The sequence below is a fragment of the Phyllobates terribilis genome, unplaced genomic scaffold, assembly GCF_046119375.1.
Source record: "Phyllobates terribilis strain yellow unplaced genomic scaffold, ASM4611937v1 Scaffold_31__1_contigs__length_13893835, whole genome shotgun sequence".
NCBI lineage: Eukaryota > Metazoa > Chordata > Amphibia > Anura > Dendrobatidae > Phyllobates > Phyllobates terribilis.
The window spans coordinates 13,117,268-13,189,356 of record NW_027362791.1 but is presented as its reverse complement, the minus strand read 5'-3'; positions in this window follow the sequence as shown (position 1 = coordinate 13,189,356).

Genomic DNA, 72,089 nt, shown 5'->3' with positions numbered 1-72,089 from the left:
CAGCCAATTTTCTGGATTTTTGAAAATTTCACTTTTTTTGTGAAAATATCCACTAAATGAGGGAATAATATGTGTGAGGGTACACCAGAAGAGTTCCAAATGGGTGTGGGTAGAATATATATCCCACGGGGGTAAAATTGAAAAAAGTTGAAAAAAAATTTTTTTTGGACTTAGTAATTTTTCCGGCGTTCATCAGACTTTCAGATAGGGGAAATGTCAGTGAAGCATTCCGATTTCAGTTCCAGAGCGATTCGCCCAATGAGTCCTTGATATTTATTCGTTTTCAGCCAATTTTCTGGATTTTTGAAAATTTCACTTTTTTGTTAAAATATCCACTAAATGATGGAATAATATGTGTGAGGGTACCCCAGGAGAGTTCCAAATGTGTGTGGGTAGAATATATATCCAACGGGGATAAAATTGAAAAAAGTTGAAAAAAACATTTTTTTGGACTTAGTAATTTTTCCGGCGTTTATCAGACTTTCAGATAGGGGAAATGTCAGTGAGCATTCCGATTTCAGTTCCAGAGCGATTCTCCCAATGAGTCCTTGATATTTAGTCGTTTTCAGCCAATTTCCTGGATTTTGAAAATTTCACTTTTTTGTGAAAATATCCCCTAAATGAGGGAATAATATGTGTGAGGGTACCCCAGGAGAGTTCCAAATGTGTGTGGGTAGAATATATATCCCACGGGGTAAAATTGAAAAAAGTTTAAAAAAAAATTTTCTTGGACTTAGTCATTTTTCCGGCGTTTATCAGACTTTCAGATAGGGGAAATGTCAGTGAGCGTTCCGATTTCAGTTCCAGAGCGATTCGCCCAATGAGTCCTTGATATTTAGTCATTTTCAGCCAATTTTCTGGATTTTTGAAAATTTCACTTTTTTGTGAAAATATCCACTAAATGAGGGAATAATATGTGTGAGGGTTCCCCAGGATAGTTCCAAATGTGTGTGGGTAGAATATATATCCCAAGGGGATAAAATTGAAAAAAGTTTAGAAAACTTTTTTTTGGACTTAGAAATTTTTCCGGCGTTCATCAGACTTTCAGATAGGGGAAATGTCAGTGAGCATTCCGATTTCAGTTCCAGAGCGATTTGCCCATTGAGTCATTGATATTTAGTCGTTTTCAGCCAATTTTCTGGATTTTTGAAAATTTCACTTTTTTGTGAAAATATCCACTAAATGAGGGAATAATATGTGTGAGGGTACACCAGAAGAGTTCCAAATGTGTGTGGGTAGAATATATATCCCACTAGGGTAAAATTGAAAAAAGTTGAAAAAAAATTTTTTTTGGCCTTAGTAATTTTTCCGGCATTCATCAGACTTTCAGATAGGGGAAATGTCAGTGAGCATTCCGATTTCAGTTCCAGAGCTATTCGCCCAATGAGTCCTTGATATTTAGTCGTTTTCAGCCAATTTTCTGGATTTTTGAAAATTTCACTTTTTTCTGAAAATATCCACTAAATGAGGGCATAATATGTGTGAGGGTACCCCAGGAGAGTTCCAAATGTGTGTGGGTAGAACATAAATCCCACGGGGATATAATTGAACAAAGTTTAAAAAAAATTTTTTTGGACTTAGTAATTTTTCCGGCGTTCATCAGACTTTCAGATAGGGGAAATGTCAGTGAGCATTCCGATTTCAGTTCCAGAGTGATTCGCCCAATGAGTCCTTGATATTTAGTCGTTTTCTGCCAATTTTCTGGATTTTTGAAAATTTCACTTTTTTGTGAAAATATCCACTAAATGAGGGAATAATATGTGTGAGGGTACCCCAGGAGAGTTCCAAATGTGTGTGGGTAGAATATATATCCCACGGGGGTAAAATTGAAAAAAGTTTAAAAAAAATTTTTTTTGGACTTAGTAATTTTTCCGGCGTTCATCAGGCTTTCAGATAAGGGAAATGTCAGTGAGCATTCCGATTTCAGTTCCAGAGCGATTCGCCCAATGAGTCCTTGATATTTAGTCGTTTTCAGCCAATTTTCTGGATTTTTGAAAATTTCACTTTTTTGTGAAAATATCCACTAAATGAGGGAATAATATGTGTGAGGGTACCCCAGGAGAGTTCCAAATGTGTGTGGGTAGAATATATATCCCAAGGGGATAAAATTGAAAAAAGTTTAGAAAAAATTTTTTTGGACTTAGTAATTTTTCCGGCGTTCATCAGACTTTCAGATAGGGGAAATGTCAGTGAGCATTCCGATTTCAGTTCCAGAGCGATTCGCCCATTGAGTCATTGATATTTAGTCGTTTTCAGCCAATGTTCTGGATTTTTGAAAATTTCACTTTTTTCTGAAAATATCCACTAAATGAGGGCATAATATGTGTGAGGGTACCCCAGGAGAGTTCCAAATGTGTGTGGGTAGAATATAAATCCCACGGGGATAAAATTGAACAAAGTTTAAAAAAATTTTTTTTTGGACTTAGTAATTTTTCCGGCGTTCATCAGACTTTCAGATAAGGGAAATGTCAGTGAGCATTCCGATTTCAGTTCCAGAGCGATTCGCCCAATGAGTCCTTGATATTTAGTCGTTTTCAGCCAATTTTCTGGATTTTTGAAAATTTCACTTTTTTGTGAAAATATCCACTAAATGAGGGAATAATATGTGTGAGGGTTCCCCAGGAGAGTTCCAAATGTGTGTGGGTAGAATATATATCCCAAGGGGATAAAATTGAAAAAAGTTTAGAAAAAATTTTTTTGGACTTAGTAATTTTTCCGGCGTTCATCAGACTTTCAGATAGGGGAAATGTCAGTGAGCATTCCGATTTCAGTTCCAGAGCGATTCGCCCATTGAGTCATTGATATTTAGTCGTTTTCAGCCAATTTTCTGGATTTTTGAAAATTTCACTTTTTTGTGAAAATATCCACTAAATGAGGGAATAATATGTGTGAGGGTACACCAGAAGAGTTCCAAATGTGTGTGGGTAGAATATATATCCCACTAGGGTAAAATTGAAAAAAGTTTAAAAAAATTTTTTTTTGGACTTAGTAATTTTTCCGGCATTCATCAGACTTTCAGATAGGGGAAATGTCAGTGAGCATTCCGATTTCAGTTCCAGAGCAATTCGCCCAATGAGTCCTTGATATTTAGTCGTTTTCAGCCAATGTTCTGGATTTTTGAAAATTTCACTTTTTTCTGAAAATATCCACTACATGAGGGCATAATATGTGTGAGGGTACCCCAGGAGAGTTCCAAATGTGTGTGGGTAGAATATAAATCCCACGGGGATAAAATTGAACAAAGTTTAAAAAAATTTTTTTTTGGACTTAGTAATTTTTCCGGCGTTCAGCAGACTTTCAGATAGGGGAAATGTCAGTGAGCATTCCGATTTCAGTTCCAGAGTGATTCGCCCAATGAGTCCATGATATTTAGTCGTTTTCTGCCAATTTTCTGGATTTTTGAAAATTTCACTTTTTTGTGAAAATATCCACTAAATGAGGGAATAATATGTGTGAGGGTACCCCAGGAGAGTTCCAAATGTGTGTGGGTAGAATATATATCCCACGGGGGTAAAATTGAAAAAAGTTTAGAAAAAATTTTTTTGGACTTAGTAATTTTTCCGGCGTTCATCAGACTTTCAGATAGGGGAAATGTCAGTCAGCATTCCGATTTCAGTTCCAGAGCGATTCGCCCATTGAGTCATTGATATTTAGTCGTTTTCAGCCAATTTTCTGGATTTTTGAAAATTTCACTTTTTTGTGAAAATATCCACTAAATGAGGGAATAATATGTGTGAGGGTACCCCAGGAGAGTTCCAAATGTGTGTGGGTAGAATATATATCCCACGGGGTAAAATTGAAAAAAGTTTAAAAAAATTTTTTTTTGGACTTAGTAATTTTTCCGGCGTTCATCAGACTTTCAGATAGGGGAAATGGCAGTGAGCATTCCGATTTCAGTTCCAGAGTGATTCGCCAAATGAGTCCTTGATATTTAGTCGTTTTCTGCCAATTTTCTGGATTTTTGAAAATTTCACTTTTTTGTGAAAATATCCACTAAATGAGGGAATAATATGTGTGAGGGTACCCCAGGAGAGTTCCAAATGTGTGTGGGTAGAATATATATCCCACGGGGGTAAAATTGAAAAAAGTTTAAAAAAAATTTTTTTTGGACTTAGTAATTTTTCCGGCGTTCATCAGACTTTCAGATAGGGGAAATGTCAGTGAGCATTCCGATTTCAGTTCCAGAGCGATTCGCCCAATGAGTCCTTGATATTTAGTCGTTTTCAGCCAATTTTCTGGATTTTTGAAAATTTCACTTTTTTGTGAAAATATCCCCTAAATGAGGGAATAATATGTGTGAGGGTACCCCAAGAGAGTTCCAAATGTGTGTGGGTAGAATATATATCCCACAGGGTAAAATTGAAAAAAGTTTAAAAAAAATTTTTCTTGGACTTAGTCATTTTTCCGGCGTTTATCAGACTTTCAGATAGGGGAAATGTCAGTGAGCGTTCCGATTTCAGTTCCAGAGCAATTCGCCCAATGAGTCCTTGATATTTAGTCGTTTTCTGCCAATTTTCTGGATTTTTGAAAATTTCACTTTTTTGTGAAAATATCCACTAAATGAGGGAATAATATGTGTGAGGGTACCCCAGGAGAGTTCCAAATGTGTGTGGGTAGAATATATATCCCACGGGGGTAAAATTGAAAAAAGTTTAAAAAAATTTTTTTTTGGACTTAGTAATTTTTCCGGCGTTCATCAGACTTTCAGATAAGGGAAATGTCAGTGAGCATTCCGATTTCAGTTCCAGAGCGATTCGCCCAATGAGTCCTTGATATTTAGTCGTTTTCTGCCAATTTTCTGGATTTTTGAAAATTTCACTTTTTTGTGAAAATATCCACTAAATGAGGGAATAATATGTGTGAGGGTACCCCAGGAGAGTTCCAAATGTGTGTGGGTAGAATATATATCCCACGGGGGTAAAATTGAAAAAAGTTTAAAAAAATTTTTTTTTGGACTTAGTAATTTTTCCGGCGTTCATCAGACTTTCAGATAAGGGAAATGTCAGTGAGCATTCCGATTTCAGTTCCAGAGCGATTCGCCCAATGAGTCCTTGATATTTAGTCGTTTTCAGCCAATTTTCTGGATTTTTGAAAATTTCACTTTTTTGTGAAAATATCCACTAAATGAGGGAATAATATGTGTGAGGGTTCCCCAGGAGAGTTCCAAATGTGTGTGGGTAGAATATATATCCCAAGGGGATAAAATTGAAAAAAGTTTAGAAAAAATTTTTTTGGACTTAGTAATTTTTCCGGCGTTCATCAGACTTTCAGATAGGGGAAATGTCAGTGAGCATTCCGATTTCAGTTCCAGAGCGATTCGCCCATTGAGTCATTGATATTTAGTCGTTTTCAGCCAATTTTCTGGATTTTTGAAAATTTCACTTTTTTGTGAAAATATCCACTAAATGAGGGAATAATATGTGTGAGGGTACACCAGAAGAGTTCCAAATGTGTGTGGGTAGAATATATATCCCACTAGGGTAAAATTGAAAAAAGTTTAAAAAAAATTTTTTTTGGACTTAGTAATTTTTCCGGCATTCATCAGACTTTCAGATAGGGGAAATGTCAGTGAGCATTCCGATTTCAGTTCCAGAGCAATTCGCCCAATGAGTCCTTGATATTTAGTCGTTTTCAGCCAATGTTCTGGATTTTTGAAAATTTCACTTTTTTCTGAAAATATCCACTACATGAGGGCATAATATGTATGAGGGTACCCCAGGAGAGTTCCAAATGTGTGTGGGTAGAATATATATCCCACGGGGGTAAAATTGAAAAAATTTGAAAAAAAAATTTTTTTGGACTTAGTAATTTTTCCGGCGTTTATCAGACTTTCAGATAGGGGAAATGTCAGTGAGCATTCCAATTTCAGTTCCCGAGCGATTCGCCCAATGAGTCCTTGATATTTAGTCGTTATCAGCCAATTTTCTGGATTTTTGAAAATTTCACTTTTTTGTGAAAATATCCACTAAATGAGGGAATAATATGTGTGAGGGTACCCCAGAAGAGTTCCAAATGTGTGTGGGTAGAATATATATCCCACGGGGGTAAAATTGAAAAAAGTTTAAAAAAATTTTTTTTTGGACTTAGTAATTTTTCCGGCGTTCATCAGACTTTCAGATAGGGGAAATGTCAGTGAGCATTCTGATTTCAGTTCCAGAGCGATTCGCCCAATGAGTCCTTGATATTTAGTCGTTTTCAGCCAATTTTCTGGATTTTTGAAAATTTCACTTTTTTGTGAAAATATCCACTAAATGAGGGAATAATATGTGTGAGGGTACCCCAGGAGAGTTCCAAATGTGTGTGGGTAGAATATATATCCCAAGGGGATAAAATTGAAAAAAGTTTAGAAAAAATTTTTTTGGACTTAGTAATTTTTCCGGCGTTCATCAGACTTTCAGATAGGGGAAATGTCAGTCAGCATTCCGATTTCAGTTCCAGAGCGATTCGCCCATTGAGTCATTGATATTTAGTCGTTTTCAGCCAATTTTCTGGATTTTTGAAAATTTCACTTTTTTGTGAAAATATCCACTAAATGAGGGAATAATATGTGTGAGGGTACCCCAGGAGAGTTCCAAATGTGTGTGGGTAGAATATATATCCCACGGGGTAAAATTGAAAAAAGTTTAAAAAAATTTTTTTTTGGACTTAGTAATTTTTCCGGCGTTCATCAGACTTTCAGATAGGGGAAATGTCAGTGAGCATTCCGATTTCAGTTCCAGAGTGATTAGCCCAATGAGTCCTTGATATTTAGTCGTTTTCTGCCAATTTTCTGGATTTTTGAAAATTTCACTTTTTTGTGAAAATATCCACTAAATGAGGGAATAATATGTGTGAGGGTACCCCAGGAGAGTTCCAAATGTGTGTGGGTAGAATATATATCCCACGGGGGTAAAATTGAAAAAAGTTTAAAAAAAATTTTTTTTGGACTTAGTAATTTTTCCGGCGTTCATCAGACTTTCAGATAGGGGAAATGTCAGTGAGCATTCCGATTTCAGTTCCAGAGCGATTCGCCCAATGAGTCTTTGATATTTAGTCGTTTTCAGCCAATTTTCTGGATTTTTGAAAATTTCACTTTTTTGTGAAAATATCCCCTAAATGAGGGAATAATATGTGTGAGGGTACCCCAAGAGAGTTCCAAATGTGTGTGGGTAGAATATATATCCCACAGGGTAAAATTGAAAAAAGTTTAAAAAAAATTTTTCTTGGACTTAGTCATTTTTCCGGCGTTTATCAGACTTTCAGATAGGGGAAATGTCAGTGAGCGTTCCGATTTCAGTTCCAGAGCAATTCGCCCAATGAGTCCTTGATATTTAGTCGTTTTCTGCCAATTTTCTGGATTTTTGAAAATTTCACTTTTTTGTGAAAATATCCACTAAATGAGGGAATAATATGTGTGAGGGTACCCCAGGAGAGTTCCAAATGTGTGTGGGTAGAATATATATCCCACGGGGGTAAAATTGAAAAAAGTTTAGAAAAATTTTTTTTTGGACTTAGTAATTTTTCCGGCGTTCATCAGACTTTCAGATAAGGGAAATGTCAGTGAGCATTCCGATTTCAGTTCCAGAGCGATTCTCCCAATGAGTCCTTGATATTTAGTCGTTTTCTGCCAATTTTCTGGATTTTTGAAAATTTCACTTTTTTGTGAAAATATCCACTAAATGAGGGAATAATATGTGTGAGGGTACCCCAGGAGAGTTCCAAATGTGTGTGGGTAGAATATATATCCCACGGGGGTAAAATTGAAAAAAGTTTAAAAAAATTTTTTTTGGACTTAGTAATTTTTCCGGCGTTCATCAGACTTTCAGATAAGGGAAATGTCAGTGAGCATTCTGATTTCAGTTCCAGAGCGATTCGCCCAATGAGTCCTTGATATTTAGTCGTTTTCAGCCAATTTTCTGGATTTTTGAAAATTTCACTTTTTTGTGAAAATATCCACTAAATGAGGGAATAATATGTGTGAGGGTACCCCAGGAGAGTTCCAAATGTGTGTGGGTAGAATATATATCCCACGGGGTAAAATTGAAAAAAGTTTAAAAAAATTTTTTTTTGGACTTAGTAATTTTTCCGGCGTTCATCAGACTTTCAGATAGGGGAAATGTCAGTGAGCATTCCGATTTCAGTTCCAGAGAGATTCGCCCAATGAGTCCTTGATATTTAGTCGTTTTCAGCCAATTTTCTGGATTTTTGAAAATTTCACTTTTTTGTGAAAATATCCACTAAATGAGGGAATAATATGTGTGAGGGTACACCAGAAGAGTTCCAAATGTGTGTGGGTAGAATATATATCCCACTAGGGTAAAATTGAAAAAAGTTTAAAAAAAATTTTTTTTGGACTTAGTAATTTTTCCGGCATTCATCAGACTTTCAGATAGGGGAAATGTCAGTGAGCATTCCGATTTCAGTTCCAGAGCAATTCGCCCAATGAGTCCTTGATATTTAGTCGTTTTCAGCCAATGTTCTGGATTTTTGAAAATTTCACTTTTTTCTGAAAATATCCACTACATGAGGGCATAATATGTGTGAGGGTACCCCAGGAGAGTTCCAAATGTGTGTGGGTAGAATATATATCCCACGGGGATAAAATTGAACAAAGTTTAAAAAAAATTTTTTTTGGACTTAGTAATTTTTCCGGCGTTCATCAGACTTTCAGATAGGGGAAATGTCAGTGAGCATTCCGATTTCAGTTCCAGAGTGATTCGCCCAATGAGTCCTTGATATTTAGTCGTTTTCTGCCAATTTTCTGGATTTTTGAAAATTTCACTTTTTTGTGAAAATATCCACTAAATGAGGGAATAATATGTATGAGGGTACCCCAGGAGAGTTCCAAATGTGTGTGGGTAGAATATATATCCCACGGGGGTAAAATTGAAAAAATTTGAAAAAAAAATTTTTTTGGACTTAGTAATTTTTCCGGCGTTTATCAGACTTTCAGATAGGGGAAATGTCAGTGAGCATTCCAATTTCAGTTCCCGAGCGATTCGCCCAATGAGTCCTTGATATTTAGTCGTTATCAGCCAATTTTCTGGATTTTTGAAAATTTCACTTTTTTGTGAAAATATCCACTAAATGAGGGAATAATATGTGTGAGGGTACCCCAGGAGAGTTCCAAATGTGTGTGGGTAGAATATATATCCCAAGGGGATAAAATTGAAAAAAGTTTAGAAAAAATTTTTTTGGACTTAGTAATTTTTCCGGCGTTCATCAGACTTTCAGATAGGGGAAATGTCAGTCAGCATTCCGATTTCAGTTCCAGAGCGATTCGCCCATTGAGTCATTGATATTTAGTCGTTTTCAGCCAATTTTCTGGATTTTTGAAAATTTCACTTTTTTGTGAAAATATCCACTAAATGAGGGAATAATATGTGTGAGGGTACCCCAGGAGAGTTCCAAATGTGTGTGGGTAGAATATATATCCCACGGGGTAAAATTGAAAAAAGTTTAAAAAAATTTTTTTTTGGACTTAGTAATTTTTCCGGCGTTCATCAGACTTTCAGATAGGGGAAATGTCAGTGAGCATTCCGATTTCAGTTCCAGAGTGATTAGCCCAATGAGTCCTTGATATTTAGTCGTTTTCTGCCAATTTTCTGGATTTTTGAAAATTTCACTTTTTTGTGAAAATATCCACTAAATGAGGGAATAATATGTGTGAGGGTACCCCAGGAGAGTTCCAAATGTGTGTGGGTAGAATATATATCCCACGGGGGTAAAATTGAAAAAAGTTTAAAAAAAATTTTTTTTGGACTTAGTAATTTTTCCGGCGTTCATCAGACTTTCAGATAGGGGAAATGTCAGTGAGCATTCCGATTTCAGTTCCAGAGCGATTCGCCCAATGAGTCTTTGATATTTAGTCGTTTTCAGCCAATTTTCTGGATTTTTGAAAATTTCACTTTTTTGTGAAAATATCCCCTAAATGAGGGAATAATATGTGTGAGGGTACCCCAAGAGAGTTCCAAATGTGTGTGGGTAGAATATATATCCCACAGGGTAAAATTGAAAAAAGTTTAAAAAAATTTTTTCTTGGACTTAGTCATTTTTCCGGCGTTTATCAGACTTTCAGATAGGGGAAATGTCAGTGAGCGTTCCGATTTCAGTTCCAGAGCAATTCGCCCAATGAGTCCTTGATATTTAGTCGTTTTCTGCCAATTTTCTGGATTTTTGAAAATTTCACTTTTTTGTGAAAATATCCACTAAATGAGGGAATAATATGTGTGAGGGTACCCCAGGAGAGTTCCAAATGTGTGTGGGTAGAATATATATCCCACGGGGGTAAAATTGAAAAAAGTTTAAAAAAATTTTTTTTTGGACTTAGTAATTTTTCCGGCGTTCATCAGACTTTCAGATAAGGGAAATGTCAGTGAGCATTCCGATTTCAGTTCCAGAGCGATTCTCCCAATGAGTCCTTGATATTTAGTCGTTTTCTGCCAATTTTCTGGATTTTTGAAAATTTCACTTTTTTGTGAAAATATCCACTAAATGAGGGAATAATATGTGTGAGGGTACCCCAGGAGAGTTCCAAATGTGTGTGGGTAGAATATATATCCCACGGGGGTAAAATTGAAAAAAGTTTAAAAAAATTTTTTTTGGACTTAGTAATTTTTCCGGCGTTCATCAGACTTTCAGATAAGGGAAATGTCAGTGAGCATTCTGATTTCAGTTCCAGAGCGATTCGCCCAATGAGTCCTTGATATTTAGTCGTTTTCAGCCAATTTTCTGGATTTTTGAAAATTTCACTTTTTTGTGAAAATATCCACTAAATGAGGGAATAATATGTGTGAGGGTACCCCAGGAGAGTTCCAAATGTGTGTGGGTAGAATATATATCCCACGGGGTAAAATTGAAAAAAGTTTAAAAAAATTTTTTTTTGGACTTAGTAATTTTTCCGGCGTTCATCAGACTTTCAGATAGGGGAAATGTCAGTGAGCATTCCGATTTCAGTTCCAGAGTGATTCGCCCAATGAGTCCTTGATATTTAGTCGTTTTCTGCCAATTTTCTGGATTTTTGAAAATTTCACTTTTTTGTGAAAATATCCACTAAATGAGGGAATAATATGTGTGAGGGTACCCCAGGAGAGTTCCAAATGTGTGTGGGTAGAATATATATCCCACAGGGGTAAAATTGAAAAAAGTTTACAAAAATTTTTTTTTGGACTTAGTAATTTTTCCGGCGTTCATCAGACTTTCAGATAAGGGAAATGTCAGTGAGCATTCCGATTTCAGTTCCAGAGCGATTCGCCCAATGAGTCCTTGATATTTAGTCGTTTTCAGCCAATTTTCTGGATTTTTGAAAATTTCACTTTTTTGTGAAAATATCCACTAAATGAGGGAATAATATGTGTGAGGGTTCCCCAGGAGAGTTCCAAATGTGTGTGGGTAGAATATATATCCCAAGGGGATAAAATTGAAACAAGTTTAGAAAAAATTTTTTTGGACTTAGTAATTTTTCCGGCGTTCATCAGACTTTCAGATAGGGGAAATGTCAGTGAGCATTCCGATTTCAGTTCCAGAGCGATTCGCCCATTGAGTCATTGATATTTAGTCGTTTTCAGCCAATTTTCTGGATTTTTGAAAATTTCACTTTTTTGTGAAAATATCCACTAAATGAGGGAATAATATGTGTGAGGGTACACCAGAAGAGTTCCAAATGTGTGTGGGTAGAATATATATCCCACTAGGGTAAAATTGAAAAAAGTTTAAAAAAAAATTTTCTTGGACTTAGTCATTTTTCCGGCGTTTATCAGACTTTCAGATAGGGGAAATGTCAGTGAGCGTTCCGATTTCAGTTCCAGAGCGATTCGCGCAATGAGTCCTTGATATTTAGTCGTTTTCTGCCAATTTTCTGGATTTTTGAAAATTTCACTTTTTTGTGAAAATATCCACTAAATGAGGGAATAATATGTGTGAGGGTACCCCAGGAGAGTTCCAAATGTGTGTGGGTAGAATATATATCCCACAGGGGTAAAATTGAAAAAAGTTTAAAAAAATTTTTTTTTGGACTTAGTAATTTTTCCGGCGTTCATCAGACTTTCAGATAAGGGAAATGTCAGTGAGCATTCCGATTTCAGTTCCAGAGCGATTCGCCCAATGAGTCCTTGATATTTAGTCGTTTTCAGCCAATTTTCTGGATTTTTGAAAATTTCACTTTTTTGTGAAAATATCCACTAAATGAGGGAATAATATGTGTGAGGGTTCCCCAGGAGAGTTCCAAATGTGTGTGGGTAGAATATATATCCCAAGGGGATAAAATTGAAAAAAGTTTAAAAAAATTTTTTTTTGGACTTAGTAATTTTTCCGGCGTTCATCAGACTTTCAGATAGGGGAAATGTCAGTGAGCATTCCGATTTCAGTTCCAGAGTGATTCGCCCAATGAGTCCTTGATATTTAGTCGTTTTTTGCCAATTTTCTGGATTTTTGAAAATTTCACTTTTTTGTGAAAATATCCACTAAATGAGGGAATAATATGTGTGAGGGTACCCCAGGAGAGTTCCAAATGTGTGTGGGTAGAATATATATCCCACGGGGGTAAAATTGAAAAAATTTGAAAAAAAAATTTTTTTGGACTTAGTAATTTTTCCGGCGTTTATCAGACTTTCAGATAGGGGAAATGTCAGTGAGCATTCCAATTTCAGTTCCCGAGCGATTCGCCCAATGAGTCCTTGATATTTAGTCGTTATCAGCCAATTTTCTGGATTTTTGAAAATTTCACTTTTTTGTGAAAATATCCACTAAATGAGGGAATAATATGTGTGAGGGTACCCCAGAAGAGTTCCAAATGTGTGTGGGTAGAATATATATCCCACAGGGGTAAAATTGAAAAAAGTTTAAAAAAAATTTTTTTTGGACTTAGTAATTTTTCCGGCGTTCATCAGACTTTCAGATAGGGGAAATGTCAGTGAGCATTCTGATTTCAGTTCCAGAGCGATTCGCCCAATGAGTCCTTGATATTTAGTCGTTTTCAGCCAATTTTCTGGATTTTTGAAAATTTCACTTTTTTGTGAAAATATCCACTAAATGAGGGAATAATATGTGTGAGGGTACCCCAGGAGAGTTCCAAATGTGTGTTGGTAGAATATATATCCCAAGGGGATAAAATTGAAAAAAGTTTAGAAAAAATTTTTTTGGACTTAGTAATTTTTCCGGCGTTCATCAGACTTTCAGATAGGGGAAATGTCAGTCAGCATTCCGATTTCAGTTCCAGAGCGATTCGCCCATTGAGTCATTGATATTTAGTCGTTTTCAGCCAATTTTCTGGATTTTTGAAAATTTCACTTTTTTGTGAAAATATCCACTAAATGAGGGAATAATATGTGTGAGGGTACCCCAGGAGAGTTCCAAATGTGTGTGGGTAGAATATATATCCCACGGGGTAAAATTGAAAAAAGTTTAAAAAAAAATTTTCTTGGACTTAGTCATTTTTCCGGCGTTCATCAGACTTTCAGATAGGGGAAATGTCAGTGAGCGTTCCGATTTCAGTTCCAGAGCGATTCGCCCAATGAGTCCTTGATATTTAGTCGTTTTCTGCCAATTTTCTGGATTTTTGAAAATTTCACTTTTTTGTGAAAATATCCACTAAATGAAGGAATAATATGTGTGAGGGTACCCCAGGAGAGTTCCAAATGTGTGTGGGTAGAATATATATCCAACGGGGGTAAAATTGAAAAAATTTGAAAAAAATTTTTTTTTGGACTTAGTAATTTTTCCGGCGTTTATCAGACTTTCAGATAGGGGAAATGTCAGTGAGCATTCCAATTTCAGTTCCCGAGCGATTCGCCCAATGAGTCCTTGATATTTAGTCGTTTTCTGCCAATTTTCTGGATTTTTGAAAATTTCACTTTTTTGTGAAAATATCCACTAAATGATGGAATAATATGTGTGAGGGTACCCCAGGAGAGTTCCAAATGTGTGTGGGTAGAATATATATCCCACGGGGGTAAAATTGAAAAAAGTTTAAAAAAATTTTTTTTGGGACTTAGTAATTTTTCCGGCATTCATCAGACTTTCAGATAGGGGAAATGTCAGTGAGCATTCCGATTTCAGTTCCAGAGCGATTCGCCCAATGAGTCCTTGATATTTAGTCGTTTTCTGCCAATTTTCTGGATTTTTGAAAATTTCACTTTTTTGTGAAAATATCCACTAAATGAGGGAATAATATGTGTGAGGGTACCCCAGGAGAGTTCCAAATGTGTGTGGGTAGAATATATATCCCACGGGGGTAAAATTGATAAAATTTGGAAAAAAATTTTTTTTGGACTTAGTAATTTTCCGGCGTTTATCAGACTTTCAGATAGGGGAAATGTCAGTGAGCATTCTGATTTCAGTTTCAGAGCGATTCTCCCAATGAGTCCTTGATATTTAGTCGTTTTCAGCCAATTTTCTGGATTTTTGAAAATTTCACTTTTTTGTGAAAATATCCACTAAATGAGGGAATAATATGTGTGAGGGTACCCCAGGAGAGTACCAAATGTGTGTGGGTAGAATATATATCCCAAGGGGATAAAATTGAAAAAAGTTTAGAAAAAATTTTTTTGGACTTAGTAATTTTTCCGGCGTTCATCAGACTTTCAGATAGGGGAAATGTCAGTGAGCATTCCGATTTCAGTTCCAGAGCGATTCGCCCATTGAGTCATTGATATTTAGTCGTTTTCAGCCAATTTTCTGGATTTTTGAAAATTTCACTTTTTTGTGAAAATATCCACTAAATGAGGGAATAATATGTGTGAGGGTACACCAGGAGAGTTAAAAATGTGTGTGGGTAGAATATATATCCAACGGGGATAAAATTGAAAAAAGTTGAAAAAAATTTTTTTGGGACTTAGTAATTTTCCGGCGTTTATCAGACTTTCAGATAGGGGAAATGTCAGTGAGCATTCCAATTTCAGTTCCCGAGCGATTCGCCCAATGAGTCCTTGATATTTAGTCGTTTTCTGCCAATTTTCTGGATTATTGAAAATTTCACTTTTTTGTGAAAATATCCACTAAATGATGGAATAATATGTGTGAGGGTACCCCAGGAGAGTTCCAAATGTGTGTGGGTAGAATATATATCCCAAGGGGATAAAATTGAAAAAAGTTGAAAAAAAATTTTTTTTGGACTTAGTAATTTTTCCGGCGTTCATCAGACTTTCAGATAGGGGAAATGTCAGTGAGCATTCTGATTTCAGTTCCAGAGCGATTCGCCCAATGAGTCCTTGATATTTAGTCGTTTTCAGCCAATTTTCTGGATTTTTGAAAATTTCACTTTTTTGTGAAAATATCCACTAAATGAGGGAATAATATGTGTGAGGGTACCCCAGGAGAGTACCAAATGTGTGTGGGTAGAATATATATCCCAAGGGGATAAAATTGAAAAAAGTTTAGAAAAATTTTTTTTGGACTTAGTAATTTTTCCGGCGTTCATCAGACTTTCAGATAGGGGAAATGTCAGTGAGCATTCCGATTTCAGTTCCAGAGCGATTCGCCCATTGAGTCATTGATATTTAGTCGTTTTCAGCCAATTTTCTGGATTTTTGAAAATTTCACTTTTTTGTGAAAATATCCACTAAATGAGGGAATAATATGTGTGAGGGTACACCAGAAGAGTTCCAAATGTGTGTGGGTAGAATATATATCCCACGGGGATAAAATTGAACAAAGTTTAAAAAAATTTTTTTTTGGACTTAGTAATTTTTCCGGCGTTCATCAGACTTTCAGATAGGGGAAATGTCAGTGAGCATTCCGATTTCAGTTCCAGAGTGATTCGCCCAATGAGTCCTTGATATTTAGTCGTTTTCTGCCAATTTTCTGGATTTTTGAAAATTTCACTTTTTTGTGAAAATATCCACTAAATGAGGGAATAATATGTGTGAGGGTACCCCAGGAGAGTTCCAAATGTGTGTGGGTAGAATATATATCCCACGGGGGTAAAATTGAAAAAATTTGAAAAAAAAATTTTTTTGGACTTAGTAATTTTTCCGGCGTTTATCAGACTTTCAGATAGGGGAAATGTCAGTGAGCATTCCAATTTCAGTTCCCAAGCGATTCGCCCAATGAGTCCTTGATATTTAGTCGTTATCAGCCAATTTTCTGGATTTTTGAAAATTTCACTTTTTTGTGAAAATATCCACTAAATGAGGGAATAATATGTGTGAGGGTACCCCAGAAGAGTTCCAAATGTGTGTGGGTAGAATATATATCCCACGGGGGTAAAATTGAAAAAATTTGAAAAAAAATTTTTTTTGGACTTAGTAATTTTTCCGGCGTTCATCAGACTTTCAGATAGGGGAAATGTCAGTGAGCATTCCGATTTCAGTTCCAGAGTGATTCGCCCAATGAGTCCTTGATATTTAGTCGTTTTCTGCCAATTTTCTGGATTTTTGAAAATTTCACTTTTTTGTGAAAATATCCACTAAATGAGGGAATAATATGTGTGAGGGTACCCCAGGAGAGTTCCAAATGTGTGTGGGTAGAATATATATCCCACGGGGGTAAAATTGAAAAAATTTGAAAAAAAATTTTTTTTGGACTTAGTAATTTTCCGGCGTTTATCAGACTTTCAGATAGGGGAAATGTCAGTGAGCATTCTGATTTCAGTTTCAGAGCGATTCGCCCAATGAGTCCTTGATATTTAGTCGTTTTCAGCCAATTTTCTGGATTTTTGAAAATTTCCCTTTTTTGTGAAAATATCCACTAAATGAGGGAATAATATGTGTGAGGGTACCCCAGGAGAGTACCAAATGTGTGTGGGTAGAATATATATCCCAAGGGGATAAAATTGAAAAAAGTTTAGAAAAAATTTTTTTGGACTTAGTAATTTTTCCGGCGTTCATCAGACTTTCAGATAGGGGAAATGTCAGTGAGCATTCCGATTTCAGTTCCAGAGCGATTCGCCCATTGAGTCATTGATATTTAGTCGTTTTCAGCCAATTTTCTGGATTTTTGAAAATTTCACTTTTTTGTGAAAATATCCACTAAATGAGGGAATAATATGTGTGAGGGTACACCAGAAGAGTTCCAAATGTGTGTGGGTAGAATATATATCCCACGGGGGTAAAATTGAAAAAAGTTTAAAAAAATTTTTTTTGGGACTTAGTAATTTTTCCGGCGTTCATCAGACTTTCAGATAGGGGAAATGTCAGTGAAGCATTCCGATTTCAGTTCCAGAGCGATTCGCCCAATGAGTCCTTGATATTTAGTCGTTTTCAGCCAATTTTCTGGATTTTTGAAAATTTCACTTTTTTGTGAAAATATCCACTAAATGATGGAATAATATGTGTGAGGGTACCCCAGGAGAGTTAAAAATGTGTGTGGGTAGAATATATATCCAACGGGGATAAAATTGAAAAAAGTTGAAAAAAAATTTTTTGGGACTTAGTAATTTTCCGGCGTTTATCAGACTTTCAGATAGGGGAAATGTCAGTGAGCATTCCAATTTCAGTTCCCGAGCGATTCGCCCAATGAGTCCTTGATATTTAGTCGTTTTCTGCCAATTTTCTGGATTTTTGAAAATTTCACTTTTTTGTGAAAATATCCACTAAATGATGGAATAATATGTGTGAGGGTACCCCAGGAGAGTTCCAAATGTGTGTGGGTAGAATATATATCCCAAGGGGATAAAATTGAAAAAAGTTGAAAAAAAATTTTTTTTGGACTTAGTAATTTTTCCGGCGTTCATCAGACTTTCAGATAGGGGAAATGTCAGTGAGCATTCTGATTTCAGTTCCAGAGCGATTCGCCCAATGAGTCCTTGATATTTAGTCGTTTTCAGCCAATTTTCTGGATTTTTGAAAATTTCACTTTTTTGTGAAAATATCCACTAAATGAGGGAATAATATGTGTGAGGGTACACCAGAAGAGTTCCAAATGTGTGTGGGTAGAATATATATCCCACGGGGATAAAATTGAACAAAGTTTAAAAAAATTTTTTTTTGGACTTAGTAATTTTTCCGGCGTTCATCAGACTTTCAGATAGGGGAAATGTCAGTGAGCATTCCGATTTCAGTTCCAGAGTGATTCGCCCAATGAGTCCTTGATATTTAGTCGTTTTCTGCCAATTTTCTGGATTTTTGAAAATTTCACTTTTTTGTGAAAATATCCACTAAATGAGGGAATAATATGTGTGAGGGTACCCCAGGAGAGTTCCAAATGTGTGTGGGTAGAATATATATCCCACGGGGGTAAAATTGAAAAAATTTGAAAAAAAAATTTTTTTGGACTTAGTAATTTTTCCGGCGTTTATCAGACTTTCAGATAGGGGAAATGTCAGTGAGCATTCCAATTTCAGTTCCCGAGCGATTCGCCCAATGAGTCCTTGATATTTAGTCGTTATCAGCCAATTTTCTGGATTTTTGAAAATTTCACTTTTTTGTGAAAATATCCACTAAATGAGGGAATAATATGTGTGAGGGTACCCCAGAAGAGTTCCAAATGTGTGTGGGTAGAATATATATCCCACAGGGGTAAAATTGAAAAAAGTTTAAAAAAAATTTTTTTTGGACTTAGTAATTTTTCCGGCGTTCATCAGACTTTCAGATAGGGGAAATGTCAGTGAGCATTCTGATTTCAGTTCCAGAGCGATTCGCCCAATGAGTCCTTGATATTTAGTCGTTTTCAGCCAATTTTCTGGATTTTTGAAAATTTCACTTTTTTGTGAAAATATCCACTAAATGAGGGAATAATATGTGTGAGGGTACCCCAGGAGAGTTCCAAATGTGTGTGGGTAGAATATATATCCCAAGGGGATAAAATTGAAAAAAGTTTAGGAAAAATTTTTTTGGACTTAGTAATTTTTCCGGCGTTCATCAGACTTTCAGATAGGGGAAATGTCAGTCAGCATTCCGATTTCAGTTCCAGAGTGATTCGCCCAATGAGTCCTTGATATTTAGTCGTCTTCTGCCAATTTTCTGGATTTTTGAAAATTTCACTTTTTTGTGAAAATATCCACTAAATGAGGGAATAATATGTGTGAGGGTACCCCAGGAGAGTTCCAAATGTGTGTGGGTAGAATATATATCCCACGGGGGTAAAATTGAAAAAAGTTTAAAAAAAATTTTTTTTGGACTTAGTAATTTTTCCGGCGTTCATCAGACTTTCAGATAAGGGAAATGTCAGTGAGCATTCCGATTTCAGTTCCAGAGCGATTCGCCCAATGAGTCCTTGATATTTAGTCGTTTTCAGCCAATTTTCTGGATTTTTGAAAATTTCACTTTTTTGTGAAAATATCCACTAAATGAGGGAATAATATGTGTGAGGGTACCCCAGGAGAGTTTCAAATGTGTGTGGGTAGAATATATATCCCACAGGGGTAAAATTGAAAAAAGTTTAAAAAAAATTTTTTTTGGACTTAGTAATTTTTCCGGCGTTCATCAGACTTTCAGATAGGGGAAATGTCAGTGAGCATTCCGATTTCAGTTCCAGAGCGATTCGCCCAATGAGTCCTTGATATTTAGTCGTTTTCAGCCAATTTTCTGGATTTTTGAAAATTTCACTTTTTTGTGAAAATATCCCCTAAATGAGGGAATAATATGTGTGAGGGTACCCCAAGAGAGTTCCAAATGTGTGTGGGTAGAATATATATCCCACAGGGTAAAATTGAAAAAAGTTTAAAAAAAATTTTTCTTGGACTTAGTCATTTTTCCGGCGTTTATCAGACTTTCAGATAGGGGAAATGTCACTGAGCGTTCCGATTTCAGTTCCAGAGCGATTCGCCCAATGAGTCCTTGATATTTAGTCATTTTCAGCCAATTTTCTGGATTTTTGAAAATTTCACTTTTTTGTGAAAATATCCACTAAATGAGGGAATAATATGTGTGAGGGTTCCCCAGGAGAGTTCCAAATGTGTGTGGGTAGAATATATATCCCAAGGGGATAAAATTGAAAAAAGTTTAGAAAAAATTTTTTTGGACTTAGTAATTTTTCCGGCGTTCATCAGACTTTCAGATAGGGGAAATGTCAGTGAGCATTCCGATTTCAGTTCCAGAGCGATTCGCCCATTGAGTCATTGATATTTAGTCGTTTTCAGCCAATTTTCTGGATTTTTGAAAATTTCACTTTTTTGTGAAAATATCCACTAAATGAGGGAATAATATGTGTGAGGGTACACCAGAAGAGTTCCAAATGTGTGTGGGTAGAATATATATCCCACTAGGGTAAAATTGAAAAAAGTTTAAAAAAAATTTTTTTTGGACTTAGTAATTTTTCCGGCATTCATCAGACTTTCAGATATGGGAAATGTCAGTGAGCATTCCGATTTCAGTTCCAGAGCAATTCGCCCAATGAGTCCTTGATATTTAGTCGTTTTCTGCCAATTTTCTGGATTTTTGAAAATTTCACTTTTTTGTGAAAATATCCACTAAATGAGGGAATAATATGTGTGAGGGTACCCCAGGAGAGTTCCAAATGTTTGTGGGTAGAATATATATCCCAAGGGGATAAAATTGAAAAAAGTTTAGAAAAAATTTTTTTGGACTTAGTAATTTTTCCGGCGTTTATCAGACTTTCAGATAGGGGAAATGTCAGTGAGCATTCCGATTTCAGTTCCAGAGTGATTCGCCCAATGAGTCCTTGATATTTAGTCGTTTTCTGCCAATTTTCTGGATTTTTGAAAATTTCACTTTTTTGTGAAAATATCCACTAAATGAGGGAATAATATGTGTGAGGGTACCCCAGGAGAGTTCCAAATGTGTGTGGGTAGAATATATATCCCACGGGGGTAAAATTGAAAAAATTTGAAAAAAAAATTTTTTGGGACTTAGTAATTTTTCCGGCGTTCATCAGACTTTCAGATAGGGGAAATGTCAGTCAGCATTCCGATTTCAGTTCCAGAGCGATTCGCCCATTGAGTCATTGATATTTAGTCGTTTTCAGCCAATTTTCTGGATTTTTGAAAATTTCACTTTTTTGTGAAAATATCCACTAAATGAGGGAATAATATGTGTGAGGGTACCCCAGGAGAGTTCCAAATGTGTGTGGGTAGAATATATATCCCACGGGGTAAAATTGAAAAAAGTTTAAAAAAATTTTTTCTTGGACTTAGTCATTTTTCCGGCGTTCATCAGACTTTCAGATAGGGGAAATGTCAGTGAGCGTTCCGATTTCAGTTCCAGAGCGATTCGCCCAATGAGTCCTTGATATTTAGTCGTTTTCTGCCAATTTTCTGGATTTTTGAAAATTTCACTTTTTTGTGAAAATATCCACTAAATGAAGGAATAATATGTGTGAGGGTACCCCAGGAGAGTTCCAAATGTGTGTGGGTAGAATATATATCCCACGGGGGTAAAATTGAAAAAATTTGAAAAAAATTTTTTTTTGGACTTAGTAATTTTTCCGGCGTTTATCAGACTTTCAGATAGGGGAAATGTCAGTGAGCATTCCAATTTCAGTTCCCGAGCGATTCGCCCAATGAGTCCTTGATATTTAGTCGTTTTCTGCCAATTTTCTGGATTTTTGAAAATTTCACTTTTTTGTGAAAATATCCACTAAATGATGGAATAATATGTGTGAGGGTACCCCAGGAGAGTTCCAAATGTGTGTGGGTAGAATATATATCCCACGGGGGTAAAATTGAAAAAAGTTTAAAAAAATTTTTTTTGGGACTTAGTAATTTTTCCGGCATTCATCAGACTTTCAGATAGGGGAAATGTCAGTGAGCATTCCGATTTCAGTTCCAGAGTGATTCGCCCAATGAGTCCTTGATATTTAGTCGTTTTCTGCCAATTTTCTGGATTTTTGAAAATTTCACTTTTTTGTGAAAATATCCACTAAATGATGGAATAATATGTGTGAGGGTACACCAGAAGAGTTCCAAATGTGTGTGGGTAGAATATATATCCCACGGGGGTAAAATTGAAAAAAGTTGAAAAAAAATTTTTTTTGGACTTAGTAATTTTTCCGGCGTTCATCAGACTTTCAGATAGGGGAAATGTCAGTGAGCATTCTGATTTCAGTTCCAGAGCGATTCGCCCAATGAGTCCTTGATATTTAGTCGTTTTCAGCCAATTTTGTGGATTTTTGAAAATTTCACTTTTTTGTGAAAATATCCACTAAATGAGGGAATAATATGTGTGAGGGTACCCCAGGAGAGTACCAAATGTGTGTGGGTAGAATATATATCCCAAGGGGATAAAATTGAAAAAAGTTTAGAAAAAATTTTTTTGGACTTAGTAATTTTTCCGGCGTTCATCAGACTTTCAGATAGGGGAAATGTCAGTGAGCATTCCGATTTCAGTTCCAGAGCGATTCGCCCATTGAGTCATTGATATTTAGTCGTTTTCAGCCAATTTTCTGGATTTTTGAAAATTTCACTTTTTTGTGAAAATATCCACTAAATGAGGGAATAATATGTGTGAGGGTACACCAGAAGAGTTCCAAATGTGTGTGGGTAGAATATATATCCCACGGGGGTAAAATTGAAAAAAGTTTAAAAAAAATTTTTTTGGGACTTAGTAATTTTTCCGGCGTTCATCAGACTTTCAGATAGGGGAAATGTCAGTGAAGCATTCCGATTTCAGTTCCAGAGCGATTCGCCCAATGAGTCCTTGATATTTAGTCGTTTTCAGCCAATTTTCTGGATTTTTGAAAATTTCACTTTTTTGTGAAAATATCCACTAAATGATGGAATAATATGTGTGAGGGTACCCCAGGAGAGTTCCAAATGTGTGTGGGTAGAATATATATCCAACGGGGATAAAATTGAAAAAAGTTTAAAAAAAACTTTTTTGGACTTAGTAATTTTTCCGGCGTTTATCAGACTTTCAGATAGGGGAAATGTCAGTGAGCGTTCCGATTTCAGTACCAGAGCGATTCGCCCAATGAGTCCTTGATATTTAGTCGTTATCAGCCAATTTTCTGGATTTTTGAAAATTTCACTTTTTTGTGAAAATATCCACTAAATGAGGGCATAATATGTGTGAGGGTACCCCAGGAGAGTTCCATATGTGTGTGGGTAGAATATATATCCCACGGGGGTAAAATTGAAAAAAGTTTTAAAAAAATTTTTTTTGGACTTAGTAATTTTTCCGGCGTTCATCAGACTTTCAGATAGGGGAAATGTCAGTGAGCATTCCGATTTCAGTTCCAGAGCGATTCGCCCAATGAGTCCTTGATATTTAGTCATTTTCAGCCAATTTTCTGGATTTTTGAAAATTTCACTTTTTTGTGAAAATATCCACTAAATGAGGGAATAATATGTGTGAGGGTACCCCAGGAGAGTTTCAAATGTGTGTGGGTAGAATATATATCCCACGGGGGTAAAATTTAAAAAATTTGAAAAAAATTTTTTTTTGGACTTAGTAATTTTTCCGGCGTTTATCAGACTTTCAGATAGGGGAAATGTCAGTGAGCGTTCCGATTTCAGTTCCAGAGCGATTCGCCCAATGAGTCCTTGATATTTAGTCGTTTTCAGCCAATTTTCTGGATTTTTGAAAATTTCACTTTTTTGTGAAAATATCCACTAAATGAGGGCATAATATGTGTGAGGGTACCCCAGGAGAGTTCCAAATGTGTGTGGGTAGAATATAAATCCCACGGGGATAAAATTGAACAAAGTTTAAAAAAATTTTTTTTTGGACTTAGTAATTTTTCCGGCGTTCATCAGACTTTCAGATAGGGGAAATGTCAGTGAGCATTCCAATTTCAGTTCCAGAGCGATTCGCCCATTGAGTCATTGATATTTAGTCGTTTTCAGCCAATTTTCTGGATTTTTGAAAATTTCACTTTTTTGTGAAAATATCCACTAAATGAGGGAATAATATGTGTGAGGGTACCCCAGAAGAGTTCCAAATGTGTGTGGGTAGAATATATATCCCACGGGGGTAAAATTGAAAAAAGTTTAAAAAAAAATTTTTTTGGACTTAGTAATTTTTCCGGCGTTCATCAGACTTTCAGATAGGGGAAATGTCAGTGAAGCATTCCGATTTCAGTTACAGAGCGATTCGCCCAATGAGTCCTTGATATTTAGTCGTTTTCAGCCAATTTTCTGGATTTTTGAAAATTTCACTTTTTTGTGAAAATATCCACTAAATGAGGGAATAATATGTGTGAGGGTACCCCAGGAGAGTTCCAAATGTGTGTGGGTAGAATATAAATCACACGGGGATAAAATTGAACAAAGTTTAAAAAAAAAATTTTTTGGACTTAGTAATTTTTCCGGCGTTCATCAGACTTTCAGATAGGGGAAATGTCAGTGAGCATTCCGATTTCAGTTCCAGAGTAATTTGCCCAATGAGTCCTTGATATTTAGTCGTTTTCTGCCAATTTTCTGGATTTTTGAAAATTTCACTTTTTTTGTGAAAATATCCACTAAATGAGGGAATAATATGTGTGAGGGTACCCCAGGAGAGTTTCAAATGTGTGTGGGTAGAATATATATCCCACGGGGGTAAAATTTAAAAAATTTGAAAAAAATTTTTTTTTGGACTTAGTGATTTTTCCGGCGTTTATCAGACTTTCAGATAGGGGAAATGTCAGTGAGCGTTCCGATTTCAGTTCCAGAGCGATTCGCCCAATGAGTCCTTGATATTTAGTCGTTTTCAGCCAATTTGCTGGATTTTTGAAAATTTCACTTTTTTTGTGAAAATATCCACTAAATGAGGGAATAATATGTGTGAGGGTACCCCAGAAGAGTTCCAAATGTGTGTGGGTAGAATATATATCCCACGGGGGTAAAATTGAAAAAAGTTTAAAAAAAATTTTTTTTGGACTTAGTAATTTTTCCGCCGTTCATCAGACTTTCAGATAGGTGAAATGTCAGTGAGCATTCCGATTTCAGTTCCAGAGCGATTCGCCCAATGAGTCCTTGATATTTAGTCGTTTTCAGCCACTTTTCTGGATTTTTGAAAATTTCACTTATTTGTGAAAATATCCACTAAATGATGGAATAATATGTGTGAGGGTACCCCAGGAGAGTTCCAAATGTGTGTGGGTAGAATATATATCCAACGGGGATAAAATTGAAAAAAGTTGAAAAAAAAATTTTTTTTGGACTTAGTAATTTTTCCGGCGTTTATCAGACTTTCAGATAGGGGAAATGTCAGTGAGCATTCCGATTTCAGTACCAGAGCGATTCGCCCAATGAGTCCTTGATATTTAGTCGTTATCAGCCAATTTTCTGGATTTTTGAAAATTTCACTTTTTTGTGAAAATATCCACTAAATGAGGGCATAATATGTGTGAGGGTACCCCAGGAGAGTTCCAAATGTGTGTGGGTAGAATATACATCCCACGGGGGTAAAATTGAAAAAAGTTTTAAAAAAATTTTTTTGGGACTTAGTAATTTTTCCGGCGTTCATCAGACTTTCAGATAGGGGAAATGTCAGTGAGCATTCCGATTTCAGTTCCAGAGCGATTCGCCCAATGAGTCCTTGATATTTAGTCATTTTCAGCCAATTTTCTGGATTTTTGAAAATTTCACTTTTTTGTGAAAATATCCACTAAATGAGGGAATAATATGTGTGAGGGTACCCCAGGAGAGTTCCAAATGTGTGTGGGTAGAATATATATCCAACGGGGATAAAATTGAAAAAAGTTTAAAAAAAACTTTTTTGGACTTAGTAATTTTTCCGGCGTTTATCAGACTTTCAGATAGGGGAAATGTCAGTGAGCGTTCCGATTTCAGTACCAGAGCGATTCGCCCAATGAGTCCTTGATATTTAGTCGTTATCAGCCAATTTTCTGGATTTTTGAAAATTTCACTTTTTTGTGAAAATATCCACTAAATGAGGGCATAATATGTGTGAGGGTACCCCAGGAGAGTTCCATATGTGTGTGGGTAGAATATATATCCCACGGGGGTAAAATTGAAAAAAGTTTTAAAAAAATTTTTTTTGGACTTAGTAATTTTTCCGGCGTTCATCAGACTTTCAGATAGGGGAAATGTCAGTGAGCATTCCGATTTCAGTTCCAGAGCGATTCGCCCAATGAGTCCTTGATATTTAGTCATTTTCAGCCAATTTTCTGGATTTTTGAAAATTTCACTTTTTTGTGAAAATATCCACTAAATGAGGGAATAATATGTGTGAGGGTACCCCAGGAGAGTTTCAAATGTGTGTGGGTAGAATATATATCCCACGGGGGTAAAATTTAAAAAATTTGAAAAAAATTTTTTTTTGGACTTAGTAATTTTTCCGGCGTTTATCAGACTTTCAGATAGGGGAAATGTCAGTGAGCGTTCCGATTTCAGTTCCAGAGCGATTCGCCCAATGAGTCCTTGATATTTAGTCGTTTTCAGCCAATTTTCTGGATTTTTGAAAATTTCACTTTTTTGTGAAAATATCCACTAAATGAGGGCATAATATGTGTGAGGGTACCCCAGGAGAGTTCCAAATGTGTGTGGGTAGAATATAAATCCCACGGGGATAAAATTGAACAAAGTTTAAAAAAATTTTTTTTTGGACTTAGTAATTTTTCCGGCGTTCATCAGACTTTCAGATAGGGGAAATGTCAGTGAGCATTCCAATTTCAGTTCCAGAGCGATTCGCCCATTGAGTCATTGATATTTAGTCGTTTTCAGCCAATTTTCTGGATTTTTGAAAATTTCACTTTTTTGTGAAAATATCCACTAAATGAGGGAATAATATGTGTGAGGGTACCCCAGAAGAGTTCCAAATGTGTGTGGGTAGAATATATATCCCACGGGGGTAAAATTGAAAAAAGTTTAAAAAAAAATTTTTTTGGACTTAGTAATTTTTCCGGCGTTCATCAGACTTTCAGATAGGGGAAATGTCAGTGAAGCATTCCGATTTCAGTTACAGAGCGATTCGCCCAATGAGTCCTTGATATTTAGTCGTTTTCAGCCAATTTTCTGGATTTTTGAAAATTTCACTTTTTTGTGAAAATATCCACTAAATGAGGGAATAATATGTGTGAGGGTACCCCAGGAGAGTTCCAAATGTGTGTGGGTAGAATATAAATCACACGGGGATAAAATTGAACAAAGTTTAAAAAAAAAATTTTTTGGACTTAGTAATTTTTCCGGCGTTCATCAGACTTTCAGATAGGGGAAATGTCAGTGAGCATTCCGATTTCAGTTCCAGAGTAATTTGCCCAATGAGTCCTTGATATTTAGTCGTTTTCTGCCAATTTTCTGGATTTTTGAAAATTTCACTTTTTTTGTGAAAATATCCACTAAATGAGGGAATAATATGTGTGAGGGTACCCCAGGAGAGTTTCAAATGTGTGTGGGTAGAATATATATCCCACGGGGGTAAAATTTAAAAAATTTGAAAAAAATTTTTTTTTGGACTTAGTGATTTTTCCGGCGTTTATCAGACTTTCAGATAGGGGAAATGTCAGTGAGCGTTCCGATTTCAGTTCCAGAGCGATTCGCCCAATGAGTCCTTGATATTTAGTCGTTTTCAGCCAATTTGCTGGATTTTTGAAAATTTCACTTTTTTTGTGAAAATATCCACTAAATGAGGGAATAATATGTGTGAGGGTACCCCAGAAGAGTTCCAAATGTGTGTGGGTAGAATATATATCCCACGGGGGTAAAATTGAAAAAAGTTTAAAAAAAATTTTTTTTGGACTTAGTAATTTTTCCGCCGTTCATCAGACTTTCAGATAGTGGAAATGTCAGTGAGCATTCCGATTTCAGTTCCAGAGCGATTCGCCCAATGAGTCCTTGATATTTAGTCGTTTTCAGCCAATTTGCTGGATTTTTGAAAATTTCACTTTTTTTGTGAAAATATCCACTAAATGAGGGAATAATATGTGTGAGGGTACCCCAGAAGAGTTCCAAATGTGTGTGGGTAGAATATATATCCCACGGGGGTAAAATTGAAAAAAGTTTAAAAAAAATTTTTTTTGGACTTAGTAATTTTTCCGCCGTTCATCAGACTTTCAGATAGGTGAAATGTCAGTGAGCATTCCGATTTCAGTTCCAGAGCGATTCGCCCAATGAGTCCTTGATATTTAGTCGTTTTCAGCCACTTTTCTGGATTTTTGAAAATTTCACTTATTTGTGAAAATATCCACTAAATGATGGAATAATATGTGTGAGGGTACCCCAGGAGAGTTCCAAATGTGTGTGGGTAGAATATATATCCAACGGGGATAAAATTGAAAAAAGTTGAAAAAAAAATTTTTTTTGGACTTAGTAATTTTTCCGGCGTTTATCAGACTTTCAGATAGGGGAAATGTCAGTGAGCATTCCGATTTCAGTACCAGAGCGATTCGCCCAATGAGTCCTTGATATTTAGTCGTTATCAGCCAATTTTCTGGATTTTTGAAAATTTCACTTTTTTGTGAAAATATCCACTAAATGAGGGCATAATATGTGTGAGGGTACCCCAGGAGAGTTCCATATGTGTGTGGGTAGAATATATATCCCACGGGGGTAAAATTGAAAAAAGTTTTAAAAAAATTTTTTTTGGACTTAGTAATTTTTCCGGCGTTCATCAGACTTTCAGATAGGGGAAATGTCAGTGAGCATTCCGATTTCAGTTCCAGAGCGATTCGCCCAATGAGTCCTTGATATTTAGTCATTTTCAGCCAATTTTCTGGATTTTTGAAAATTTCACTTTTTTGTGAAAATATCCACTAAATGAGGGAATAATATGTGTGAGGGTACCCCAGGAGAGTTTCAAATGTGTGTGGGTAGAATATATATCCCACGGGGGTAAAATTTAAAAAATTTGAAAAAAATTTTTTTTTGGACTTAGTAATTTTTCCGGCGTTTATCAGACTTTCAGATAGGGGAAATGTCAGTGAGCGTTCCGATTTCAGTTCCAGAGCGATTCGCCCAATGAGTCCTTGATATTTAGTCGTTTTCAGCCAATTTTCTGGATTTTTGAAAATTTCACTTTTTTGTGAAAATATCCACTAAATGAGGGCATAATATGTGTGAGGGTACCCCAGGAGAGTTCCAAATGTGTGTGGGTAGAATATAAATCCCACGGGGATAAAATTGAACAAAGTTTAAAAAAATTTTTTTTTGGACTTAGTAATTTTTCCGGCGTTCATCAGACTTTCAGATAGGGGAAATGTCAGTGAGCATTCCAATTTCAGTTCCAGAGCGATTCGCCCATTGAGTCATTGATATTTAGTCGTTTTCAGCCAATTTTCTGGATTTTTGAAAATTTCACTTTTTTGTGAAAATATCCACTAAATGAGGGAATAATATGTGTGAGGGTACCCCAGAAGAGTTCCAAATGTGTGTGGGTAGAATATATATCCCACGGGGGTAAAATTGAAAAAAGTTTAAAAAAAAATTTTTTTGGACTTAGTAATTTTTCCGGCGTTCATCAGACTTTCAGATAGGGGAAATGTCAGTGAAGCATTCCGATTTCAGTTACAGAGCGATTCGCCCAATGAGTCCTTGATATTTAGTCGTTTTCAGCCAATTTTCTGGATTTTTGAAAATTTCACTTTTTTGTGAAAATATCCACTAAATGAGGGAATAATATGTGTGAGGGTACCCCAGGAGAGTTCCAAATGTGTGTGGGTAGAATATAAATCACACGGGGATAAAATTGAACAAAGTTTAAAAAAAAAATTTTTTGGACTTAGTAATTTTTCCGGCGTTCATCAGACTTTCAGATAGGGGAAATGTCAGTGAGCATTCCGATTTCAGTTCCAGAGTAATTTGCCCAATGAGTCCTTGATATTTAGTCGTTTTCTGCCAATTTTCTGGATTTTTGAAAATTTCACTTTTTTTGTGAAAATATCCACTAAATGAGGGAATAATATGTGTGAGGGTACCCCAGGAGAGTTTCAAATGTGTGTGGGTAGAATATATATCCCACGGGGGTAAAATTTAAAAAATTTGAAAAAAATTTTTTTTTGGACTTAGTGATTTTTCCGGCGTTTATCAGACTTTCAGATAGGGGAAATGTCAGTGAGCGTTCCGATTTCAGTTCCAGAGCGATTCGCCCAATGAGTCCTTGATATTTAGTCGTTTTCAGCCAATTTGCTGGATTTTTGAAAATTTCACTTTTTTTGTGAAAATATCCACTAAATGAGGGAATAATATGTGTGAGGGTACCCCAGAAGAGTTCCAAATGTGTGTGGGTAGAATATATATCCCACGGGGGTAAAATTGAAAAAAGTTTAAAAAAAATTTTTTTTGGACTTAGTAATTTTTCCGCCGTTCATCAGACTTTCAGATAGTGGAAATGTCAGTGAGCATTCCGATTTCAGTTCCAGAGCGATTCGCCCAATGAGTCCTTGATATTTAGTCGTTTTCAGCCAATTTTCTGGATTTTTGAAAATTTCACTTTTTTGTGAAAATATCCACTAAATGAGGGAATAATATGTGTGAGGGTACCCCAGGAGAGTTCCAAATGTGTGTGGGTAGAATATAAATCACACGGGGATAAAATTGAACAAAGTTTAAAAAAAAATTTTTTTGGACTTAGTAATTTTTCCGGCGTTCATCAGACTTTCAGATAGGGGAAATGTCAGTGAGCATTCCGATTTCAGTTCCAGAGTAATTTGCCCAATGAGTCCTTGATATTTAGTCGTTTTCTGCCAATTTTCTGGATTTTTGAAAATTTCACTTTTTTGTGAAAATATCCACTAAATGAGGGAATAATATGTGTGAGGGTACCCCAGGAGAGTTTCAAATGTGTGTGGGTAGAATATATATCCCACGGGGGTAAAATTTAAAAAATTTGAAAAAATTTTTTTTTTAGACTTAGTGATTTTTCCGGCGTTTATCAGACTTTCAGATAGGGGAAAAGTCAGTGAGCGTTCCGATTTCAGTTCCAGAGCGATTCGCCCAATGAGTCCTTGATATTTAGTCGTTTTCAGCCAATTTTCTGGATTTTTGAAAATTTCACTTTTTTGTGAAAATATCCACTAAATGAGGGAATAATATGTGTGAGGGTACCCCAGAAGAGTTCCAAATGTGTGTGGGTAGAATATATATCCCACGGGGGTAAAATTGAAAAAAGTTTAAAAAAAATTTTTTTTGGACTTAGTAATTTTTCCGCCGTTCATCAGACTTTCAGATAGGGGAAATGTCAGTGAGCATTCCGATTTCAGTTCCAGAGCGATTCGCCCAATGAGTCCTTGATATTTAGTCGTTTTCAGCCACTTTTCTGGATTTTTGAAAATTTCACTTATTTGTGAAAATATCCCCTAAATGAGGGAATAATATGTGTGAGGGTACCCCAGGAGAGTTTCAAATGTGTGTGGGTAGAATATATATCCCACGGGGGTAAAATTTAAAAAATTTGAAAAAAATTTTTTTTTGGACTTAGTGATTTTTCCGGCGTTTATCAGACTTTCAGATAGGGGAAATGTCAGTGAGCGTTCCGATTTCAGTTCCAGAGCGATTCGCCCAATGAGTCCTTGATATTTAGTCGTTTTCAGCCAATTTTCTGGATTTTTGAAAATTTCACTTTTTTGTGAAAATATCCACTAAATGAGGGAATAATATGTGTGAGGGTACCCCAGGAGAGTTCCAAATGTGTGTGGGTAGAATATATATCCCACAGGATAAAATTGAAAAAAGTTTAAAAAAAATTTTTCTTGGACTTAGTCATTTTTATACCATTTATCAGACTTTCAGATAGGGGAAATGACAGTGAACATTCCGATTTCAGTTCCAGAGCGATTCGCCCAATGAGTCCTTCATATTTAGTCGTTTTCAGACAATTTTCTGGATTTTTGAAAATTTCACTTATTTGTGAAAATATCCCCTAAATGAGGGAATAATATGTGTGAGGGTACCCCAGGAGAGTTCCAAATGTGTGTGGGTAGAATATATATCCCACGGGGGTAAAATTGAAAATAGTTGAAAAAATTTTTTTTTGGGACTTAGTAATTTTTCCGGCTTTTATCAGACTTTCAGATAGGGGAAATGTCAGTGAGCATTCCGATTTCAGTTCCTGAGCGATTCGCCCAATGAGTCCTTGATATTTAGTCGTTTTCTGTCAATTTTCTGGATTTTTGAAAATTTCACTTTTTTGTGAAAATATCCACTAAATGAGGGAATAATATGTGTGAGGGTACCCCAGGAGAGTTCCAAATGTGTGTGGGTAGAATATATATCCCACGGGGGTAAAATTGAAAAAAGTTTAAAAAAAATTTTTTTTGGACTTAGTAATTTTTCCGGCGTTCATCAGACTTTCAGATAGGGGAAATGTCAGTGAGCATTCCGATTTCAGTTCAAGAGTGATTCGCCCAATGAGTCCTTGATATTTAGTCGTTTTCTGCCAATTTTCTGGATTTTTGAAAATTTCACTTTTTTGTGAAAATATCCACTAAATGAGGGAATAATATGTGTGAGGGTACCCCAGGAGAGTTCCAAATGTGTGTGGGTAGAATATATATCCCACGGGGGTAAAATTGAAAAAAAATTTTTTTTGGACTTAGTCATTTTTCCGGCGTTTATCATTCTTTCAGATAGGGGAAATGTCAGTGAGCGTTCAGATTTCAGTTCCAGAGCGATTCGCCCAATGAGTCCTTGATATTTAGTCGTTTTCAGCCAATTTTCTGGATTTTTGAAAATTTCACTTTTTTGTGAAAATATCCACTAAATGAGAGAATAATATGTGTGAAGGTACCCCAGGAGAGTTCCAAATGTGTGTGGGTAGAATATATATCCCACGGGGGTAAAATTGAAAAAAGTTGGAAATAATTTTTTTTGGGATTTAGTCATTTTTCCGGCGTTTATCAGACTTTCAGATAGGGGAAATGTGAGTGAGCGTTCCGTTTTCAGTTCCAGAGCGATTCGCCCAATGAGTCCTTGATATTTAGTCGTTTTCAGCCAATTTTCTAGATTTTTGAAAATTTCACTTTTTTGTGAAAATATCCACTCAATGAGGGAATAATATGTGTGAGGGTACCCCAGGAGAGTTCCAAATGTGTGTGGGTAGAATATATATCCCACAGGGGTAAAATTTAAAAAAGTTGGAAAATTTTGGGGGGGGGATTTAGTCATTTTTCCGGCGTTTAGCAGACTTTCAGATAGGGGAAATGTGAGTGAGCGTTCCGATTTCAGTTCCAGAGCGATTCGCCCAATGAGTCCTTGATATTTAGTCGTTTTCAGCCAATTTTCTGGATTTTTGAAAATTTTACTTTTTTGTGAAATTATCCACTAAATGAGGGAATAATATGTGTGAGGGTACCCCAGGAGAGTTCCAAATTTGTGTGGGTAGAATATATATCCCACGGGGGTAAAATTGAAAAAAGTTGAAAAAAAAATTTTTTGGGACTTAGTCATTTTTCCGGCATTTATCAGACTTTCAGATAGGGGAAATGTGAGTGAGCATTCCGATTTCAGTTCCAGAGCGATTCACCCAATGAGTTCTTGATATTTAGTCGTTTTCAGCCAATTTTCTGGATTTTTGTAAATTTAACTTTTTTGTGAAAATATCCACTAAATGAGGGAATAATATGTGTGAGGGTACCCCAGGAGAGTTCCAAATGTGTGTGGGTAGAGTATATATCCCACGGGGGTAAAATTGAAAAAAGTTGAAAAAAAATTTTTTTGGGGACTTAGTCATTTTTCCGGCGTTTATCAGACTTTCAGATAGGGGAAATGTCAGTGAGCATTCCGATTTCAGTTCCCGAGCGATTTGCCCAATGAGTCCTTGATGTTTAGTCGTTTTCAGCCAATTTTCTGGATTTTTGAAAATTTCACTTTTTTGTGAAAATATCCACTAAATGAGGGCATAATATGTGTGAGGGTACCCCAGGAGAGTTCCAAATGTGTGTGGGTAGAATATAAATCCCACGGGGATAAAATTGAACAAAGTTTAAAAAAATTTTTTTTTGGACTTAGTAATTTTTCCGGCGTTCATCAGACTTTCAGATAGGGGAAATGTCAGTGAGCATTCCGATTTCAGTTCAAGAGTGATTCGCCCAATGAGTCCTTGATATTTAGTCTTTTTCTGCCAATTTTCTGGATTTTTGAAAATTTCACTTTTTTGTGAAAATATCCACTAAATGAGGGAATAATATGTGTGAGGGTACCCCATGAGAGTTCCAAATGTGTGTGGGTAGAATATATATCCCACGGGGGTAAAATTTAAAAAAGTTGGAAAATTTTTTGGGGGGGATTTAGTCATTTTTCTGGCGTTTAGCAGACTTTCAGATAGGGGAAATGTGAGTGAGCATTCCGATTTAAGTTCCAGAGCGATTCGCCCAATGAGTCCTTGATATTTAGTCGTTTTCAGCCAATTTTCTGGATTTTTGAAAATTTCACTTTTTTGTGAAAATATCCACTAAATGAGGGAATAGTATGTGTGAGGGTACCTCAGGAGAGTTCCAAATGTGTGTGGGTAGAATATATATCAGACGGGGATAAAATTGGAAAAAGTTTAAAAAATTTTTTTTTTGGACTTAGTAATTTTTCCGGCGTTCATCAGACTTTCAGATAGGGGAAATGTCAGTGAGCATTCCGATTTAAGTTCCAGAGCGATTCGCCCAATGAGTCCTTGATATTTAGTCGTTTTCAGACAATTTTCTGGATTTTTGAAAATTTCACTTTTTTGTGAAAATATCCACTAAATGAGGGAATAATATGTGTGAGGGTACCCCAGGAGAGTTCCAAATGTGTGTGGGTAGAATATATATCCCACGGGGGTAAAATTGAAAAAAGTTGAAAAAATTTTTTTTTTGGACTTAGTCATTTTTTCGGCGTTTATCAGACTTTCAGATAGGGGAAATGTCAGTGAGCGTTCAGATTTCAGTTCCAGAGCGATTCGCCCAATGAGTCCTTGATATTTAGTCGTTTTCAGCCAATTTTCTGGATTTTTGAAAATTTCACTTTTTTGTGAAAATATCCACTAAATGAGAGAATAATATGTGTGAAGGTACCCCAGGAGAGTTCCAAATGTGTGTGGGTAGAATATATATCCCACGGGGGTAAAATTGAAAAAAGTTGGAAATAATTTTTTTTTGGATTTAGTCATTTTTCCAGCGTTTATCAGACTTTCAGATAGGGGAAATGTGAGTGAGCGTTCCGATTTCAGTTCCAGAGCGATTAGCCCAATGAGTCCTTGATATTTAGTCATTTTCAGCCAATTTTCTGGATTTTTGAAAATTTCACTTTTTTGTGAAAATATCCACTAAATGAGGGAATAATATGTGTGAGGGTACCCCAGGAGAGTTCCAAATGTGTGTGGGTAGAATATATATCCCATGCGGGTAAAATTGAAAAAAGTTGGAAATAATTTTTTTTTGGATTTAGTCATTTTTCCAGCATTTATCAGACTTTCAGATAGGGGAAATGTGAGTGAGCGTTCCGATTTCAGTTCCAGAGCGATTCGCCCAATGAGTCCTTGATATTTAGTCGTTTTCAGCCAATTTTCTGGATTTTTGAAAATTTCACTTTTTTGTGAAAATATCCACTAAATGAGGGAATAATATGTGTGAGGGTACCCCAGGAGAGTTCCAAATGTCTGTGGGTAGAATATATATCCCACGGGGGTAAAATTGAAAAAAGTTGAAAAAATTTTTTTTTTGGACTTAGTCATTTTTTCGGCGTTTATCAGACTTTCAGATAGGGGAAGTGTCAGTGAGCGTTCAGATTTCAGTTTCAGAGCGATTCGCCCAATGAGTCATTGATATTTAGTCGTTTTCAGCCAATTTTCTGGATTTTTGAAAATTTCACTTTTTTGTGAAAATATCCACTAAATGAGAGAATAATATGTGTGAAGGTACCCCAGGAGAGTTCCAAATGTGTGTGGGTAGAATATATATCCCACGGGGGTAAAATTGAAAAAAGTTGGAAATAATTTTTTTTTGGATTTAGTCATTTTTACAGCGTTTATCAGACTTTCAGATAGGGGAAATGTGAGTGAGCGTTCCGATTTCAGTTCCAGAGCGATTCGCCCAATCAGTCCTTGATATTTAGTCATTTTCAGCCAATTTTCTGGATTTTTGAAAATTTCACTTTTTTGTGAAAATATCCACTAAATGAGGGAATAATATGTGTGAGGGTACCCCAGGAGAGTTCCAAATGTGTGTGGGTAGAATATATATCCCACGGGGGTAAAATTGAAAAAAGTTGGAAATAATTTTTTTTTGGATTTAGTCATTTTTCCAGCATTTATCAGACTTTCAGATAGGGGAAATGTGAGTGAGCGTTCCGATTTCAGTTCCAGAGCGATTCGCCCAATGAGTCCTTGATATTTAGTCGTTTTCAGCCAATTTTCTGGATTTTTGAAAATGTCACTTTTTTGTGAAAATATCCACTAAACGAGGGAATAATATGTGTGAGGGTACCCCAGGAGAGTTCCAAATTTGTGTGGGTAGAATATATATCCCACGGGGGTAAAATTGAAAAAAGTTGAAAAAATTTTTTTTTGGGACTTAGTCATTTTTTCGGCGTTTATCAGACTTTCAGATAGGGGAAATGTCAGTGAGCGTTCAGATTTCAGTTCCAGAGCGATTCGCCCAATGAGTCCTTGATATTTAGTCGTTTTCAGCCAATTTTCTGGATTTTTGAAAATTTCACTTTTTTGTGAAAATATCCACTAAATGAGAGAATAATATGTGTGAAGGTACCCCAGGAGAGTTCCAAATGTGTGTGGGTAGAATATATATCCCACGGGGGTAAAAGTGAAAAAAGTTGAAAAAATTTTTTTTTTGGACTTAGTCATTTTTCCGGCGTTTATCAGACTTTCAGATAGGGGAAATGTCAGTGAGCATTCCGATTTCAGTTCCCGAGTGCTTTGCCCAATGAGTCCTTGATATTTAGTCGTTTTCAGCCAATTTTCTGGATTTTTGAAAATTTCACTTTTTTGTGAAAATATCCACTAAATGAGGGAATAATATGTGTGAGGGTACCCCAGGAGAGTTCCAAATGTGTGTGGGTAGAATATATATCCCACGGGGGTAAAATTGAAAAAAGTTGAAAAAATTTTTTTTTTGGACTTAGTCATTTTTTCGGCGTTTATCAGACTTTCAGATAGGGGAAATGTGAGTGAGCGTTCCGATTTCAGTTCCAGAGCGATTCGCCCAATGAGTTCTTGATATTTAGTCGTTTTCAGCCAATTTTCTGGATTTTTGAAAATTTCACTTTTTTGTGAAAATATCCACTAAATGAGGGAATAATATGTGTGAGGGTACCCCAGGAGAGTTCCAAATGTGTGTGGGTAGAATATATATCCCACGGGGGTAAAATTGAAAAAAGTTGGAAATAATTTTTTTTTGGATTTAGTCATTTTTCCAGCATTTATCAGACTTTCAGATAGGGGAAATGTGAGTGAGCGTTCCGATTTCAGTTCCAGAGCGATTCGCCCAATGTGTCCTTGATATTTAGTCGTTTTCAGCCAATTTTCTGGATTTTTGAAAATGTCACTTTTTTGTGAAAATATCCACTAAACGAGGGAATAATATGTGTGAGGGTACCCCAGGAGAGTTCCAAATTTGTGTGGGTAGAATATATATCCCACGGGGGTAAAATTGAAAAAAGTTGAAAAATTTTTTTTTGGGGACTTAGTCATTTTTTCGGCGTTTATCAGACTTTCAGATAGGGGAAATGTCAGTGAGCGTTCAGATTTCAGTTCCAGAGCGATTCGCCGAATGAGTCCTTGATATTTAGTTGTTTTCAGCCAATTTTCTGGATTTTTGAAAATTTCACTTTTTTGTGAAAATATCCACTAAATGAGAGAATAATATGTGTGAAGGTACCCCAGGAGAGTTCCAAATGTGTGTGGGTAGAATATATATCCCACGGGGGTAAAATTGAAAAAAGTTGAAAAAATTTTTTTTTTGGACTTAGTCATTTTTCCGGAGTTTATCAGACTTTCAGATAGGGGAAATGTCAGTGAGCATTCCGATTTCAGTTCCCGAGCGCTTTGCCCAATGAGTCCTTGATATTTAGTCGTTTTCAGCCAATTTTCTGGATTTTTGAAAATTTCACTTTTTTGTGAAAATATCCACTAAATGAGGGAATAATATGTGTGAGGGTACCCCAGGAGAGTTCCAAATGTGTGTGGGTAGAATATATATCCCACGGGGGTAAAATTGAAAAAAGTTGAAAAAATTTTTTTTTTGGACTTAGTCATTTTTTCGGCGTTTATCAGACTTTCAGATAGGGGAAATGTGAGTGAGCGTTCCGATTTCAGTTCCAGAGCGATTCGCCCAATGAGTTCTTGATATTTAGTCGTTTTCAGCCAATTTTCTGGATTTTTGAAAATTTCACTTTTTTGTGAAAATATCCACTAAATGAGGGAATAATATGTGTGAGGGTACCCCAGGAGAGTTCCAAATGTCTGTGGGTAGAATATATATCCCACGGGGGTAAAATTGAAAAAAGTTGAAAAAATTTTTTTTTTGGACTTAGTCATTTTTTCGGCGTTTATCAGACTTTCAGATAGGGGAAATGTCAGTGAGCGTTCAGATTTCAGTTTCAGAGCGATTCGCCCAATGAGTCCTTGATATTTAGTCGTTTTCAGCCAATTTTCTGGATTTTTGAAAATTTCACTTTTTTTGTGAAAATATCCACTAAATGAGAGAATAATATGTGTGAAGGTACCCCAGGAGAGTTCCAAATGTGTGTGGGTAGAATATATATCCCACGGGGGTAAAATTGAAAAAAGTTGGAAATAATTTTTTTTTGGATTTAGTCATTTTTCCAGCGTTTATCAGACTTTCAGATAGGGGAAATGTGAGTGAGCGTTCCGATTTCAGTTCCAGAGCGATTCGCCCAATCAGTCCTTGATATTTAGTCATTTTCAGCCAATTTTCTGGATTTTTGAAAATTTCACTTTTTTGTGAAAATATCCACTAAATGAGGGAATAATATGTGTGAGGGTACCCCAGGAGAGTTCCAAATGTGTGTGGGTAGAATATATATCCCACGGGGGTAAAATTGAAAAAAGTTGGAAATAATTTTTTTTTGGATTTAGTCATTTTTCCAGCATTTATCAGACTTTCAGATAGGGGAAATGTGAGTGAGCGTTCCGATTTCAGTTCCAGAGCGATTCGCCCAATGAGTCCTTGATATTTAGTCGTTTTCAGCCAATTTTCTGGATTTTTGAAAATGTCACTTTTTTGTGAAAATATCCACTAAACGAGGGAATAATATGTGTGAGGGTACCCCAGGAGAGTTCCAAATTTGTGTGGGTAGAATATATATCCCACGGGGGTAAAATTGAAAAAAGTTGAAAAAATTTTTTTTTGGGACTTAGTCATTTTTTCGGCGTTTATCAGACTTTCAGATAGGGGAAATGTCAGTGAGCGTTCAGATTTCAGTTCCAGAGCGATTCGCCCAATGAGTCCTTGATATTTAGTCGTTTTCAGCCAATTTTCTGGATTTTTGAAAATTTCACTTTTTTGTGAAAATATCCACTAAATGAGAGAATAATATGTGTGAAGGTACCCCAGGAGAGTTCCAAATGTGTGTGGGTAGAATATATATCCCACGGGGGTAAAATTGAAAAAAGTTGAAAAAATTTTTTTTTTGGACTTAGTCATTTTTCCGGCGTTTATCAGACTTTCAGATAGGGGAAATGTCAGTGAGCATTCCGATTTCAGTTCCCGAGTGCTTTGCCCAATGAGTCCTTGATATTTAGTCGTTTTCAGCCAATTTTCTGGATTTTTGAAAATTTCACTTTTTTGTGAAAATATCCACTAAATGAGGGAATAATATGTGTGAGGGTACCCCAGGAGAGTTCCAAATGTGTGTGGGTAGAATATATATCCCACTGGGGTAAAATTGAAAAAAGTTGAAAAAATTTTTTTTTTGGACTTAGTCATTTTTTCGGCGTTTATCAGACTTTCAGATAGGGGAAATGTCAGTGAGCGTTCCGATTTCAGTTCCAGAGCGAGTCGCCCAATGAGTTCTTGATATTTAGTCGTTTTCAGCCAATTTTCTGGATTTTTGAAAATTTCACTTTTTTGTGAAAATATCCACTAAATGAGGGAATAATATGTGTGAGGGTACCCCAGGAGAGTTCCAAATGTCTGTGGGTAGAATATATATCCCACGGGGGTAAAATTGAAAAAAGTTGGAAATAATTTTTTTTTGAATTTAGTCATTTTCCAGCATTTATCAGACTTTCAGATATGGGAAATGTGAGTGAGCGTTCCGATTTCAGTTCCAGAGCGATTCACCCAATGAGTCCTTGATATTTAGTCGTTTTCAGCCAATTTTCTGGATTTTTGAAAATTTCACTTTTTTGTGAAAATATCCACTAAATGAGGGAATAATATGTGTGAGGGTACCCCGGGAGAGTTCCAAATGTGTGTGGGTAGAATATATATCCCACGGGGGTAAAATAGAAAAAAGTTTAAAAAAATTTTTTTTTGGACTTAGTTATTTTTCCGGCGTTTATCAGACTTTCAGATAGGGGAAATGTGAGTGAGCGTTCCGATTTCAGTTCAAGAGTGATTCGCCCAATGAGTCCTTGATATTTAGTCTTTTTCTGCCAATTTTCTGGATTTTTGAAAATTTCACTTTTTTGTGAAAATATCCACTAAATGAGGGAATAATATGTGTGAGGGTACCCCAGGAGAGTTCCAAATGTGTGTGGGTAGAATATATATCCCACGGGGGTAAAATTGAAAAAAGTTGAAAATTTTTTTTTTTTTTGGACTTAGTCATTTTTCCTGCGTTTATCAGACTTTCAGATAGGGGATATGTCAGTGAGAGTTCCGATTTCAGTTCCAGAGCGACTCGCCCAATGAGTCCTTGATATTTAGTCATTTTCAGCCAATTTTCTGGATTTTTGAAAATTTCACTTTTTTGTGAAAATATCCACTAAATGAGAGAATAATATGTGTGAAGGTACCCCAGGAGAGTTCCAAATGTGTGTGGGTAGAATATATATCCCACGGGGGTAAAATTGAAAAAAGTTGCAAATAATTTTTTTTTGGATTTAGTCATTTTTCCGGCGTTTATCAGACTTTCAGATAGGGGAAATGTGAGTGAGCGTTCCGATTTCAGTTCCAGAGCGATTCGCCCAATGAGTCCTTGATATTTAGTCGTTTTCAGCCAATTTTCTAGATTTTTGAAAATTTCACTTTTTTGTGAAAATATCCACTAAATGAGAGAATAATATGTGTGAAGGTACCCCAGGAGAGTTCCAAATGTGTGTGGGTAGAATATATATCCCACGGGGGTAAAATTGAAAAAAGTTGGAAATAATTTTTTTTGGGATTTAGTCATTTTTCCGGCGTTTATCAGACTTTCAGATAGGGGAAATGTGAGTGAGCGTTCCGATTTCAGTTCCAGAGCGATTCGCCCAATGAGTCCTTGATATTTAGTCGTTTCCAGCCAATTTTCTAGATTTTTGAAAATTTCACTTTTTTGTGAAAATATCCACTAAATGAGGGAATAATATGTGTGAGGGTACCCCAGGAGAGTTCCAAATTTGTGTGGGTAGAATATATATCCCACGGGGGTAAAATTGAAAAAAGTTGAAAAATTTTTTTTTTTTGAATTAGTCATTTTTCCGGCGTTTATCAGACTTTCAGATAAGGGATATGTGAGTGATCGTTCCGATTTCAGTTCCAGAGCGATTCGCCCAATGAGTTCTTGATATTTAGTCGTTTTCAGCCAATTTTCTGGATTTTTGAAAATTTCACCTTTTTGTGAAAATATCCACTAAATGAGGGAATAATATGTGTGAGGGTACCCCAGGAGAGTTCCAAATGTGTGTGGGTAGAATATATATCCCACGGGGATAAAATTGGAAAAAGTTGAAAAGATTTTTTTTTTGGACTTATTAATTTTTACGGCGTTCATCATACTTTCAGATAGGGGAAATGTCAGTGAGCATTCCGATTTCAGTTCCCGAGCGATTTGCCCAATGAGTCCTTGATATTTAGTCGTTTTCAGCCAATTTTCTGGATTTTTGAAAATTTCACTTTTTTGTGAAAATATCCACTAAATGAGGGAATAATATGTGTGAGGGTACCCCAGGAGAGTTCCAAATTTGTGTGGGTAGAATATTTATCCCACGGGGGTAAAATTGAAAAAAGTTGAAAAATTTTTTTTTTTGGACTTAGTCATTTTTCCGGCGTTTATCAGACTTTCAGATAGGGGAAATGTCAGTGAGCATTCAGATTTCAGTTCCAGAGCGATTCGCCCAATGAGTCCTTGATATTTAGTCGTTTTCAGCCAATTTTCTGGATTTTTGAAAATTTCACTTTTTTGTGAAAATATCCACTAAATGAGAGAATAATATGTGTGAAGGTACCCCAGGAGAGTTCCAAATGTGTGTGGGTAGAATATATATCCCACGGGGGTAAAATTGAAAAAAGTTGGAAATAATTTTTTTTTGGATTTAGTCATTTTTCCGGCGTTTATCAGACTTTCAGATAGGGGACATGTGAGTGAGCGTTCCGATTTCAGTTCCGGAGCGATTCGCCCAATGAGTCCTTGATATTTAGTCGTTTTCAGCCAATTTTCTGGATTTTTGAAAATTTCACTTTTTTGTGAAAATATCCACTAAATGAGGGAATAATATGTGTGAGGGTACCCCAGGAGAGTTCCAAATGTGTGTGGGTAGAATATATATCCCACGGGGGTAAAATTTAAAAAAGTTGGAAAATTTTTTGGGGGGGATTTAGTCATTTTTCTGGCGTTTAGCAGACTTTCAGATAGGGGAAATGTGAGTGAGCATTCCGATTTAAGTTCCAGAGCGATTCGCCCAATGAGTCCTTGATATTTAGTCGTTTTCAGCCAATTTTCTGGATTTTTGAAAATTTCACTTTTTTGTGAAAATATCCACTAAATGAGGGAATAATATGTGTGAGGGTACCTCAGGAGAGTTCCAAATGTGTGTGGGTAGAATATATATCAGACGGGGATAAAATTGGAAAAAGTTTAAAAAATTTTTTTTCTGGACTTAGTAATTTTTCCGGCGTTCATCAGACTTTCAGATAGGGGAAATGTCAGTGAGCATTCCGATTTAAGTTCCAGAGCGATTCGCCCAATGAGTCCTTGATATTTAGTCGTTTTCAGACAATTTTCTGTATTTTTGAAAATTTCACTTTTTTGTGAAAATATCCACTAAATGAGGGAATAATATGTGTGAGGGTACCCCAGGAGAGTTCCAAATGTGTGTGGCTAGAATATATATCCCACGGGGGTAAAATTGAAAAAAGTTGAAAAAATTTTTTTTTTGGACTTAGTCATTTTTTCGGCGTTTATCAGACTTTCAGATAGGGGAAATGTCAGTGAGCGTTCAGATTTCAGTTCCAGAGCGATTCGCCCAATGAGTCCTTGATATTTAGTCGTTTTCAGCCAATTTTCTGGATTTTTGAAAATTTCACTTTTTTGTGAAAATATCCACTAAATGAGAGAATAATATGTGTGAAGGTACCCCAGGAGAGTTCCAAATGTGTGTGGGTAGAATATATATCCCACGGGGGTAAAATTGAAAAAAGTTGGAAATAATTTTTTTTTGGATTTAGTCATTTTTCCAGCGTTTATCAGACTTTCAGATAGGGGAAATGTGAGTGAGCGTTCCAGAGCGATTCGCCCAATGAGTCCTTGATATTTAGTCGTTTTCAGCCAATTTTCTGGATTTTTGAAAATTTCACTTTTTTGTGAAAATATCCACTAAATGAGAGAATAATATGTGTGAAGGTACCCCAGGAGAGTTCCAAATGTGTGTGGGTAGAATATATATCCCACGGGGGTAAAATTGAAAAAAGTTGGAAATAATTTTTTTTTGGACTTAGTCATTTTTTCGGCGTTTATCAGACTTTCAGATAGGGGAAATGTCAGTGAGCGTTCCGATTTCAGTTCCAGAGCGATTCGCCCAATGAGTTCTTGATATTTAGTCGTTTTCAGCCAATTTTCTGGATTTTTGAAAATTTCACTTTTTTGTGAAAATATCCACTAAATGAGGGAATAATATGTGTGAGGGTACCCCAGGAGAGTTCCAAATGTGTGTGGGTAGAATATATATCCCACGGGAGTAAAATTGAAAAAAGTTGGAAATAATTTTTTTTTGGATTTAGTCATTTTTCCAGCATTTATCAGACTTTCAGATAGGGGAAATGTGAGTGAGCGTTCCGATTTCAGTTCCAGAGCGATTCGCCCAATGAGTCCTTGATATTTAGTCGTTTTCAGCCAATTTTCTGGATTTTTGAAAATGTCACTTTTTTGTGAAAATATCCACTAAACGAGGGAATAATATGTGTGAGGGTACCCCAGGAGAGTTCCAAATTTGTGTGGGTAGAATATATATCCCACGGGGGTAAAATTGAAAAAAGTTGAAAAAATTTTTTTTTGGGACTTAGTCATTTTTTCGGCGTTTATCAGACTTTCAGATAGGGGAAATGTCAGTGAGCATTCCGATTTCAGTTCCCGAGCGCTTTGCCCAATGAGTCCTTGATATTTAGTCGTTTTCAGCCAATTTTCTGGATTTTTGAAAATTTCACTTTTTTGTGAAAATATCCACTAAATGAGGGAATAATATGTGTGAGGGTACCCCAGGAGAGTTCCAAATGTGTGTGGGTAGAATATATATCCCACGGGGGTAAAATTGAAAAAAGTTGAAAAAATTTTTTTTTTGGACTTAGTCATTTTTTCAGCGTTTATCAGACTTGATAGGGGAAATGTGAGTGAGCGTTCCGATTTCAGTTCCAGAGCGATTCGCCCAATGAGTTCTTGATATTTAGTCGTTTTCAGCCAATTTTCTGGATTTTTGAAAATTTCACTTTTTTGTGAAAATATCCACTAAATGAGGGAATAATATGTGTGAGGGTACCCCAGGAGAGTTCCAAATGTCTGTGGGTAGAATATATATCCCACGGGGGTAAAATTGAAAAAAGTTGGAAATAATTTTTTTTTGGATTTAGTCATTTTCCAGCGTTTATCAGACTTTCAGATATGGGAAATGTGAGTGAGCGTTCCGATTTCAGTTCCAGAGCGATTCGCCCAATGAGTCCTTGATATTTAGTCGTTTTCAGCCAATTTTCTGGATTTTTGAAAATTTCACTTTTTTGTGAAAATATCCACTAAATGAGAGAATAATATGTGTGAAGGTACCCCAGGAGAGTTCCAAATGTGTGTGGGTAGAATATATATCCCACGGGGGTAAAATTGAAAAAAGTTGGAAATAATTTTTTTTTGGATTTAGTCATTTTTCCGGCGTTTATCAGACTTTCAGATAGGGGAAATGTGAGTGAGCATTCCGATTTCAGTTCCAGAGCGATTCGCCCAATGAGTCCTTGATATTTAGTCGTTTTCAGACAATTTTCTGGATTTTTGAAAATTTCACTTTTTTGTGAAAATATCCACTAAATGAGGGAATAATATGTGTGAGGGAATAATATGTGTGAGGGTACCCCAGGATAGTTCCAAATTTGTGTGGGTAGAATATATATCCCACGGGGGTAAAATTGAAAAAAGTTGAAAAAAAATTTTTTTGGGACTTAGTCATTTTTCCGGCGTTTATCAGACTTTCAGATAGGGGAAATGTGAGTGAGCGTTCCGATTTCAGTTCAAGAGCGATTCGCCCAATGAGTCCTTGATATTTAGTCTTTTTCAGACAATTTTCTGGATTTTTGAAAATTTCACTTTTTTGTGAAAATATCCACTAAATGAGGGAATAATATGTGTGAGGGTACCCCAGGAGAGTTCCAAATTTGTGTGGGTAGATTATATATCCCACGGGGGTAAAATTGAAAAAAGTTGAAAAAAAATTTTTTTGGGACTTAGTCATTTTTCCGGCGTTTATCAGACTTTCAGATAGGGGAAATGTGAGTGAGCGTTCCGATTTCAGTTCCAGAGCGATTCGCCCAATGAGTCCTTGATATTTAGTCGTTTTCAGCCAATTTTCTGGATTTTTGAAAATTTCACTTTTTTGTGAAAATATCCACTAAATGAGGGAATAATATGTGTGAGGGTACCCCAGGAGAGTTCCAAATGTGTGTGGGTAGAATATATATCCCACGGGGGTAAAATTGAAAAAAGTTGAAAAAATTTTTTTTTGGGACTTAGTCATTTTTCCGGCGTTTATCAGACTTTCACATAGGGGAAATGTCAGTGAGCATTCCGATTTCAGTTCCCGAGCGCTTTGCCCAATGAGTCCTTGATATTTAGTCGTTTTCAGCCAATTTTCTGGATTTTTGAAAATTTCACTTTTTTGTGAAAATATCCACTAAATGAGGGAATAATATGTGTGAGGGTACCCCGGGAGAGTTCCAAATGTGTGTGGGTAGAATATATATCCCACGGGGGTAAAATTGAAAAAAGTTTAAAAAATTTTTTTTTGGACTTAGTCATTTTTCCGGCGTTTATCAGACTTTCAGATAGGGAAAATGTCAGTGAGCGTTCAGAATTCAGTTCCAGAGCGATTCGCCCAATGAGTCCTTGATATTTAGTCGTTTTCAGCCAATTTTCTGGATTTTTGAAAATTTCACTTTTTTGTGAAAATATCCACTAAATGAGGGAATAATATGTGTGAGGGTACCCCGGGAGAGTTCCAAATGTGTGTGGGTAGAATATATATCCCACGGGGGTAAAATTGAAAAAAGTTTAAAAAATTTTTTTTTGGACTTAGTCATTTTTCCGGCGTTTATCAGACTTTCAGATAGGGAAAATGTCAGTGAGCGTTCAGAATTCAGTTCCAGAGCGATTCGCCCAATGAGTCCTTGATATTTAGTCGTTTTCAGCCAATTTTCTGGATTTTTGAAAATTTCACTTTTTTGTGAAAATATCCACTAAATGAGAGAATAATATGTGTGAAGGTACCCCAGGAGAGTTCCAAATGTGTGTGGGTAGATTATATATCCCACGGGAGTAAAATTGAAAAAAGTTGAAAAAAATTTTTTTGGGGACTTAGTAATTTTTCCGGCGTTTATCAGACTTTCAGATAGGGGAAATGTCAGTGAGCATTCCGATTTCAGTTCCAGAGCGATTCGCCCAATGAGTCCTTGATATTTAGTCGTTTTCAGCTAATTTTCTGGATTTTTGAAAATGTCACTTTTTTGTGAAAATATCCCCTAAATGAGGGAATAATATGTGTGAGGGTACCCCAGGAGAGTTCCAAATGTGTGTGGGTCGAATATATATCCCACGGGGTAAAATTGAAAAAAGTTTTAAAAAAAATTTTCTTGGACTTAGTCATTTTTCCGGCGTTTATCAGACTTTCAGATAGGGGAAATGTCAGTGAGCATTCCGATTTCAGTTCCAGAGCGATTCGCCAAATGAGTCCTTGATATTTAGTCGTTTTCAGCCAATTTTCTGGATTTTTGAAAATTTTACTTTTTTGTGAAAATATCCACTAAATGAGGGCATAATATGTGTGAGGGTACCCCAGGAGAGTTCCAAATGTGTGTGGGTAGAATATATATCCCACGGGGGTAAAATTGAAAAAAGTTTTAAAACAATTTTTTTTGGACTTAGTAATTTTTCCGGCGTTCATCAGACTTTCAGATAGGGGAAATGTCAGTGAGCATTCCGATTTAAGTTCCAGAGCGATTCGCCCAATGAGTCCTTGATATTTAGTCGTTTTCAGCCAATTTTCTGGATTTTTGAAAATTTCACTTTTTTGTGAAAATATCCACTAAATGAGGGAATAATATGTGTGAGGGTACCTCAGGAGAGTTCCAAATGTGTGTGGGTAGAATATATATCAGACGGGGATAAAATTGGAAAAAGTTTAAAAAAATTTTTTTCTGGACTTAGTAATTTTTCCGGCGTTCATCAGACTTTCAGATAGGGGAAATGTCAGTGAGCATTCCGATTTAAGTTCCAGAGCGATTCGCCCAATGAGTCCTTGATATTTAGTCGTTTTCAGACAATTTTCTGTATTTTTGAAAATTTCACTTTTTTGTGAAAATATCCACTAAATGAGGGAATAATATGTGTGAGGGTACCCCAGGAGAGTTCCAAATGTGTGTGGCTAGAATATATATCCCACGGGGGTAAAATTGAAAAAAGTTGAAAAAATTTTTTTTTTGGACTTAGTCATTTTTTCGGCGTTTATCAGACTTTCAGATAGGGGAAATGTCAGTGAGCGTTCAGATTTCAGTTCCAGAGCGATTCGCCCAATGAGTCCTTGATATTTAGTCGTTTTCAGCCAATTTTCTGGATTTTTGAAAATTTCACTTTTTTGTGAAAATATCCACTAAATGAGAGAATAATATGTGTGAAGGTACCCCAGGAGAGTTCCAAATGTGTGTGGGTAGAATATATATCCCACGGGGGTAAAATTGAAAAAAGTTGGAAATAATTTTTTTTTGGATTTAGTCATTTTTCCAGCGTTTATCAGACTTTCAGATAGGGGAAATGTGAGTGAGCGTTCCAGAGCGATTCGCCCAATGAGTCCTTGATATTTAGTCGTTTTCAGCCAATTTTCTGGATTTTTGAAAATTTCACTTTTTTGTGAAAATATCCACTAAATGAGAGAATAATATGTGTGAAGGTACCCCAGGAGAGTTCCAAATGTGTGTGGGTAGAATATATATCCCACGGGGGTAAAATTGAAAAAAGTTGGAAATAATTTTTTTTTGGACTTAGTCATTTTTTCGGCGTTTATCAGACTTTCAGATAGGGGAAATGTCAGTGAGCGTTCCGATTTCAGTTCCAGAGCGATTCGCCCAATGAGTTCTTGATATTTAGTCGTTTTCAGCCAATTTTCTGGATTTTTGAAAATTTCACTTTTTTGTGAAAATATCCACTAAATGAGGGAATAATATGTGTGAGGGTACCCCAGGAGAGTTCCAAATGTGTGTGGGTAGAATATATATCCCACGGGAGTAAAATTGAAAAAAGTTGGAAATAATTTTTTTTTGGATTTAGTCATTTTTCCAGCATTTATCAGACTTTCAGATAGGGGAAATGTGAGTGAGCGTTCCGATTTCAGTTCCAGAGCGATTCGCCCAATGAGTCCTTGATATTTAGTCGTTTTCAGCCAATTTTCTGGATTTTTGAAAATGTCACTTTTTTGTGAAAATATCCACTAAACGAGGGAATAATATGTGTGAGGGTACCCCAGGAGAGTTCCAAATTTGTGTGGGTAGAATATATATCCCACGGGGGTAAAATTGAAAAAAGTTGAAAAAATTTTTTTTTGGGACTTAGTCATTTTTTCGGCGTTTATCAGACTTTCAGATAGGGGAAATGTCAGTGAGCATTCCGATTTCAGTTCCCGAGCGCTTTGCCCAATGAGTCCTTGATATTTAGTCGTTTTCAGCCAATTTTCTGGATTTTTGAAAATTTCACTTTTTTGTGAAAATATCCACTAAATGAGGGAATAATATGTGTGAGGGTACCCCAGGAGAGTTCCAAATGTGTGTGGGTAGAATATATATCCCACGGGGGTAAAATTGAAAAAAGTTGAAAAAATTTTTTTTTTGGACTTAGTCATTTTTTCAGCGTTTATCAGACTTGATAGGGGAAATGTGAGTGAGCGTTCCGATTTCAGTTCCAGAGCGATTCGCCCAATGAGTTCTTGATATTTAGTCGTTTTCAGCCAATTTTCTGGATTTTTGAAAATTTCACTTTTTTGTGAAAATATCCACTAAATGAGGGAATAATATGTGTGAGGGTACCCCAGGAGAGTTCCAAATGTCTGTGGGTAGAATATATATCCCACGGGGGTAAAATTGAAAAAAGTTGGAAATAATTTTTTTTTGGATTTAGTCATTTTCCAGCGTTTATCAGACTTTCAGATATGGGAAATGTGAGTGAGCGTTCCGATTTCAGTTCCAGAGCGATTCGCCCAATGAGTCCTTGATATTTAGTCGTTTTCAGCCAATTTTCTGGATTTTTGAAAATTTCACTTTTTTGTGAAAATATCCACTAAATGAGAGAATAATATGTGTGAAGGTACCCCAGGAGAGTTCCAAATGTGTGTGGGTAGAATATATATCCCACGGGGGTAAAATTGAAAAAAGTTGAAAAATTTTTTTTTTTGGACTTAGTCATTTTTCCGGCGTTTATCAGACTTTCAGATAGGGGAAATGTCAGTGAGCATTCCGATTTCAGTTCCCGAGCGCTTTGCCCAATGAGTCCTTGATATTTAGTCGTTTTCAGCCAATTTTCTGGATTTTTGAAAATTTCACTTTTTTGTGAAAATATCCACTAAATGAGGGAATAATATGTGTGAGGGTACCCCGGGAGAGTTCCAAATGTGTGTGGGTAGAATATATATCCCACGGGGGTAAAATTGAAAAAAGTTTAAAAAAATTTTTTTTTGGACTTAGTTATTTTTCCGGCGTTTATCAGACTTTCAGATAGGGGAAATGTGATTGAGCATTCCGATTTCAGTTCCAGAGCGATTCGCCCAATGAGTTCTTGATATTTATTCGTTTTCAGCCAATTTTCTGGATTTTTGAAAATTTCACTTTTTTGTGAAAATATCCACTAAATGAGGGAATAATATGTGTGAGGGTACCCCAGGAGAGTTCCAAATGTATGTGGGTAGAATATATATCCCACGGGGGTAAAATTGAAAAAAGTTGAAAAAAATTTTTTTTTGGACTTAGTCATTTTTCCGGCGTTTATCAGACTTTCAGATAGGGGAAATGTCAGTGAGCGTTCAGATTTCAGTTCCAGAGCGATTCGCCCAATGAGTCCTTGATATTTAGTCGTTTTCAGCCAATTTTCTGGATTTTTGAAAATTTCACTTTTTTGTGAAAATATCCACTAAATGAGAGAATAATATGTGTGAAGGTACCCCAGGAGAGTTCCAAATGTGTGTGGGTAGAATATATATCCCACGGGGGTAAAATTGAAAAAAGTTGGAAATAATTTTTTTTTGGATTTAGTCATTTTTCCGGCGTTTATCAGACTTTCAGATAGGGGAAATGTGAGTGAGCATTCCGATTTCAGTTCCAGAGCGATTCGCCCAATGAGTCCTTGATATTTAGTCGTTTTCAGACAATTTTCTGGATTTTTGAAAATTTCACTTTTTTGTGAAAATATCCACTAAATGAGGGAATAATATGTGTGAGGGAATAATATGTGTGAGGGTACCCCAGGAGAGTTCCAAATTTGTGTGGGTAGAATATATATCCCACGGGGGTAAAATTGAAAAAAGTTGAAAAAAATTTTTTTTGGGACTTAGTCATTTTTCCGGCGTTTATCAGACTTTCAGATAGGGGAAATGTGAGTGAGCGTTCCGATTTCAGTTCAAGAGCGATTCGCCCAATGAGTCCTTGATATTTAGTCTTTTTCAGACAATTTTCTGGATTTTTGAAAATTTCACTTTTTTGTGAAAATATCCACTAAATGAGGGAATAATATGTGTGAGGGTACCCCAGGAGAGTTCCAAATTTGTGTGGGTAGATTATATATCCCACGGGGGTAAAATTGAAAAAAGTTGAAAAAAAATTTTTTTGGGACTTAGTCATTTTTCCGGCGTTTATCAGACTTTCAGATAGGGGAAATGTGAGTGAGCGTTCCGATTTCAGTTCCAGAGCGATTCGCCCAATGAGTCCTTGATATTTAGTCGTTTTCAGCCAATTTTCTGGATTTTTGAAAATTTCACTTTTTTGTGAAAATATCCACTAAATGAGGGAATAATATGTGTGAGGGTACCCCAGGAGAGTTCCAAATGTGTGTGGGTAGAATATATATCCCACGGGGGTAAAATTGAAAAAAGTTGAAAAAATTTTTTTTTGGGACTTAGTCATTTTTCCGGCGTTTATCAGACTTTCACATAGGGGAAATGTCAGTGAGCATTCCGATTTCAGTTCCCGAGCGCTTTGCCCAATGAGTCCTTGATATTTAGTCGTTTTCAGCCAATTTTCTGGATTTTTGAAAATTTCACTTTTTTGTGAAAATATCCACTAAATGAGGGAATAATATGTGTGAGGGTACCCCGGGAGAGTTCCAAATGTGTGTGGGTAGAATATATATCCCACGGGGGTAAAATTGAAAAAAGTTTAAAAAATTTTTTTTTGGACTTAGTCATTTTTCCGGCGTTTATCAGACTTTCAGATAGCGAAAATGTCAGTGAGCGTTCAGAATTCAGTTCCAGAGCGATTCGCCCAATGAGTCCTTGATATTTAGTCGTTTTCAGCCAATTTTCTGGATTTTTGAAAATTTCACTTTTTTGTGAAAATATCCACTAAATGAGAGAATAATATGTGTGAAGGTACCCCAGGAGAGTTCCAAATGTGTGTGGGTAGAATATATATCCCACGGGGGTAAAATTGAAAAAAGTTGGAAATAATTTTTTCTTGGATTTAGTCATTTTTTCGGCGTTTATCAGACTTTCAGATAGGGGAAATGTGAGTGAGCGTTCCGATTTCAGTTCCAGAGCGATTCGCCCAATGAGTCCTTGATATTTAGTCGTTTTCAGCCAATTTTCTGGATTTTTGAAAATTTCACTTTTTTGTGAAAATATCCACTAAATGAGGGAATAATATGTGTGAGGGTACCCCAGGGAAGTTCCAAATTTGTGTGGGTAGATTATATATCCCACGGGAGTAAAATTGAAAAAAGTTGAAAAAAATTTTTTTTGGGACTTAGTAATTTTTCCGGCGTTTATCAGACTTTCAGATAGGGGAAATGTCAGTGAGCATTCCGATTTCAGTTCCAGAGCGATTCGCCCAATGAGTCCTTGATATTTAGTCGTTTTCAGCCAATTTTCTGGATTTTTGAAAATTTTACTTTTTTGTGAAAATATCCACTAAATGAGGGCATAATATGTGTGAGGGTACCCCAGGAGAGTTCCAAATGTGTGTGGGTAGAATATATATCCCACGGGGGTAAAATTGAAAAAAGTTTTAAAACAATTTTTTTTGGACTTAGTAATTTTTCCGGCGTTCATCAGACTTTCAGATAGGGGAAATGTCAGTGAGCATTCCGATTTCAGTTCCAGAGCGATTTGCCCAATGAATCCTTGATATTTAGTCGTTTTCAGCCAATTTTCTGGATTTTAGAAAATTTCACTTTTTTGTGAAAATATCCACTAAATGAGGGAATAATATGTGTGAGGGTACCCCAGGAGAGTTCCAAATGTGTGTGGGTAAAATATATATCCCAAGGGGATAAAATTGAAAAAAGTTTAGAAAAATTTTTTTTGGACTTAGTAATTTTTCCGGCGTTCTTCAGACTTTCAGATAGGGGAAATGTCAGTGAGCATTCCGATTTCAGTTCCAGAGCGATTCGCCCAATGAGTCCTTGATATTTAGTCGTTTTCAGCCAATTTTCTGGATTTTTGAAAATTTCACTTTTTTGTGAAAATATCCACTAAATGAGAGAATAATATGTGTGAAGGTACCCCAGGAGAGTTCCAAATGTGTGTGGGTAGAATATATATCCCACGGGGGTAAAATTGAAAAAAGTTGGAAATAATTTTTTTTTGGATTTAGTCATTTTTCCGGCGTTTATCAGACTTTCAGATAGGGGAAATGTGAGTGAGCGTTCCGATTTCAGTTCCAGAGCGATTCGCCCAATGAGTCCTTGATATTTAGTCATTTTCAGACAATTTTCTGGATTTTTGAAAATTTCACTTTTTTGTGAAAATATCCACTAAATGAGGGAATAATATGTGTGAGGGAATAATATGTGTGAGGGTACCCCAGGAGAGTTCCAAATTTGTGTGGGTAGAATATATATCCCACGGGGGTAAAATTGAAAAAAGTTGAAAAAAATTTTTTTTGGGACTTAGTCATTTTTCCGGCGTTTATCAGACTTTCAGATAGGGGAAATGTGAGTGAGCGTTCCGATTTCAGTTCAAGAGCGATTCGCCCAATGAGTCCTTGATATTTAGTCTTTTTCAGACAATTTTCTGGATTTTTGAAAATTTCACTTTTTTGTGAAAATATCCACTAAATGAGGGAATAATATGTGTGAGGGTACCCCAGGAGAGTTCCAAATTTGTGTGGGTAGATTATATATCCCACGGGGGTAAAATTGAAAAAAGTTGAAAAAAAAATTTTTTGGGACTTAGTCATTTTTCCGGCGTTTATCAGACTTTCAGATAGGGGAAATGTGAGTGAGCGTTCCGATTTCAGTTCCAGAGCGATTCGCCCAATGAGTCCTTGATATTTAGTCGTTTTCAGCCAATTTTCTGGATTTTTGAAAATTTCACTTTTTTGTGAAAATATCCACTAAATGAGGGAATAATATGTGTGAGGGTACCCCAGGAGAGTTCCAAATTTGTGTGGGTAGAATATATATCCCACGGGGGTAAAATTGAAAAAAGTTGAAAAAATTTTTTTTTGGGACTTAGTCATTTTTCCGGCGTTTATCAGACTTTCACATAGGGGAAATGTCAGTGAGCATTCCGATTTCAGTTCCCGAGCGCTTTGCCCAATGAGTCCTTGATATTTAGTCGTTTTCAGCCAATTTTCTGGATTTTTGAAAATTTCACTTTTTTGTGAAAATATCCACTAAATGAGGGAATAATATGTGTGAGGGTACCCCGGGAGAGTTCCAAATGTGTGTGGGTAGAATATATATCCCACGGGGGTAAAATTGAAAAAAGTTTAAAAAATTTTTTTTTGGACTTAGTCATTTTTCCGGCGTTTATCAGACTTTCAGATAGGGAAAATGTCAGTGAGCGTTCAGAATTCAGTTCCAGAGCGATTCGCCCAATGAGTCCTTGATATTTAGTCGTTTTCAGCCAATTTTCTGGATTTTTGAAAATTTCACTTTTTTGTGAAAATATCCACTAAATGAGAGAATAATATGTGTGAAGGTACCCCAGGAGAGTTCCAAATGTGTGTGGGTAGATTATATATCCCACGGGAGTAAAATTGAAAAAAGTTGAAAAAAATTTTTTTGGGGACTTAGTAATTTTTCCGGCGTTTATCAGACTTTCAGATAGGGGAAATGTCAGTGAGCATTCCGATTTCAGTTCCAGAGCGATTCGCCCAATGAGTCCTTGATATTTAGTCGTTTTCAGCTAATTTTCTGGATTTTTGAAAATGTCACTTTTTTGTGAAAATATCCCCTAAATGAGGGAATAATATGTGTGAGGGTACCCCAGGAGAGTTCCAAATGTGTGTGGGTCGAATATATATCCCACGGGGTAAAATTGAAAAAAGTTTTAAAAAAAATTTTCTTGGACTTAGTCATTTTTCCGGCGTTTATCAGACTTTCAGATAGGGGAAATGTCAGTGAGCATTCCGATTTCAGTTCCAGAGCGATTCGCCAAATGAGTCCTTGATATTTAGTCGTTTTCAGCCAATTTTCTGGATTTTTGAAAATTTTACTTTTTTGTGAAAATATCCACTAAATGAGGGCATAATATGTGTGAGGGTACCCCAGGAGAGTTCCAAATGTGTGTGGGTAGAATATATATCCCACGGGGGTAAAATTGAAAAAAGTTTTAAAACAATTTTTTTTGGACTTAGTAATTTTTCCGGCGTTCATCAGACTTTCAGATAGGGGAAATGTCAGTGAGCATTCCGATTTCAGTTCCAGAGCGATTTGCCCAATGAATCCATGATATTTAGTCGTTTTCAGCCAATTTTCTGGATTTTAGAAAATTTCACTTTTTTGTGAAAATATCCACTAAATGAGGGAATAATATGTGTGAGGGTACCCCAGAAGAGTTCCAAATGTGTGTGGGTAGAATATATATCCCACGGGGATAAAATTGAAAAAAGTTTTAAAAATTTTTTTCTTGGACTTAGTCATTTTTCCGGTGTTTATCAGACTTTCAGATAGGGGAAATGTCAGTGAGCGTTCCGATTTCAGTTCCAGAGCGATTCGCCCAATGAGTCCTTGATATTTAGTCATTTTCAGCCAATTTTCTGGATTTTTGAAAATTTCACTTTTTTGTGAAAATATCCACTAAATGAGGGAATAATATGTGTGAGGGTACCCCAGGAGAGTTCAAAATGTGTGTGGGTAAAATATATATCCCAAGGGGATAAAATTGAAAAAAGTTTAGAAAAATTTTTTTTGGACTTAGTAATTTTTCCGGCGTTCTTCAGACTTTCAGATAGGGGAAATGTCAGTGAGCATTCCGATTTCAGTTCCAGAGCGATTCGCCCAATGAGTCCTTGATATTTAGTCGTTTTCAGCCAATTTTCTGGATTTTGAAAATTTCACTTTTTTGTGAAAATATCCCCTAAATGAGGGAAGAATATGTGTGAGGGTACCCCAGGAGAGTTCCAAATGTGTGTGGGTAGAATATATATCCCACGGGGTAAAATTGAAAAAAGTTTAAAAAAAAATTTTCTTGGACTTAGTCATTTTTCCGGCGTTTATCAGACTTTCAGATAAGGGAAATGTCAGTGAGCGTTCCGATTTCAGTTCCAGAGCGATTTGCCCAATGAGTCCTTGATATTTAGTCGTTTTCAGCCAATTTTCTGGATTTTTGAAAATTTCACTTTTTTGTGAAAATATCCACTAAATGAGGGAATAATATATGTGAGGGTACACCAGAAGAGTTCCAAATGTGTGTGGGTAGAATATATATCCCACTAGGGTAAAATTGAAAAAAGTTTAAAAAAAATTTTTTTTGGACTTAGTCATTTTTCCGGCATTCATCAGACTTTCAGATAGGGGAAATGTCAGTGAGCATTCCGATTTCAGTTCCAGAGTGATTCGCTCAATGAGTCCTTGATATTTAGTCGTTTTCTGCCAATTTTCTGGATTTTTGAAAATTTCACTTTTTTTTGAAAATATCCACTAAATGAGGGAATAATATGTGTGAGGGTACCCCAGGAGAGTTCCAAATGTGTGTGGGTAGAATATATATCCCACGGGGGTAAAATTGAAAAAATTTGAAAAAAAATTTTTTTTGGACTTAGTAATTTTTCCGGCGTTTATCAGACTTTCAGATAGGGGAAATGTCAGTGAGCATTCCAATTTCAGTTCCCGAGCGATTCGCCCAATGAGTCCTTGATATTTTGTCGTTTTCTGCCAATTTTCTGGATCTTTGAAAATTTCACTTTTTTGTGAAAATATCCACTAAATGATGGAATAATATGTGTGAGGGTACCCCAGGAGAGTTCCAAATGTGTGTGGGTAGAATATATATCCCAAGGGGATAAAATTGAAAAAAGTTTAAAAAAAATTTTTTTGGACTTAGTAATTTTTCCGGCGTTCATCAGACTTTCAGATAGGGGAAATGTCAGTGAGCATTCCGATTTCAGTTCCAGAGCGATTCGCCCAATGAGTCCTTGATATTTAGTCGTTTTCAGCCAATTTTCTGGATTTTGAAAATTTCACTTTTTTGTGAAAATATCCCCTAAATGAGGGAATAATATGTGTGAGGGTACCCCAGGAGAGTTCCAAATGTGTGTGGGTAGAATATATATCCCACGGGGTAAAATTGAAAAAAGTTTTAAAAAAAATTTTCTTGGACTTAGTCATTTTTCCGGCGTTTATCAGACTTTCAGATAAGGGAAATGTCAGTGAGCGTTCCGATTTCAGTTCCAGAGCGATTCGCCCAATGAGTCCTTGATATTTAGTCGTTTTCAGCCAATTTTCTGGATTTTTGAAAATTTCACTTTTTTGTGAAAATATCCACTAAATGAGGGAATAATATGTGTGAGGGTACACCAGAAGAGTTCCAAATGTGTGTGGGTAGAATATATATCCCACTAGGGTAAAATTGAAAAAAGTTTAAAAAAAATTTTTTTTGGACTTAGTAATTTTTCCGGCATTCATCAGACTTTCAGATAGGGGAAATGTCAGTGAGCATTCCGATTTCAGTTCCAGAGCAATTCGCCCAATGAGTCCTTGATATTTAGTCGTTTTCAGCCAATGTTCTGGATTTTTGAAAATTTCACTTTTTTCTGAAAATATCCACTAAATGAGGGCATAATATGTGTGAGGGTACCCCAGGAGAGTTCCAAATGTGTGTGGGTAGAATATAAATCCCACGGGGATAAAATTGAACAAAGTTTAAAAAAATTTTTTTTTGGACTTAGTAATTTTTCCGGCGTTCATCAGACTTTCAGATAGGGGAAATGTCAGTGAGCATTCCGATTTCAGTTCCAGAGTGATTCGCCCAATGAGTCCTTGATATTTAGTCGTTTTCTGCCAATTTTCTGGATTTTTGAAAATTTCACTTTTTTGTGAAAATATCCACTAAATGAGGGAATAATATGTGTGAGGGTACCCCAGGAGAGTTCCAAATGTGTGTGGGTAGAATATATATCCCACGGGGGTAAAATTGAAAAAATTTGAAAAAAAATTTTTTTTGGACTTAGTAATTTTTCCGGCGTTTATCAGACTTTCAGATAGGGGAAATGTCAGTGAGCATTCCAATTTCAGTTCCCGAGCGATTCGCCCAATGAGTCCTTGATATTTAGTCGTTTTCTGCCAATTTTCTGGATTTTTGAAAATTTCACTTTTTTGTGAAAATATCCACTAAATGATGGAATAATATGTGTGAGGGTACCCCAGGAGAGTTCCAAATGTGTGTGGGTAAAATATATATCCCAAGGGGATAAAATTGAAAAAAGTTTAGAAAAATTTTTTTTGGACTTAGTAATTTTTCCGGCGTTCTTCAGACTTTCAGATAGGGGAAATGTCAGTGAGCATTCCGATTTCAGTTCCAGAGCGATTCGCCCAATGAGTCCTTGATATTTAGTCGTTTTCAGCCAATTTTCTGGATTTTTGAAAATTTCACTTTTTTGTGAAAATATCCACTAAATGAGAGAATAATATGTGTGAAGGTACCCCAGGAGAGTTCCAAATGTGTGTGGGTAGAATATATATCCCACGGGGGTAAAATTGAAAAAAGTTGGAAATAATTTTTTTTTGGATTTAGTCATTTTTCCGGCGTTTATCAGACTTTCAGATAGGGGAAATGTGAGTGAGCGTTCCGATTTCAGTTCCAGAGCGATTCGCCCAATGAGTCCTTGATATTTAGTCGTTTTCAGACAATTTTCTGGATTTTTGAAAATTTCACTTTTTTGTGAAAATATCCACTAAATGAGGGAATAATATGTGTGAGGGAATAATATGTGTGAGGGTACCCCAGGAGAGTTCCAAATTTGTGTGGGTAGAATATATATCCCACGGGGATAAAATTGAACAAAGTTTAAAAAAATTTTTTTTTGGACTTAGTAATTTTTCCGGCGTTCATCAGACTTTCAGATAGGGGAAATATCAGTGAGCATTCCGATTTCAGTTCCAGAGTGATTCGCCCAATGAGTCCTTGATATTTAGTCGTTTTCTGCCAATTTTCTGGATTTTTGAAAATTTCACTTTTTTGTGAAAATATCCACTAAATGAGGGAATAATATGTGTGAGGGTACCCCAGGAGAGTTCCAAATGTGTGTGGGTAGAATATATATCCCACGGGGGTAAAATTGAAAAAATTTGAAAAAAAATTTTTTTTGGACTTAGTAATTTTTCCGGCGTTTATCAGACTTTCAGATAGGGGAAATGTCAGTGAGCATTCCAATTTCAGTTCCCGAGCGATTCGCCCAATGAGTCCTTGATATTTAGTCGTTTTCTGCCAATTTTCTGGATTTTTGAAAATTTCACTTTTTTGTGAAAATATCCACTAAATGATGGAATAATATGTGTGAGGGTACCCTAGGAGAGTTCCAAATGTGTGTGGGTAAAATATATATCCCAAGGGGATAAAATTGAAAAAAGTTTAGAAAAATTTTTTTTGGACTTAGTAATTTTTCCGGCGTTCTTCAGACTTTCAGATAGGGGAAATGTCAGTGAGCATTCCGATTTCAGTTCCAGAGCGATTCGCCCAATGAGTCCTTGATATTTAGTCGTTTTCAGCCAATTTTCTGGATTTTTGAAAATTTCACTTTTTTGTGAAAATATCCACTAAATGAGAGAATAATATGTGTGAAGGTACCCCAGGAGAGTTCCAAATGTGTGTGGGTAGAATATATATCCCACGGGGGTAAAATTGAAAAAAGTTGGAAATAATTTTTTTTTGGATTTAGTCATTTTTCCGGCGTTTATCAGACTTTCAGATAGGGGAAATGTGAGTGAGCGTTCCGATTTCAGTTCCAGAGCGATTCGCCCAATGAGTCCTTGATATTTAGTCGTTTTCAGACAATTTTCTGGATTTTTGAAAATTTCACTTTTTTGTGAAAATATCCACTAAATGAGGGAATAATATGTGTGAGGGAATAATATGTGTGAGGGTACCCCAGGAGAGTTCCAAATTTGTGTGGGTAGAATATATATCCCACGGGGGTAAAATTGAAAAAAGTTGAAAAAATTTTTTTTTGGGACTTAGTCATTTTTCCGGCGTTCATCAGACTTTCAGATAGGGGAAATGTGAGTGAGCGTTCCGATTTCAGTTCAAGAGCGATTCGCCCAATGAGTCCTTGATATTTAGTCTTTTTCAGACAATTTTCTGGATTTTTGAAAATTTCACTTTTTTGTGAAAATATCCACTAAATGAGGGAATAATATGTGTGAGGGTACCCCAGGAGAGTTCCAAATTTGTGTGGGTAGATTATATATCCCACGGGGGTAAAATTGAAAAAAGTTGAAAAAAAATTTTTTGGGGACTTAGTCATTTTTCCGGCGTTTATCAGACTTTCAGATAGGGGAAATGTGAGTGAGCGTTCCGATTTCAGTTCCAGAGCGATTCGCCCAATGAGTCCTTGATATTTAGTCGTTTTCAGCCAATTTTCTGGATTTTTGAAAATTTCACTTTTTTGTGAAAATATCCACTAAATGAGGGAATAATATGTGTGAGGGTACCCCAGGAGAGTTCCAAATTTGTGTGGGTAGAATATATATCCCACGGGGGTAAAATTGAAAAAAGTTGAAAAAAATTTTTTTTGGGACTTAGTCATTTTTCCGGCGTTTATCAGACTTTCACATAGGGGAAATGTCAGTGAGCATTCCGATTTCAGTTCCCGAGCGCTTTGCCCAATGAGTCCTTGATATTTAGTCGTTTTCAGCCAATTTTCTGGATTTTTGAAAATTTCACTTTTTTGTGAAAATATCCACTAAATGAGGGAATAATATGTGTGAGGGTACCCCAGGAGAGTTCCAAATTTGTGTGGGTAGAATATATATCCCACGGGGGTAAAATTGAAAAAAGTTGAAAAAAATTTTTTTTGGGACTTAGTCATTTTTCCGGCGTTTATCAGACTTTCAGATAGGGAAAATGTCAGTGAGCGTTCAGAATTCAGTTCCAGAGCGATTCGCCCAATGAGTCCTTGATATTTAGTCGTTTTCAGCCAATTTTCTGGATTTTTGAAAATTTCACTTTTTTGTGAAAATATCCACTAAATGAGAGAATAATATGTGTGAAGGTACCCCAGGAGAGTTCCAAATGTGTGTGGGTAGAATATATATCCCACGGGGGTAAAATTGAAAAAAGTTGGAAATAATTTTTTCTTGGATTTAGTCATTTTTTCGGCGTTTATCAGACTTTCAGATAGGGGAAATGTGAGTGAGCGTTCCGATTTCAGTTCCAGAGCGATTCGCCCAATGAGTCCTTGATATTTAGTCGTTTTCAGCCAATTTTCTGGATTTTTGAAAATTTCACTTTTTTGTGAAAATATCCACTAAATGAGGGAATAATATGTGTGAGGGTACCCCAGGAGAGTTCCAAATGTGTGTGGGTCGAATATATATCCCACGGGGTAAAATTGAAAAAAGTTTAAAAAAAAATTTTCTTGGACTTAGTCATTTTTCCGGCGTTTATCAGACTTTCAGATAGGGGAAATGTCAGTGAGCATTCCGATTTCAGTTCCAGAGCGATTCGCCCAATATTTAGTCGTTTTCAGCCAATTTTCTGGATTTTTGAAAATTTTACTTTTTTGTGAAAATATCCACTAAATGAGGGCATAATATGTGTGAGGGTACCCCAGGAGAGTTCCAAATGTGTGTGGGTAGAATATATATCCCACGGGGGTAAAATTGAAAAAAGTTTTAAACCAATTTTTTTTGGACTTAGTAATTTTTCCGGCGTTCATCAGACTTTCAGATAGGGGAAATGTCAGTGAGCATTCCGATTTCAGTTCCAGAGCGATTTGCCCAATGTATCCTTGATATTTAGTCGTTTTCAGCCAATTTTCTGGATTTTAGAAAATTTCACTTTTTTGTGAAAATATCCACTAAATGAGGGAATAATATGTGTGAGGGTACCCCAGAAGAGTTCCAAATGTGTGTGGGTAGAATATATATCCCACGGGGATAAAATTGAAAAAAGTTTTAAAAATTTTTTTCTTGGACTTAGTCATTTTTCCGGTGTTTATCAGACTTTCAGATAGGGGAAATGTCAGTGAGCGTTCCGATTTCAGTTCCAGAGCGATTCGCCCAATGAGTCCTTGATATTTGTCATTTTCAGCCAATTTTCTGGATTTTTGAAAATTTCACTTTTTTGTGAAAATATCCACTAAATGAGGGAATAATATGTGTGAGGGTACCCCAGGAGAGTTCCAAATGTGTGTGGGTAAAATATATATCCCAAGGGGATAAAATTGAAAAAAGTTTAGAAAAATTTTTTTTGGACTTAGTAATTTTTCCGGCGTTCTTCAGACTTTCAGATAGGGGAAATGTCAGTGAGCATTCCGATTTCAGTTCCAGAGCGATTCGCCCAATGAGTCCTTCATATTTAGTCGTTTTCAGCCAATTTTCTGGATTTTTGAAAATTTCACTTTTTTGTGAAAATATCCACTAAATGAGGGAATAATATGTGTGAGGGTACACCAGAAGAGTTCCAAATGTGTGTGGGTAGAATATATATCCCACGGGGGTAAAATTGAAAAAAGTTGAAAAAAAATTTTTTTTGGACTTAGTAATTTTTCCGGCGTTCATCAGACTTTCAGATAGGGGAAATGTCAGTGAAGCATTCCGATTTCAGTTCCAGAGCGATTCACCCAATGAGTCCTTGATATTTAGTCGTTATCAGCCAATTTTCTGGATTTTTGAAAATTTCACTTTTTTGTGAAAATATCCACTAAATGAGGGAATAGTATGTGTGAGGGTACCCCAGAAGAGTTCCAAATGTGTGTGGGTAGAATATATATCCCACAGGGGTAAAATTGAAAAAAGTTTAAAAAAAATTTTTTTTGGACTTAGTAATTTTTCCGGCGTTCATCAGACTTTCAGATAGGGGAAATGTCAGTGAGCATTCCGATTTCAGTTCCAGAGTGATTCGCTCAATGAGTCATTGATATTTAGTCGTTTTCTGCCAATTTTCTGGATTTTTGAAAATTTCACTTTTTTTTGAAAATATCCACTAAATGAGGGAATAATATGTGTGAGGGTACCCCAGGAGAGTTCCAAATGTGTGTGGGTAGAATATATATCCCACGGGGGTAAAATTGAAAAAATTTGAAAAAAAATTTTTTTTGGACTTAGTAATTTTTCCCGCGTTTATCAGACTTTCAGATAGGGGAAATGTCAGTGAGCATTCCAATTTCAGTTCCCGAGCGATTCGCCCAATGAGTCCTTGATATTTAGTCGTTTTCTGCCAATTTTCTGGATTTTTGAAAATTTCACTTTTTTGTGAAAATATCCACTAAATGATGGAATAATATGTGTGAGGGTACCCCAGGAGAGTTCCAAATGTGTGTGGGTAGAATATATATCCCAAGGGGATAAAATTGAAAAAAGTTTAAAAAAAATTTTTTTGGACTTAGTAATTTTTCCGGCGTTCATCAGACTTTCAGATAGGGGAAATGTCAGTGAGCATTCCGATTTCAGTTCCAGAGCGATTCGCCCAATGAGTCCTTGATATTTAGTCGTTTTCAGCCAATTTTCTGGATTTTGAAAATTTCACTTTTTTGTGAAAATATCCCCTAAATGAGGGAATAATATGTGTGAGGGTACCCCAGGAGAGTTCCAAATGTGTGTGGGTAGAATATATATCCCACGGGGTAAAATTGAAAAAAGTTTAAAAAAAATTTTTTTTGGACTTAGTAATTTTTCCGGCATTCATCAGACTTTCAGATAGGGGAAATGTCAGTGAGCATTCCGATTTCAGTTCCCGAGCGCTTTGCCCAATGAGTCCTTGATATTTAGTCGTTTTCAGCCAATTTTCTGGATTTTTGAAAATTTCACTTTTTTGTGAAAATATCCACTAAATGAGGGAATAATATGTGTGAGGGTACCCCAGGAGAGTTCCAAATTTGTGTGGGTAGAATATATATCCCACGGGGGTAAAATTGAAAAAAGTTGAAAAAAATTTTTTTTGGGACTTAGTCATTTTTCCGGCGTTTATCAGACTTTCAGATAGGGAAAATGTCAGTGAGCGTTCAGAATTCAGTTCCAGAGCGATTCGCCCAATGAGTCCTTGATATTTAGTCGTTTTCAGCCAATTTTCTGGATTTTTGAAAATTTCACTTTTTTGTGAAAATATCCACTAAATGAGAGAATAATATGTGTGAAGGTACCCCAGGAGAGTTCCAAATGTGTGTGGGTAGAATATATATCCCACGGGGGTAAAATTGAAAAAAGTTGGAAATAATTTTTTCTTGGATTTAGTCATTTTTTCGGCGTTTATCAGACTTTCAGATAGGGGAAATGTGAGTGAGCGTTCCGATTTCAGTTCCAGAGCGATTCGCCCAATGAGTCCTTGATATTTAGTCGTTTTCAGCCAATTTTCTGGATTTTTGAAAATTTCACTTTTTTGTGAAAATATCCACTAAATGAGGGAATAATATGTGTGAGGGTACCCCAGGGAAGTTCCAAATTTGTGTGGGTAGATTATATATCCCACGGGAGTAAAATTGAAAAAAGTTGAAAAAAATTTTTTTTGGGACTTAGTAATTTTTCCGGCGTTTATCAGACTTTCAGATAGGGGAAATGTCAGTGAGCATTCCGATTTCAGTTCCAGAGCGATTCCCCCAATGAGTCCTTGATATTTAGTCGTTTTCAGCTAATTTTCTGGATTTTTGAAAATGTCACTTTTTTGTGAAAATATCCCCTAAATGTGGGAATAATATGTGTGAGGGTACCCCAGGAGAGTTCCAAATGTGTGTGGGTCGAATATATATCCCACGGGGTAAAATTGAAAAAAGTTTAAAAAAAAAATTTCTTGGACTTAGTCATTTTTCCGGCGTTTATCAGACTTTCAGATAGGGGAAATGTCAGTGAGCATTCCGATTTCAGTTCCAGAGCGATTCGCCCAATATTTAGTCGTTTTCAGCCAATTTTCTGGATTTTTGAAAATTTTACTTTTTTGTGAAAATATCCACTAAATGAGGGCATAATATGTGTGAGGGTACCCCAGGAGAGTTCCAAATGTGTGTGGGTAGAATATATATCCCACGGGGGTAAAATTGAAAAAAGTTTTAAACCAATTTTTTTTGGACTTAGTAATTTTTCCGGCGTTCATCAGACTTTCAGATAGGGGAAATGTCAGTGAGCATTCCGATTTCAGTTCCAGAGCGATTTGCCCAATGAATCCTTGATATTTAGTCGTTTTCAGCCAATTTTCTGGATTTTAGAAAATTTCACTTTTTTGTGAAAATATCCACTAAATGAGGGAATAATATGTGTGAGGGTACCCCAGAAGAGTTCCAAATGTGTGTGGGTAGAATATATATCCCACGGGGATAAAATTGAAAAAAGTTTTAAAAAAATTTTTCTTGGACTTAGTCATTTTTCCGGTGTTTATCAGACTTTCAGATAGGGGAAATGTCAGTGAGCGTTCCGATTTCAGTTCCAGAGCGATTCGCCCAATGAGTCCTTGATATTTAGTCATTTTCAGCCAATTTTCTGGATTTTTGAAAATTTCACTTTTTTGTGAAAATATCCACTAAATGAGGGAATAATATGTGTGAGGGTACCCCAGGAGAGTTCCAAATGTGTGTGGGTAAAATATATATCCCAAGGGGATAAAATTGAAAAAAGTTTAGAAAAATTTTTTTTGGACTTAGTAATTTTTCCGGCGTTCTTCAGACTTTCAGATAGGGGAAATGTCAGTGAGCATTCCGATTTCAGTTCCAGAGCGATTCGCCCAATGAGTCCTTCATATTTAGTCGTTTTCAGCCAATTTTCTGGATTTTTGAAAATTTCACTTTTTTGTGAAAATATCCACTAAATGAGGGAATAATATGTGTGAGGGTACACCAGAAGAGTTCCAAATGTGTGTGGGTAGAATATATATCCCACGGGGGTAAAATTGAAAAAAGTTGAAAAAAAATTTTTTTTGGACTTAGTAATTTTTCCGGCGTTCATCAGACTTTCAGATAGGGGAAATGTCAGTGAGCATTCCGATTTCAGTTCCAGAGTGATTCGCTCAATGAGTCATTGATATTTAGTCGTTTTCTGCCAATTTTCTGGATTTTTGAAAATTTCACTTTTTTTTGAAAATATCCACTAAATGAGGGAATAATATGTGTGAGGGTACCCCAGGAGAGTTCCAAATGTGTGTGGGTAGAATATATATCCCACGGGGGTAAAATTGAAAAAATTTGAAAAAAAATTTTTTTTGGACTTAGTAATTTTTCCCGCGTTTATCAGACTTTCAGATAGGGGAAATGTCAGTGAGCATTCCAATTTCAGTTCCCGAGCGATTCGCCCAATGAGTCCTTGATATTTAGTCGTTTTCTGCCAATTTTCTGGATTTTTGAAAATTTCACTTTTTTGTGAAAATATCCACTAAATGATGGAATAATATGTGTGAGGGTACCCCAGGAGAGTTCCAAATGTGTGTGGGTAGAATATATATCCCAAGGGGATAAAATTGAAAAAAGTTTAAAAAAAATTTTTTTGGACTTAGTAATTTTTCCGGCGTTCATCAGACTTTCAGATAGGGGAAATGTCAGTGAGCATTCCGATTTCAGTTCCAGAGCGATTCGCCCAATGAGTCCTTGATATTTAGTCGTTTTCAGCCAATTTTCTGGATTTTGAAAATTTCACTTTTTTGTGAAAATATCCCCTAAATGAGGGAATAATATGTGTGAGGGTACCCCAGGAGAGTTCCAAATGTGTGTGGGTAGAATATATATCCCACGGGGTAAAATTGAAAAAAGTTTAAAAAAAATTTTTTTTGGACTTAGTAATTTTTCCGGCATTCATCAGACTTTCAGATAGGGGAAATGTCAGTGAGCATTCCGATTTCAGTTCCCGAGCGCTTTGCCCAATGAGTCCTTGATATTTAGTCGTTTTCAGCCAATTTTCTGGATTTTTGAAAATTTCACTTTTTTGTGAAAATATCCACTAAATGAGGGAATAATATGTGTGAGGGTACCCCAGGAGAGTTCCAAATTTGTGTGGGTAGAATATATATCCCACGGGGGTAAAATTGAAAAAAGTTGAAAAAAATTTTTTTTGGGACTTAGTCATTTTTCCGGCGTTTATCAGACTTTCAGATAGGGAAAATGTCAGTGAGCGTTCAGAATTCAGTTCCAGAGCGATTCGCCCAATGAGTCCTTGATATTTAGTCGTTTTCAGCCAATTTTCTGGATTTTTGAAAATTTCACTTTTTTGTGAAAATATCCACTAAATGAGAGAATAATATGTGTGAAGGTACCCCAGGAGAGTTCCAAATGTGTGTGGGTAGAATATATATCCCACGGGGGTAAAATTGAAAAAAGTTGGAAATAATTTTTTCTTGGATTTAGTCATTTTTCCGGCGTTTATCAGACTTTCAGATAGGGGAAATGTCAGTGAGCATTCCGATTTCAGTTCCAGAGCGATTCCCCCAATGAGTCCTTGATATTTAGTCGTTTTCAGCTAATTTTCTGGATTTTTGAAAATGTCACTTTTTTGTGAAAATATCCCCTAAATGTGGGAATAATATGTGTGAGGGTACCCCAGGAGAGTTCCAAATGTGTGTGGGTCGAATATATATCCCACGGGGTAAAATTGAAAAAAGTTTAAAAAAAAATTTTCTTGGACTTAGTCATTTTTCCGGCGTTTATCAGACTTTCAGATAGGGGAAATGTCAGTGAGCATTCCGATTTCAGTTCCAGAGCGATTCGCCCAATATTTAGTCGTTTTCAGCCAATTTTCTGGATTTTTGAAAATTTTACTTTTTTGTGAAAATATCCACTAAATGAGGGCATAATATGTGTGAGGGTACCCCAGGAGAGTTCCAAATGTGTGTGGGTAGAATATATATCCCACGGGGGTAAAATTGAAAAAAGTTTTAAACCAATTTTTTTTGGACTTAGTAATTTTTCCGGCGTTCATCAGACTTTCAGATAGGGGAAATGTCAGTGAGCATTCCGATTTCAGTTCCAGAGCGATTTGCCCAATGAATCCTTGATATTTAGTCGTTTTCAGCCAATTTTCTGGATTTTAGAAAATTTCACTTTTTTGTGAAAATATCCACTAAATGAGGGAATAATATGTGTGAGGGTACCCCAGAAGAGTTCCAAATGTGTGTGGGTAGAATATATATCCCACGGGGATAAAATTGAAAAAAGTTTTAAAAAAATTTTTCTTGGACTTAGTCATTTTTCCGGTGTTTATCAGACTTTCAGATAGGGGAAATGTCAGTGAGCGTTCCGATTTCAGTTCCAGAGCGATTCGCCCAATGAGTCCTTGATATTTAGTCATTTTCAGCCAATTTTCTGGATTTTTGAAAATTTCACTTTTTTGTGAAAATATCCACTAAATGAGGGAATAATATGTGTGAGGGTACCCCAGGAGAGTTCCAAATGTGTGTGGGTAAAATATATATCCCAAGGGGATAAAATTGAAAAAAGTTTAGAAAAATTTTTTTTGGACTTAGTAATTTTTCCGGCGTTCTTCAGACTTTCAGATAGGGGAAATGTCAGTGAGCATTCCGATTTCAGTTCCAGAGCGATTCGCCCAATGAGTCCTTCATATTTAGTCGTTTTCAGCCAATTTTCTGGATTTTTGAAAATTTCACTTTTTTGTGAAAATATCCACTAAATGAGGGAATAATATGTGTGAGGGTACACCAGAAGAGTTCCAAATGTGTGTGGGTAGAATATATATCCCACGGGGGTAAAATTGAAAAAAGTTGAAAAAAAATTTTTTTTGGACTTAGTAATTTTTCCGGCGTTCATCAGACTTTCAGATAGGGGAAATGTCAGTGAAGAATTCCGATTTCAGTTCCAGAGCGATTCACCCAATGAGTCCTTGATATTTAGTCGTTATCAGCCAATTTTCTGGATTTTTGAAAATTTCACTTTTTTGTGAAAATATCCACTAAATGAGGGAATAGTATGTGTGAGGGTACCCCAGAAGAGTTCCAAATGTGTGTGGGTAGAATATATATCCCACAGGGGTAAAATTGAAAAAAGTTTAAAAAAAATTTTTTTTGGACTTAGTAATTTTTCCGGCGTTCATCAGACTTTCAGATAGGGGAAATGTCAGTGAGCATTCCGATTTCAGTTCCAGAGCGATTCGCCCAATGAGTCCTTGATATTTAGTCGTTTTCAGCCAATTTTCTGGATTTTGAAAATTTCACTTTTTTGTGAAAATATCCCCTAAATGAGGGAAGAATATGTGTGAGGGTACCCCAGGAGAGTTCCAAATGTGTGTGGGTAGAATATATATCCCACGGGGTAAAATTGAAAAAAGTTTAAAAAAAATTTTTCTTGGACTTAGTCATTTTTCCGGCGTTTATCAGACTTTCAGATAAGGGAAATGTCAGTGAGCGTTCCGATTTCAGTTCCAGAGCGATTTGCCCAATGAGTCCTTGATATTTAGTCGTTTTCAGCCAATTTTCTGGATTTTTGAAAATTTCACTTTTTTGTGAAAATATCCACTAAATGAGGGAATAATATGTGTGAGGGTACACCAGAAGAGTTCCAAATGTGTGTGGGTAGAATATATATCCCACTAGGGTAAAATTGAAAAAAGTTTCAAAAAAATTTTTTTTGGACTTAGTCATTTTTCCGGCATTCATCAGACTTTCAGATAGGGGAAATGTCAGTGAGCATTCCGATTTCAGTTCCAGAGTGATTCGCTCAATGAGTCATTGATATTTAGTCGTTTTCTGCCAATTTTCTGGATTTTTGAAAATTTCACTTTTTTTTGAAAATATCCACTAAATGAGGGAATAATATGTGTGAGGGTACCCCAGGAGAGTTCCAAATGTGTGTGGGTAGAATATATATCCCACGGGGGTAAAATTGAAAAAATTTGAAAAAAAATTTTTTTTGGACTTAGTAATTTTTCCCGCGTTTATCAGACTTTCAGATAGGGGAAATGTCAGTGAGCATTCCAATTTCAGTTCCCGAGCGATTCGCCCAATGAGTCCTTGATATTTAGTCGTTTTCTGCCAATTTTCTGGATTTTTGAAAATTTCACTTTTTTGTGAAAATATCCACTAAATGATGGAATAATATGTGTGAGGGTACCCCAGGAGAGTTCCAAATGTGTGTGGGTAGAATATATATCCCAAGGGGATAAAATTGAAAAAAGTTTAAAAAAAATTTTTTTGGACTTAGTAATTTTTCCGGCGTTCATCAGACTTTCAGATAGGGGAAATGTCAGTGAGCATTCCGATTTCAGTTCCAGAGCGATTCGCCCAATGAGTCCTTGATATTTAGTCGTTTTCAGCCAATTTTCTGGATTTTGAAAATTTCACTTTTTTGTGAAAATATCCCCTAAATGAGGGAATAATATGTGTGAGGGTACCCCAGGAGAGTTCCAAATGTGTGTGGGTAGAATATATATCCCACGGGGTAAAATTGAAAAAAGTTTAAAAAAAAATTTTTTTTGGACTTAGTAATTTTTCCGGCATTCATCAGACTTTCAGATAGGGGAAATGTCAGTGAGCATTCCGATTTCAGTTCCAGAGCAATTCGCCCAATGAGTCCTTGATATTTAGTCGTTTTCAGCCAATGTTCTGGATTTTTGAAAATTTCACTTTTTTCTGAAAATATCCACTAAATGAGGGCATAATATGTGTGAGGGTACCCCAGGAGAGTTCCAAATGTGTGTGGGTAGAATATAAATCCCACGGGGATAAAATTGAACAAAGTTTAAAAAATTTTTTTTTTGGACTTAGTCATTTTTCCGGCGTTCATCAGACTTTCAGATAGGGGAAATGTCAGTGAGCATTCCGATTTCAGTTCCAGAGTGATTCGCCCAATGAGTCCTTGATATTTAGTCGTTTTCTGCCAATTTTCTGGATTTTTGAAAATTTCACTTTTTTGTGAAAATATCCACTAAATGAGGGAATAATATGTGTGAGGGTACCCCAGGAGAGTTCCAAATGTGTGTGGGTAGAATATATATCCCACGGGGGTAAAATTGAAAAAATATGAAAAAAATTTTTTTTTGGACTTAGTAATTTTTCCGGCGTTTATCAGACTTTCAGATAGGGGAAATGTCAGTGAGCATTCCAATTTCAGTTCCCGAGCGATTCGCCCAATGAGTCCTTGATATTTAGTCGTTTTCTGCCAATTTTCTGGATTTTTGAAAATTTCACTTTTTTGTGAAAATATCCACTAAATGATGGAATAATATGTGTGAGGGTACCCCAGGAGAGTTCCAAATGTGTGTGGGTAGAATATATATCCCACGGGGGTAAAATTGAAAAAAGTTTAAAAAAAATTTTTTTTGGACTTAGTAATTTTTCCGGCGTTCATCAGACTTTCAGATAGGGGAAATGTCAGTGAGCATTCCGATTTCAGTTCCAGAGCGATTCGCCCAATGAGTCCTTGATATTTAGTCGTTTTCAGCCAATTTTCTGGATTTTTGAAAATTTCACTTTTTTGTGAAAATATCCACTAAATGAGGGAATAATATGTGTGAGGGTACACCAGAAGAGTTCCAAATGTGTGTGGGTAGAATATATATCCCACTAGGGTAAAATTGAAAAAAGTTTAAAAAAAATTTTTTTTGGACTTAGTCATTTTTCCGGCATTCATCAGACTTTCAGATAGGGGAAATGTCAGTGAGCATTCCGATTTCAGTTCCAGAGCAATTCGCCCAATGAGTCCTTGATATTTAGTCGTTTTCAGCCAATGTTATGGATTTTTGAAAATTTCACTTTTTTCTGAAAATATCCACTAAATGAGGGCATAATATGTGTGAGGGTACCCCAGGAGAGTTCCAAATGTGTGTGGGTAGAATATAAATCCCACGGGGATAAAATTGAACAAAGTTTAAAAAAATTTTTTTTTGGACTTAGTAATTTTTTCAGCGTTCATCAGACTTTCAGATAGGGGAAATGTCAGTGAGCATTCCGATTTCAGTTCCAGAGTGATTCGCTCAATGAGTCCTTGATATTTAGTCGTTTTCTGCCAATTTTCTGGATTTTTGAAAATTTCACTTTTTTTTGAAAATATCCACTAAATGAGGGAATAATATGTGTGAGGGTACCCCAGGAGAGTTCCAAATGTGTGTGGGTAGAATATATATCCCACGGGGGTAAAATTGAAAAAATTTGAAAAAAAAATTTTTTTGGACTTAGTAATTTTTCCGGCGTTTATCAGACTTTCAGATAGGGGAAATGTCAGTG